General features: G+C 41.2%; 2 protein-coding genes across 4 annotated transcripts in view; both read right to left on the bottom strand.

Annotated features, from left to right (window-relative positions):
- Positions 1 to 1,504: 1,504 nt before the first annotated feature.
- On the bottom strand, positions 1,505 to 41,248 carry hnrnpll (heterogeneous nuclear ribonucleoprotein L like). 2 transcript variants are annotated; one of them, XM_080449972.1, is made up of 14 exons: positions 40,543 to 41,248; positions 22,130 to 22,245; positions 21,352 to 21,461; positions 18,727 to 18,854; positions 17,536 to 17,621; positions 16,317 to 16,413; positions 15,619 to 15,694; positions 10,222 to 10,287; positions 7,721 to 7,941; positions 6,692 to 6,813; positions 5,674 to 5,875; positions 4,850 to 4,907; positions 4,161 to 4,259; positions 1,505 to 2,323 (listed from the first exon to the last, which is right to left on the bottom strand). In XM_080449972.1, the coding sequence occupies exons 1-14, from the start codon at positions 40,819 to 40,821 to the stop codon at positions 2,268 to 2,270; spliced, it is 1,716 nt and encodes a 571-aa protein (XP_080306098.1). In that variant the 5' UTR covers positions 40,822 to 41,248; the 3' UTR covers positions 1,505 to 2,267. The 2 variants fall into 2 exon arrangements, with proteins under 2 accessions (XP_080306098.1, XP_080306099.1); XM_080449973.1 differs by having other exon boundaries at positions 1,505 to 2,320.
- Positions 41,249 to 48,426: 7,178 nt separating this feature from the next.
- Positions 48,427 to 60,948, bottom strand: part of slc24a3 (solute carrier family 24 member 3) — a 104,108-nt gene continuing 91,586 nt past the window's right edge. Inside the window, exons 12-18 of one of the 2 annotated variants that reach the window (XR_013934489.1) lie at positions 57,877 to 58,117; positions 57,151 to 57,317; positions 55,808 to 55,922; positions 54,159 to 54,271; positions 53,650 to 53,715; positions 51,059 to 53,291; positions 48,427 to 50,562 (exon numbers count right to left, since the gene is read on the bottom strand). Coding sequence is in view for 1 of the 2 variants with exons in the window: in XM_080450468.1 (XP_080306594.1) it covers positions 53,145 to 53,291; positions 53,650 to 53,715; positions 54,159 to 54,271; positions 55,808 to 55,922; positions 57,151 to 57,317; positions 57,877 to 58,117 (849 nt within the window). In the remaining variant the exon portion in view is untranslated. Of the gene's footprint in view, positions 53,292 to 53,649; positions 53,716 to 54,158; positions 54,272 to 55,807; positions 55,923 to 57,150; positions 57,318 to 57,876; positions 58,118 to 60,948 lie in introns of both variants that reach the window. The other variant, XM_080450468.1, reaches the window with a different exon arrangement.

The raw sequence follows: 60,948 nt of genomic DNA, 5'->3' as shown, positions 1-60,948 counted from the left end.
TTGTAACTACCAGCGAAAATATCTGACAGGGCTATAATCTGGCTTGACACAGTCCCAGCGTATTGTGACTACCAGTGAATATGTCGGACACTGGCTCTCCAGTGACTATGATCGGCTAGACTCTAGCCAATCGTAGTCCCTGGAGAAAACGTTTTATTAACACATTTCTAACATGTATGACTTCATCATGCAGAACAAACGTGAAATCAGGTAATGATTCCAAAATAAAAACGCTATGCTTAACGAAAATTGTCATCAGTAATGTAAAGTCTATAACGTGACTCATAGTAAATTAGTAGAACATGCCAAATCACCGATATGGCCCTTTTAAGAAATATATCCATATCGCTGTAATGAAAATTGGCCTCCACCATGGCAGATATAAACTGAACTGAATGCATTAATTTTAAACAATGGTTTGACAAATGAGGTCAACTATATTTACAGTTGGTATTTACAGGTGGGAAATAACAGTAGAACTAATCACTGACAAAGTATAGCCCTACAAACATACACACAAACCAAACTGAATGTAAACATCAAAAGCCTCATTTATACTTTGTCATATGACAGTTTCACATGCCAACAGCAATAGTATGACATAACATAAATTAGGCTTAATGCATAGCAGAGCAACAGTGTGAAAAAAAGTAATGGTGAGATAGGTGTTAACCAGATATGCTAGTCAATATCTGCAGTAGTTACTGTAATGTACCATGCTGTGTATGTAAAGTGCCAGCCCCCAAATACATTTCACCTAAGATTTGGGAGAGACTACATATTTGCATGGAAAATCTTAATTTTTTACCTACTTTGAGATTCTTTTTTGGGAGATGGAAATATAGCAGCTGTGAGTGACAGCTGGAAGCAGTAGACCCCTGCCCACGGATCAATGTAGAGCAGAGGTTCTCAAAGTGGTGTCCAGGGACCCTCAGGTTTCCTTGAGGGGGTTCCAAATGGACCCTTAGTTATGGGGGTCCTTGAAATTAAAACGTTTGAGAACCACTGATGTAGAGACAAGTCCCTGCGTCAATCTAGCTGTGGATGAGGCAGTGATGATTTCCCTCAGCTGCTGTGTGGCATTTGGTCAAAACATAATAAGAATCTCCTCTCAATCCTTACATCATTCCATAATTCTTTACAATTACTTCTTGTACCAAATGTATTTCCAGTAAACTGGAAACTGATTCAGCAATAGTGCCAGTTCAGCACAGTGGAACTTTAGCTGTGCCAATTAGTCAGCTGCCATATAAACCCTAGGGAAGATATGGCTGCTGACCAATCAGCACAATCTTATCACCCGCTGTCCTTTTATTACTCCCCTCACCCAGGGCAGATAAAGGCTATGTATGTGATAAGTATGTACAGTATATAGGTATATACATATGAAGTTGCATGCGATTGTGAATCTGTGTGCAGTGTGTGTGTGTGTGTGTGTGTGTGTGTGTATGTAGCCAAAGCAGGTTTGTGCAAACTGAGTTGTCAAACAATAGTTAACTGAACATTCCAAAGCAAGGCATGTGTTTTATTTATTGTACAGGCAGAAAAAGTGTATTTACGTTATAACTGTAAATGTTTTCATTCAGGAAAAAAAGTCCCTCCTCATGTCCCTGCACGTCTCTTGAAACACTCTGGTGTCCCCCAGGGGAGGTGCACCTCAGAGTTTGAACACTTCTGCCTGACGATAACTTAATTCGGTCAGTTTAGCAAATTCAGAAAGGGGGTGGGAAGTGACCCCAAGGTCAGCACTTAAAAGTAACATAATGTGAATTCTTTAAAATAAGACATCTTACAAGTACTTAATATCACCATCACCTAGACATCTATAATCACCACAAACCTAATAATAATAATAAAAAAATGAGCATATTTTTGCCCATCAACAAATCAGTCATTTGTCCTTCACCAAAGTTATACTTAGTTACAGTATGATTGGATAGGGAAAGTGTTTTAGATTTATGTCTCTTTGTATCAGTGCTAAGAATGACAACAAATGAACGAACCAACAGAAGATGGCCTTCCAGTGGCTTGATGTTTTTGAGTTGGTCTTCTTGTCTTCTTTGCTTTTCCCATTTTCATGTGTACAGCTTTTCATCGGTACAGCTTCCCAGTACTTTTTTTCTCTTCCTCAGAACGCTCTACGTTTTTGTTTTCCATTTGACCCCCTTTCTGTCTTTCTGTTATCCATCTCTTGGGCTGTCTGAGCTCAGACAGTGTGCAGGCTTCTGACTGCATACTTGCTGCTCTGGTTCATTTTATCTTATTTTTTATAAATGGGATGAAGTGGAGAAACACAGCTTCAGGGTGTATGGGTTGGAACCATCTGAAACGACAGGAGATACAGTGACAGAGTGTGGCAGTGTACACAAAGGCATACACACACACGCACGCACGCGCGCGCACTTATGTCAGTTCATTATGTGGGACATAACATGAGAACATTAACTTAACAGATATGACTACACATTAAGCCTGAGTTATTTAGTTGCACATTTTATTATACGTAGCTCACAAGCTTGTCGATAAGTTATTTTCGGTGCGTGACCCTGGCGCTCAACAAAATATTAATCAGCCGTTATGTGTATTTGGGTTGCAGGTTAGCAAATTATGTTAAAGGCACGGGAGGCTGTTGCTGTTACGACTGAATTTCCCCACAGGGATCAATAAAGGCGTATCTTATAGAGGGTATGCGTGTGACATCATCATCAAACCCGGAAGTTATGCAGGAATGCCTACTGAGTGTCAAAAAAAATACTTTCTGGCCTTGACAGCCCATGCATCCAAACAGAAAAGTCATATCTGATTGCATTAAACAATGTTAAACTCACTTTGCATGTTGCTTTGCCACTCGCTTTGCCACTCGATGTGCCATTCACTTTAAGCATGCGCATACCCTCTAATAGAGGGTATGCGGAATCACGTCTTGTAACACATACTATTTACTATATATTAAATTTGTATTGTTATGCAGATTTTATTTTACATCCAACTCAAATCTGGTGATGCAGTATGCAATATATCCCGGATCCTCACATGACTCTCGTACATTAAGTGCTGGATTTCCCAGAACTTTCCCCAGCTTAACAAGACAAATCTGAGATCCTCCTATTTGGCCATCCAGTCTCACCTGGGCAGCTTGTCAGACAATGTTAGGAATGCAGCCCGTAACCTAGGTGTGATGTTTGACTGATGTTTGCTTTGTCCTTTGATGGTAAAGTGACTAAGGTTGTACAATCATGTTTCTTTGAAGTGAAAGATATCGCACAAAGTAAGTCTTTCTTGTCATGCACACCTTGAAAAGGTAAGTCATGCCTGCATTTCCTCACGCCTAGATTACTGCAACTCAGGGCTAAGCAAAAAGGCTATCCCCAGATTCTAACTGGTACAAAATTCTGCAGCTAGTTTATTAACGAAGTCTAAGAAACGTGACCATCACTGATCACCTATCCTAGCTTCTCTTCATTGGTTGCCGGTGAGTTTCAGGATTTATTTTACTGATGACTTTTAAAGCCTTGCAAGGCCAGGCTCCCAGTTGCATTTCAGATATGCGGGTCCCGTATGAGCCTGCCGGCGCAGCCTTAGATCCTCGGGTAGGGCTCTTTTGGTTGTTGCCAAAACTCGCCTCGTCACCTTGCGTAATCAGGCTTTTGTGGCCCCGGCATCTAGGCACTACAACACCCTGCCTGAGGATCTAAGGCCATCAAAGTCATAGGCTACTAATTAAAAATAAGAATAAAATGAGTCAGCGATTTAACAACTTTCAACCTGGCATCCAAATGTTGGGCATGTCAAAAATGTCAGTATGTTTCAAAAATAGCAGTTCTACAGCAGACCATAGTGTAATACATCTATTTTCGCTATTTCTTCTATGAGGAAGTACATTATATAGGGCCTAAGTCGCTAATAATAATAATAAAGCCTAAGAAAGAGTGCGTTAATAATTTAATAATAAACGTGACATACTGTAAATTCTGACTATCTGGGGAGAGATGTTTTATGTTAAACAATAATGGTTAATAATGGTTGTTTTTGAACAACTCAATTGATCACCTCACTAGCCCAATCTGATTACCTGGTAGATCAAAAAGAGGTGGTTGCCCACCCCTGATGTACAAGCTCCCACTCTCTCAGACACATGCAGTAGAGCAGAACACACTTACTGGGGATTCTAATCTGGTAGTGGTTGAGGACTGTCAGGACCTCCACCGCCTGAGTCTTGCTGTCCATCTCCAACAAGCCAGAGATCGTCTTAGAGGAGGCTGCAGAAAACAGACAGAGGAGAAAAGAAGAAGAGAGAGGACGGGAGAAGAGGAACAATAAAGCAGAGTGTCAGATATGTTTAAGTCAAGGTCATCTGCCTTAGTGCCTTGGTCATGGCAGATGGCCGACCACCCTAGAGCCTGGTTCTGCCTGAGGTTTCTTCCTGCTACTATCACAAAGCAATGCTTCAGAGTCGACGTAAAGTCTCTGCTCAAAGTGTACTGTAAAGTGTCTTAAGACAACTTGTGATTCGGCACTATAATAAAATGTTTACTGTAGTACTCATAATCAAGTATGTCTTCAAGGATATTATTAATTTTATACAATGTATACGTTTATCAGTCATATACCTATAATAATAAAGACAGGACAAAGAAAGAAAACAGTGGCTATCATGCTCTCTGAATGCAACAAATGTTGGCAGAGCAACTAATAAAGCACAGCAAACCATGCTTTATTGGCATTAACAGCACGGCTGGACGGCCACTTAAGCTGATTTAATTTCTTGACTGAATTTAGCTGTTCTCTTTCTAAACTTAATTAATTAAGTAAGTAAGTAAGTAAGTAAAGAATTAGTTGAACAACTTACGCTTTGCATCAAACATCTTGAACTTGACAAAGCCAGGCACATCATGCTCAGAGCAGAGCTGTAAAAACACACATCAGATCATCACTCTGTTAGGGCTGCATCTATTGATTATTTTCTTAGTGATTAGTCTATTATTTTTTGATTAATTGAAAAATCAGACTAACTAACTAAATCAATTAATGTGATTATTATGTGATAATTATTTTTGAATTATTGCTATTTAAGGTAGCTAAGGAAACTCTCCCCAAATCGATTATTCCATTAAAATTGATTATTTTTGCATAAACATGATTGATTCGTCCGATTAACTTTTGCACCCCTACAATACAATCTATAATAAATTATCATCCAGTAATGAAGACGGAAGAGACCAAGACCATGTGTGTTTCTTACACTAGGAACCTGGTTGCTTCTGTACCTCACCAGTGTCTAGAGACTCACCAGTTCCATCAGTTATAAATCCAGTCCAGTGATAGTACAATCCTGCAAAATCCTGAGTGTTAATTTAACTCTGAGAATGTCCAAATGGAACAAAATCGACCCGCAATGGTCCATTTGGAACTATTTGAACAACATTTTACAGAGTTAAATGAACACAGAGGATTTGACTGTGTGGTAATATAAATACCAGTGGGACAACTATTTACAATTATTCAAGCAATCGGTGTCGTTGAGAAAATAGGAATCAGCAAATAGAAAACAAAATGTTTATCGTTTATTAATATAAGCATTGGCAGCTTTGCTCAACAATAACACGTAATCTTGCTAGAAGTTTTTATTTTTATTTTGATCACAAACGTTTACGAGGATAGCTGTGTACTTACTCTCAGCAGATGGTCCTCTGAGATGCAGGGCGGTACATTGTAGTAGTGCAGTACAGCAGACGGGGGCTGGATGATGTTCTTGGACGCCTGGCCGACGCTGCTGAAGCGATTGTTCCTGGTCATCGCAAAGTCCTTATAACTGCTGCTACCGTCCTCCAGCTCAAAGACCTGGCTAGGAATCACTGCATGCTGCTTAGACACACTGGACATACGTACGAGATCCGATTAGGCCATGTATGTGTGTGTGTAAGTAAATGAGTGTGTGTTAACCCATTAAAACCGGGAAAGCATCCGCGTCATTTTAATAGTTAAAATAGTGTCACAATCATTTTAACCACTTTAACCATATACTTTGTCTGTTAAAAAATAGCAGATATATAAGCTCATAGCGAGTCACTTCGTGCCGCACTATGAGCTTGCAGATCTGCTATTTTTTTTGTATCTTGATTTTTTTCCCTTAACACATCCACCGCCAGAGGTTAATCTCATAATAATGTACTCACCTGCCAAGGTGTTTTTGTTGTTTTTTTGTTTTTTTCATGTCGCCATAGATCTTGTTAAAATCCTTAAGATTGAGCCGTGAACGGTCTGTTTACGTCCGCGAGATCTCCCTGTATCTCCCAGTGAAGACCGCATGTCAAACGGACTTCCATGACTGTAGTTAGAGCGGATTACGTTAAACAGTGAAATGCGAGGAGAAAAAACTACAGGAAGAGAATTGAGTTTCAGTTTCGTCTGTAGAATGGGAGCGGGCGTGATCGTCGAAACCGGATCCCAAATAATTCTATTTCCTGTCATCAAACCGGAAACGGAAGTGGATCAAAAAAATTCCGAAAGTGCACCCGGACCGCGCATGCGCGAAAAGACCGCAGCCCGTAGGACTACGGGCTCGGCGCTTAACCGTTGGATTTAACGGCCCGTAGAACTACGGGCCCGGCGGTAAAGGTGTTAATGGGTTCATTGAACTCTGAGTGTAGCAATGGACCCTTATGGGTGTGATTCCTGTAGGCCTACTCACCATACATTGAGCCTTTTTCCAAACAGCTTGATGCTGTTGAGGTGTGTGATGGCACGGTCCACTGCGTATTCATCTCCCATCTCCACCAGCGCTGTCCCAGGGACACTCTTCATGAACTTCACCTGGCATATCACACAGAATGTGGAACAGGAAATGGACACAAACATTTATTGTTGCTTTTTTGAATTTTATATACCATAATTATTATAATTCCCAGTGACATAAACAAATACGATACCAATGCTTTAATGGGCAGTTTTATTACAGCAGGGGCAGGCAACCTTTTTGGGCATATCACGTAGCCGTTCCCAAGGCTGGTGTGTTCACCACACAGTGCCAGACAGTGAAAACCACCAATGCTTTTGTCTTACTATAGTCTGCTAAATAGATTATAACAGACAAGCATAGAATAAGTCAATACTTTAATAATAAAACATAACAAAATTAATACATTAATATGAATAACGAGGGTAAGACTAGACTTTTGACTAGGGTTTTATGCACAACAAGCAATAATGGTTAATATTGGTTCTTTTTGATCGCCTCAATTGCCCAATCTGATCACCTGGTAGATCAAAAAGAGTTGGTTGCCCACCTTTGCTGTATACTGCATATTAGGTATATATCAGCTTCGCAAAATGTAGTGGATAGACAATACTGTGCCAGTCTGCTGATCTCAGGGTAGACCATATTGAAAATGTGTGAAAGTGTGTTCTCATGTAAAGTATGTGAGTATGTGCTGGGTATGATAAATGGTCTGCATTTCTGTAGCGCATTTATCCAAAACACTTACAATGTGCATTACATTCACCCATTCAAAACAGTTACGGCAGAGGCAACCATGCAAGGCAACAACCTGCTCAACGGTATGCAGTTTATTTCCACAATGGAAACAAGTCCCCAGGACTTTTTGGTGTTATCCTTTTAGCCTTAATGTCTGACTGTACCTTGTGCTGTTTACATTTCTGACTAACAAAGTATTCAATCAATCAATCAATCAATCAAAAAGTGATCCCATCATCCACCCACCTTTTCAATGTTACCATACAGGCAGAAGAGGTTGAAGATACGCGTGCAGTTCATCTTGGACGAGTGGAGGCCGCTCACCATAGCAACAGAACTGGGAGCGTGGCCAGAATAGCTGGAAGAGGATGATTGGGGTAGAGGGTAGGACACGACATCTGGGGCGTCCGAGTTGAGTTTGTACCTGCTGTTACCACCAGGCAGAGGCAGCAGGGGGCAGGGTGAGCCTGGGTGAAACGGAGAAAGGCCTAGGTGAATTTTTTTTCACTTCCTGACTTGTCTACGTAATTGAAATATGAGTCACATAGGACCCTGGCCAGACTGAGTAGCAAAGTGAGAAAAAGACAAACGTAGCGAATCAGTCTGGATTCCAGGTTAAGTACTAGCTACTGTACAAAGGCTACTGTACATTCCCCAAAATGTTGTCTACTTATGGGCAACATTCATGTAAGTATCTTAAAGCAAAGTCTACAGTGATTTGGAAATTGTAACACACACAATATGTGATGGTCATCTGATTGCCATTCTAACCTGCTGACTCCTATATTGTATGCAGTGTATGTATATGCACCGTATGGCTCACGGAGAGTTTCATTCAGAGACCTACAGGACATCGAACGCTTATTCATTGATTTCATTCCACCCTAATGTTTGTAGTGCTTTCAGCCTTCAGTCAGCTCATGCACATACAACCACACGCATTCTCATAGTATGTCCCTTTCTCACAATGCCCTTATTCCTCTTCCTCCCACTCTGTTTTAATCAATGACATGAAAGACCTCTTTTCTCTTTCACTCGGGAACGCATCCTCTCCAAGTCATTGTCATCCTCTCCAAGTCATTTACTGTAAGTGCAGGAAACTCCTGTCTGCCAGAGCACAAAAGAATGCCTTAAGGATTCCAATCAAAAGCAATAAGCATGAATGTGAGTGTCTCTTTGCATTCAAGAACATGCAGTCTTGGGACCGCAAAAGTGACTACAGAGCTCATAACCCATGGCAAAAATGATAATGAACACTGTATAAGTTAAAATTATACTTTGTCGGCTCGGGCACTTAGGCTCTAATTTAGCCTGACAGCGCATTGCGAGTTCGAGTCCCGTTCCCGAAGATTTTTGCGGCATGTCTCTACCCATCTCTCTCTCCCTGTTTCCTGTCAATCTCCACTGTACCCTATCAATTAAAGGCAGAAAAGCCCCCAAAATATCAAAAAAATTATGTCACTGTAACATACTGAGTGCTACTGTGGCTCCTTACCGACAATTGATGAGACCGTTTTGTAATTAACGCTTCTACGCTTTATTGTCTACATAAACCTACATCTTACAATAAATGCAGGGAATCTCTGTACATACGTAAGTAAGTACGTCTGTAATCCACGTATCTCGAGAACTGTTCGACCGACTTCAAATTCGCCACATACGTCGCACAGGACCTGAGAGAGTGCAGTGCCTGGCGTCGAGTCGGTCACATAGGCGGTTGTCTAGAACCGTCAGAAAAGGCTCTGGCCTTTCTCCAATTCACTACAGACATTTACCAATGCACAAGGACTTTCCAGAACCGCGATCCCTCGATATGCCCATATATACTGATAACATCAGGGACCTCCATATAGGGGCATTAAAGGGACTAGGACGGACAGATGTAGAGATCTCCATATATGGGCACAAAGGGACACAGACAGACAGATGGTTAAAACGGGTATGCTGACAACGGGTATAATGAGTATGCATAACGGGGTGGGGTATGCATTCCCTATTTGCATCGTTCCCAACTTGCATCATTCCTGAGTAGGCCGGTGTCTAGTGACCAACAACACAGGATTATATTGGTGTGCAAAGTAAACAAGACCAGGAGACCTGGTTCTGCCAGACCCAGAATGAAGTCCTAGTATGTAACACACCTACAAACCACTTTATAACTGAAGTTCATGATGTCATGAATAGTTCGTGACGAAAGGGGACGTCATAAACTTTATTTTGGCTGGGGCCGGAGGACAAATGGCCCCTGCCCATGTATGGACGAAACAGGTACAAAGCCTCATGTAAGCCCGACCCCTTGGGTCTGGCAAAAAGGAGCGGAAAAAATATAGAGCCTTGGGGGAGCCCGGTCAACTAAGTATATACAGTAGGGTTAAGTTGCAATTAGTTGCACTGTAAATAATATGATCTGTACTGTGTGTGTGTGTGTGTGTGTGTGTGTGTGTGTGTGTGTGTGTGTGTGTGTGTGAGTGAGTGTGAGCTAAAATACAGTTCCTCACCATTAGACATACTTGGTAGGCTACACCTCAATTGTGTGTGTGCGTGTGTGCATCAAAGAGTTTCAAGTGTCACTTGTGGGTTATAAATTAATTAACTGCTCAGTTTGAACTAGTTGATACAGTTACCAATATAAGTGTGTGTGTGTGTGTGTGTGTGTGTGTGTGTGTGTGTGTGTGTGTGTGTGTGTGTGTGTGTGTGTGTGTGTGTGTGTGTGTGTGCACGCGCGTGCGCGTGTGTGTGTCTCTTACCATAGCCGTTGTCATTGTATGATGATGGATGTTCTCCTAAAATGGCCTGCCTGCCCTTCGGACGGTCTGAAACCAACACAGACAGAAACACACCCAGTTAGACTGTACAGGGTCCTCTGTCTACTTGACTTTGTCACTAAATACATTTCTTTAATATCCATCATGTCAACAGAAGAGAGACAGTCCAAGTTTGAGCCATATGCTTGTGTTGTATTTGATTATATCCCAGTGCTCTGGTCAAACCATGTCATTAACACGTGTCACACGTGTCATTACAATTGCTCCTAGAAAGGCACGGCCCCTCCAGCAGATGGGGCTGCTGTGCCAAGGACTCGGAGCTTGTTATTTCAATAGACAATGACAGACTTATACATATCAGTATTCAGAAACTCAACTTTTGCTCATTACGACCATAATTTCTCCTCCAATACACATTCACAATAGTAATAAGCCGGCCTATCAGCAACCTATAAAGACAGTAGCCTATAGCTGAGAAGGCTACCTCTGTGCATGCCATACAGATTGAATCCAGCAAATTTCAGAAACCTCGCAACCATCACTGTTTTTTTACGTCACTTGGCAACAAGGCAGGTGCGCTGACTGACAGCCTGAAAGCTCATGAGGCGTGTCCAAGCCGCTAGGTGAGCGAGTGCCCACGCTGAGCAGCCGAAGGCCTCGTGCATCAAAGACCTCACCGTCTGTGTTGGCAAGCCGTGGAGGACAGAATAGGTTATCATCGGTTTCTAAATTGCACAAAGTACTTGACATGACGTTCGCAAGCTAACGTTAGCAGGTTAGTTAGCTAACTAGCTACGTAATGAAAACAGAATGGCAGCAAGCAGGTAAACTTATGTCACTTTCACCCAGCCAAAGTGAGGACAGCGTAACTAATCGAAGTTACTAGAAAAAAAGCACCCTGGGCCTTTGGCCTTATCCTACCTGAAAGAACCCCATACCCATAGGCCATATTTGTTCACTCAGAGATAGAGAGCGGGAGAGAGACAGATTCTCATCTCAGAGCTGAGAGAAAGAGCTAGGGAGCTGAGCAGTCCATCAATTATATTAAACATCTTGAAGCATTATAAGTGGTTGGTTGGTATCCAGAATATTAAACAAAGCCTCTATTCTACACATTCCATTTCTTCATAAATATTTTGTTCAAACTGTGTTTAAGTATTGAAGTAGTTAAAGGTTTTGGTACTGCACATGTCTGTGTGCAACAATACTTTGCACACATGCGTTGGCAAAGGCTGTGTTTGTCAAACTGTGTTCTATCATGTATCATAGCCTAAGGCTGAGTGTCTACCAGGGACCTGCCACCGTTTTGCCGGTAATTTTCTATGGAAAGGTACTGTAGCACTCTGTGATCATGACCCAAAACGGGGATCTGACCTTAGTGCTGGGTGCCATCCTGATCCCAAGTTGCAACTATTTGAACTATACTAACCAATAGAAGTGAAGCATATGTGGGACCAGAGGGAATTATCAATGTTCTGTTCATCAAGCAAACATACAGAGCAGCTTAATGCTTGATGCTAATGCTAATGTAGAAGCTTCTTTTTCTACAAATCTCCAAAGGACAGATGGCCGATTGTGTTCCAAGCCTTTTACCAGCATTGGTAAATTTGATTGTTTTCAGAATTTGTTTCCTCAGTTAGATTGTGCTTTGTCAGATTGTTGCATGTGTTTTCTCAATTTCATTGTGTTGTCAAATTGCAGCATGTTGGGTCTCTTGCCACTGTACAAAAACATATCAACATACATTACCCTACCTTGATAGGTGATACAGTAGTTGTGTTATTGCACATACATGTAGCAGTAAAAAAAAACATTACATGGAAAATGTGGTGTAATGATACCCTGAAAAATTCGGACTGTCAATTTAACTCTACGTTCCATTTTTTACACCCTCCTTCAGAGTAAAATTGACACTCAGAATAGTGCTGTGTAGTGAAATGAGTAAGGTTCAAAAACATGTAACTTCATTCATACAAGAAATCAATGTCTCACCGTTTGTGCTCTATGTTAATTGATTACCACCACACATTCAAAGTTGTTGATGTACACATATAATGAGCTGCAAATAACTACTATATTAGTCAATGAAATGCAGGCAAATACAACCACAGTCTATTTGCTGTCTGGTAATAACAAAGGTGTCTGTCAAAAGTCAAGAATAAAATGAAATACATCAAATTAAGTTTTATTTTGAAACAGGGGAAATGCATTCAACAACAAAAATGAAAGAGACAGTACCTGTACACGTGAGACTCTGAACGTCAGACAGCAAGGTCTCTTTTCTCCCTCAGCAACCTGCATTACATCATTGTCATAATCATAGATGTTATCACTATCACATCTTGATTTTAATTGTAAATTTAAATTAAATACAGAAATGGGGTTTATTTACAGTCCCTGTTAAAAAAACATGACATACTGTAAGAATTTGGTGGTACACATGGAGTGTGTGGTACACAGTGGACAAAGAGAGCCGACTTTGGAGGATTTCAATTTGAACCACCAGCTCTTACCCAGTCAAAACTATTTCCCCAAACTTTTAAAAGGTATTTCAGCAATGTGGTACAGTAGCTGTGCAGGGAGAAAGAAAAGCAGTGACAAAGGTCCTTCAACACTACGAGTGGATAATACGTTCCGTTCAGTAAAATACTCGATGTTCATTTATCCATTTGTAAGAGTTAATGTAAAACCGTGACTTTGAGTCAGTAGCATTTCTGGTTCAGTTCTTTTTTAGCCTCGATCTCCAGGCTTTTATTGTTTAGTGTTGCTAAAAAATAAAAGCCTGGCCCAGCGCGTCGGTGTACTCGGTATGAGGAAGTGTTTCACTTCCCAACCAACCAGAGTGCAGTGGGCATCGCTCGTAATGTTGTGTTAACGGGGCGGGGGTTGACGGACAGATCGGTGAACCAATGGGATCAGCCGCAATCTCTTGCCGGCTCTTTACACCCGCCCCTCTATACACGAAATCAGGAGCGTTGGGGCAGTCTAGTTCTTTTTTAACAGCGGAATGTGACGATGTGGTGCAGGAACAGGTTTGTTTTGGTCAAATCCAACAAGCTCTTCAAGGAGCACTACACACATTTTCAACCTCATCTTCATATAATTGGTCCTCACTAATGCTCATTTTAAGATGGCACCATTTCTGCCTTTCTCTTACTAGAAAGTTAGCATGCTGAATTGTAGATTGTACTTGCATCAATAACAATTAGTAAAAAACTTAAAAATCTTGTTTGAAATTAACACCGATGTAAATGTAATGGTTGTACGAGTAATCTGATTTTGTACTCATGGTGAGGCGTGGGATTGTCCATCTTGGTAATATATTATAGATTTTTGGTTCGATTAATTTGCTCGACTTACAGACTTGAAACAAGCACAGAAAATAAAAGCACTTGGGGGAACAATATGAATGTTTTTTTCTGGTCCTATCATTCAGACGAAGACACCAGCTACCCTTTCTCATTCCCAGGTTGTTTTTCTGTCTGCCTCCCGGTTCAAGTGACTATATTAAATCTCTTACGGTTAGTGTTGGACGCCATGGAGCTTTATCACGTGCATTGCATTGCGGAAAGGACCCAGTGTGGTGCAAGTCATTGACAGGCTGGAATTCTCAAAAGGGGGTTTGTCTTGCTCTCTTTGTCCAAGCAGTGTGCCTATAATACAAACAGTCAAGGACAATAATCCAACACATTTTGGTATTCGTCACAGTTGGGGTCACACTCCTTTTCAATTTTGTTCAACTAAAGTAAAACCAGGATTCAGACTGTAAGAAACACTTTTCAATTTATGGGATTTATTTTATTTTACAGGCTGACCCCAACTCTGATCTAATCAGTAGAGATTACACCACATACAATGCATACTGTAATGTGACCTGTAAAATAGTCTAATGTATCTAGAACTGTGCACAGATATCTTTTTTTCCTTGAAGGTTTTGAGGGGAGGGAAAGATGCCCTTTTTTACCAATTTAATGGATGAGATAAGCTTTATTGAGTCCCATCGGAAGGTCATTAATCCAGAAATGTGATACGCTAAATGTATTGTTTTTATGCAAGAAAAACACACCAGTCATCACATCTTGGTGCTTGGTGAGAAATAGGGTGAAAAGAGGTCTCTTTCAGATCTATCTATCTGTGCACATGTCTTACTCTAATGTACATCTACTGTAGCCAAGTAGGATCGGAGACAAGGTAAGAGCCTTTATTAACCATATCCAAATGGAAGCCATTTTGCTCTAATATCACACTACGTCACACCCCCGACTTTGGGGTTTCAAGTTGGGGTGAGGTGTCCCACCCAGTAAAGCCTGAGTTATAGTATCTACAAGCTCACGTGTCGCAGTGGGACGTGTTGTGAGCTTGTAGATCTGCTATTTTTGGTGTGTGACACCGGCATGCAACAAAGTATCAATCAGGCATAAGAGCAAAATGGCAACCATGTGAATATGGCAAGTCAGAAAGACATGGTAGACAAGGCCTCAGGGTAAAGAAATAAAACCATACAAAGTAGGCAAAGGGCCTGCGAGTCCTTCAGATAGAGGTTGCGTTGTGGTGTCCTGGGCATGTTGAAGTAGCAGCTGTGTGGTGGTGAGGAGGAGTGCTTTCTTTTTCTCTCTCTGGGATGGAGGGCGTGAAGATGGAGGAAAGTTGCGGTGCAGAGTCAGCCTGACGTCCATCCCTCTCTTTCTCTATTTTTTCTCTTTCTCTCTCCAGTTGGTAAAGATGCAGGCTTGTGAGAGGCTGGTGATTAGAGGGTGTGCGTGTGCTGATTGGCGAAGGAGGGACGGGGAAGTCCCGGTGTGGTGGAGGTGTGCTTGCTTGACTGCAGGTCTGTGTTCCACACTGTTGGGGACTCTAGCCTTAATCCACAGCCGAAAAGCTAAAGATCTAAATGCTGTTCCCCAAAGACCACATTTGTCCTTTCGGTTTGAATAGTTTAAATATGACTTTATCAATATAATGATTTTGGGACAAAATGTCCCGCAAATCCCACAGGTGCAGAAAATAAAATCTCCCGTTACACCGATATTGGTGACCTATCCAGTTTTGTTGCACTAGAGAACTTCCGTCCATACAGAAATTTCACTTCTCACTTTCACACTCATTTATATATTTATATAAGTGTGTGATTGAGACCATAGAACAAGAGTGAATGGAATTCACATCTGGTTGAGAGAGTGGTCAACGCAAACCTCCCTGAATAAGATGCTCAAGTATTAACCCTTAAGATCTACCTCAAGTATCATTACTTTTATCATGTCATGTAACGCCAAATGACAATCTGGACAGCCAGAACAATGGTCAACTTTGAGTTAAAAATCACCTTTGGGAAAACCCAGCCAATGACAAAACAACAACAAAAAGATGTGTGTGCCTTACCTCGTGGTCGCACCAGGTAGGGTTTAGTGTAGTCCCAGCTTTCATTGTCATTTCTAATCACATTGAGACGGGTTGGCTGCAGTAGAGACACAAAGAGTTGGAGTAGATAGATAAAGACACACACCATATGAACAAACCCATGGCAACCTCTGTGATCAAGTGAATTCCTCTGAACCCTAGCGTCTCAATTCTGGGCATGTCATAACAGGCAACATTCGTAGCTTGTCTGCTATTTTCACTATTCTTGGAAATGTGTGAAAACCTGAAATGTGTTTAAATATGTATTTATTTTTAAATAGGGTTAAAATAGCTAAGGCTCATTAAGGTTAACCTGAGCTGTGTGTAAATTGTGTGTGTGTGTGTGTGTGTGTGTGTGTGTATAGTGTGTATGTATGTGTGTGTGTGTGTGTGTGTGTGTGTGGGCTGCAGGAAAAAATCGATTCGAATTCAAAAAAGAATGTTTTTCTCCAGTATTTTTGTATAATGACATTTTTGAGAAGTGGCAGGTTCTGGGCTGAATGGGGAAAGAAAATCGATTTTGAATCAGGAAAAAAAAAAGTTTTTTAATCGAGAATCGTTTTGAATTAAAAGAAAATCGATTTTGAATCGGAAAAAAACTTTTTTGAATCGAGAATCGTTTGTTTTGAAAAAGAATATCGTCACCCCATCGTGTGTGTGTGTGTGTATCTATCCCTTACCCTTGCATACTCAATCTTGAGTGTGCAGCAGCCTGCATAAATGTCTGCTCCATTGAGGGCAGACTTGGCCTTCATGGCACATTCAACAGACTCAAACCTGCAGAGCTTGGTTAAGGAGTTCACACAATCTCATGCTCTTCATTGTAATGGTAACATGTATAGGATTTCTGTCTTAATATCATATATAGCAACCATAAGAGCACACTAAAGGACACTCTAGAAGTAAGAATGGTGCAATTAACAAAAAAACATCCAGTAAGTGAGAGTTCTGTGGGCAAAAACACAGTGTTATAAGGGCAGAGAAGAACGGCCAGATTACACTTTTCAATTGCTGTGTTGACAGTAATAAAATACAGTAAATCCTCACTCTATGCATCTACAGATGACCTCGAATGATGCAGATTTTATTGATGTCAGGAGAAATTGTAATACTACAGGGAAAGATTTCCATTAACTTGACACAAATCAGATTTATTACACACATTGAAGCCTATAACAGCATTAGAGAATGGCTGGCCTCCTCTGACACTCCTACAATAATAAAGGGACGCAGCAAATGCCATGACTAAAGGACGGCTAAGTAGCTTGTACCTCTACGAGGAAAAAGGAAACAAACTGTTATTAATATATAATATACTGTGGAGCAATATCTTCCACCGACAAAAACACGAAGTTAAATTCTGTTTGAAATATTCTGAATCTAATTCAAACTGAACATTAGAAAGCACCTGCTGCCCATATCTGATGATGTTGAGGACTGGAAGAACTCACTGTTAATCTCAAGGTGCTTCAAGCAATTATGGCACTGCCTTGCAGAAAAGCAGGTTGGGATGGATACCTCTCCCTTCACCTGGGCACAGAGTGGATTTAAATGTCTGGGGTGAATGTATCTCCCACACTTGTTTCATATAAATGACACCACACTACTCAAAAAGGTTCTCCATGTTCAACCTCGAGTCCCTATTTTGTGGTTGTCATTATAGGCGACACCCTTTGAGCTTGTAGATTGGCTGTTCACCACGCCATATCATCATACAACAAAGGGCTTAATTGGTTATGGAAGATTTGCTCCCCATATCATCCCTCGGACAAGTCAACATAATTCAAATGAATACTGCTGCAACTACCTATTTCAGTCACAGTAAAGCCAAATACTAGTTCACAGCATTTGGCATTGTGGACACGTGCACTCACACACAAGAGTTCAAAATAAGGATACTCCACCATAGCCTGGATCCCATTGCGTTTGAAGATTACAATTCGCTGCACACTGCCCATGGGGTTACATACTGTGTAGAGGACATCCTAGAGAAAACATGAGAAAACAAAACTTTAGATTCCTAAAAGACATGGAGTTCTATATGTCCCATCAGGGTAGTTACTAGGCAGTAGCCTACGTCCAAATAGATATAAAAAAAAAAAGGGATTTCAATCATTCATTTAATTACAAATTAAATAGAATTTCCAGTCCAGCAAAAAATGCATTTGGCTACATGTAGTGCAACACAAATCATAATTTTGGTTATACCATTTCCATATACCACACCATTTAAAATGACCCACTGGTGTTTAATGTCAGCAATCATACTGCACACACAATTGAAAGCAGGGACTGAATAATGTTCTTAGTTTTGTGCACAATAGTGTTCTCTAGTCTCAAGATTATTCTCCCCCACATTAACTTGGCAAGAACATTCTTCCCAAGAAGATCACAAGTCTGTTTTTTTGTGTTCTTGGTATTGAAAAACACCCACTGTCATGACATTCTGGAAGGTAAATGTTCCATACAGTAAATGTTATGTCAAAACACATCTCAGTTTGTTCTAAGAAGTCTACATGAAGACAACTTGATGGGATATAAAAAAAAGTTTTTTTTTATAAAAAAAGCAGACAGAAGGCATAAATTGGGTGCATCAAAACATGTTGACACGCACGCCATTGACAAGTTCAAACTGTGCAGTGTGTAAATATATTTTTTGTTTTACAGTTTTGAATAATTCTTAGAAAAACACAAATCTGTTTTTAAAATAAATAGACAGGATCTGCACAGAATCTGAAAAATAATAGGTAGTGCCATCTTCCTTTGCACAGCTAGCTGGTGATGTGAACATTGACACTTTCCATCTGTAAGAGCCTCAAGAACAGTTTGCGCCCAAATAAGTTTCAGTATGATTGAGCAGGGCGGGTAAAAAAAAACACGATTCTTACAGCAGAATAAAAAATTATCCTTTATTTATTATTAATCATGGGTTTACTTCACACTTAACTAAATTGTGAGGGCATATTCTTATGTCATTATAAACTACAATTAATGTTTATCCAAGTCATTTGCAATTATGTGCTATACATTTCTGGGTGTTGATATGCCTGGCTCTACTGCAGTGTGTTTTGTGCATGTGTGTGCTCTTACAGTAGTGATAGGATACAGAGGGTTCTGTATGGACAGCAGGAGGACTTTGTTGCCACTGTTGGGGTTGTCAGCATTGGTTGGTCTGGTGATTCGCTTTGATGTGGAGTAGTTAAAATAGGCCTGCTGGCCTGCAAGGTGGACAGACATGGACACAGAGAGACAGACAGATACATTATCAAATAAATAAACTTGATATCACTTTCTGTGAAGCCCATGTCTACAGTGCATTATAAACAGACAGTACTTATAATGCATTATTATGTGCTTATACTGTAACACAGCATAATTATAGTTATAAGCACAAATATATACTCATGATTTACGATAATAATCATAAGACATTATAAAGCATTTTCTAATTACTTTCCACTGGTGCTGCAGTTCTTAACTCTTTGACTGCCAGAGTATTTTCATAAAGTACTCCCCCAGTGCCAGCAATTTTCGTGTTTTTTTATTTTTATATTTTGAATTTTTCTCATGAAAATAATTTAAGGGGACATAATGTAAAGACCCAGCACAAATCCGCCACTAGAGTGCAGCACATGACAGCTAGATCAGGTCGTTGGGTCTCTCTCAGCCTTCTTGATAGATTAGACAGAGAAAAACATGAAAACGGAAGTGACGTCGTCCCAGATTGTTTTGATCGCCAAAATGCCGTCGTGATACACGACGGCGATGACTGATCGTCACCCAGACCATAGATTATAGAAGAGAAACTGTCCGTTTGTCCGTCATACCGTGTGAAAGACCGTTTATTTACCTATTTTGGACGAAAATGACTGGGGAAAAGAATCAAAAACCGGAAACGGAATCCAGGTCATGAAACCGGATGCAGATGTCCGTGAAGTAAGTGGAACTCGAGAATAACATTGAATATTAAGCAGCATAGCGCAATCAGAGATTAAACAATGAACGCGCGTCCAGCGCGTCGAGCGCGTCGACGGCCAACTGGACAAAGTAGCACTTGACGCGTTATCGCGTCGTCCGCAGTCAAAGAGTTAACAGGCACGGAGGACAAGTAGAGACAACCCGTTGCTGGGTCTCTCACAGCTGGTTTGTAATTCTTTGTAAACAACCTATTCATTCTAGCCAATAAACAGGTAATGTAGTTGCTCAATATTGATTGATTTGACATCTACAGCTGTTAGTTTAAAGGGGTTCTAGGCAACTTCAGAGATCAAAAAAAGAAAAAAACTGTTGTCAAACAGTTAGTACCGACTGACAACCCCTTCAGCCAATCCAGCAGTTCGTTCCCCTTCAGCCAATCAGCGGCTCCTATTCTCCACCACCAGCCAATATGACGCATGGGGACTTTAGAATGGGCTATGCCGAAAATAGGTTGCTTTATTCGGATACATACGTGTCACTGCCCGCCCCTGCCGGTTCTCTGAATTTTAATTTTTAAATAGGCTCTGTCATGATTAATTGACCACATATATGAAGTTAAACAACTAAATTCTATCCAAACGATATCTTAAAAGTAAATTCCGTGCCTCAAAAAAGAAGTTTGAGAGCGTTTTAAAGTTTTAAAACCGAAAGTAAAAACAACGCACAGAAAACAATGGCTGCCGTTCCATTTTTGTCGGCTGCACTCGGTTCCATTCGGTTTCACTCGAACAGTTCACACGGACGCGCACACACTCACATGCAGTTCATTTCATTTACGTCCCGGATACCCGGATGTCAAAACATAAATAGTAGGGAAAATACGGATTTCAGAAAGAGGACTGTGTTTCAATGCAGGAAAACACCCCAGCATCATTATATAGTGGCTGATAGAGGGGGAAAAATGCAAAATATATATACCGGTATATATATAAATATTTTTTACATTTAGGCTTAAGTTGCCTAGTATACCTTTAAATCTTGTTTTTTGAAATTTGCTACTTCGTTCTCCATACAGTCGGTTTCTTCACCACGACAGCAGACACACATGTTGATGCACGGTGATAGCCTGTCACTCATAACCTCGGAAAATGTATTGCATTTTAAAGTTGTGGACTAGAGTCACTATATTGTGGACTATAATGCATTATAGTGTGATACACTACACCAGCGGTTCTCAAACTATGGGTCACGACCCAAAGTGGGGTCACAGGAAGGTGCCGTTGGTGTCACACATTGGCGTCAGTTTTTTTTCCCCATAAAGAAACGGGAAGGGGGGAGGACGCGAGCGCCGCAAAGACTCCTTGATTCATCCAACTTGAACCCACAGGGAACCAGCAACCAGGGTTGAGTCAGCGAGTCGCAGCAATGTTTTGGGGCTGCGGCGCTGCGCTACAATATTACTTTTATTTTAAGATATTCTTAATTTTCACTTTGAAATTGTATAAAATAAATATAAAAGGCTTTATAACGTGTTATGATTAGTGTTACAAAGTATTATGAGTATGTATGCGTTATTAATTTATAACATCATTATAGAGTGTTACTGTGTTAATTTATAATGCATTACAGACATCATGGGCTTCATAGGAAATGTTACCACTTTATCTTTTGGCCAGGATTATAGTTTATTATAATTCTCATAGGTGAGATACATTATAATAATTGATATTATTAAATAATGTATTATAACCACCACTTATAATGACTTATAAAGAAATGTCAAGAGAAGAACCTAACCTGCAATGTACACAGGTTCAGTGGTTCCACATGACACACAGCGGTCAGCGCTCTCCACCTCTGAGAACTCGACCAGGGCCTGTCGCTTGAAGGGCATCATCATCACATAGCTGGAACACACACGCACACGCACATTATTTCTACTGATAGTAAATATGTCTGATCCATTGTAATACATAATACGTACTCTGGGGTTTGTAGAATCAAACATTATCAACATACTCTCATGGGGGGGGGGGGGGACGTGGCAGCTTGCAATTATGACCACAAGAGTTCACTTTTCAAGAAAACAGACATGGATTATTTAAACCTGTTTAAACAAAACAAAACATACAGTTACAATGATGGGACGATGATGGCACATGGAAGGGCAAATCCAGTCAGATTTTCACATAAACTGCTGACAATAAGGTGAAGGATTATAATTTTTGCATTCCCTATCCGCATATATTTTTTGAATTCCTCAATTTCCTATATTTACATAAAATCCCCACTCACACATCTATATTAATAAGTCAGCATGAGCACACCACAACAATGTATTGCATGTAAATGCTCCTTCCATGTGCAACATAAGATACTTTCACAGTTCACACTCAATTTGCTTTAATCATTCTGCCGGGGGTCAGAAAAGGCATCTTCTCCCTTGGTATTTTCAACCCCAGGTGAAAATATGAGTGTTGAAGTGCCTTCAGATACACAATACACATAACCCACAGGCATACACATAAACACAAACACACAATCAAACTGGGGGTTTGAATACTGGTTGTCCCACCATATGGATCCAAACTTCTCTAGGGCCTCGCACAGGTCAGCCTCCACCACAGCCTCAACCAGGCCCCTGACGTGGACCACCGGACTGGGGGAGATGCGATGCGCGTCCCCCATCTCCTGCAACACACAAAACATAAAACCTTTTCAGCTTGAGACACAAAATACAAATTTGGTCTCCCCAGGACCCAAGCGTACAAAAATACTATATAAATTGATCCTATTTAGCAGATTTACAAGCTCACAACGCTTCGCATCGTGATGCGTGGTAGATATGCTATTCTTTTGCCATTTTTGAAAATGTTGAGATTTTTAATTTAGAATGTTTTAATTCTGAAAATTCTGTGACTTGTTTGAACAATTGTAGGGTTGTTTTCATGTTACAAGTATGAAATACCATACACTGTATACAATTAGTTCACTGTAGCAGTATGTGTAATATACAACTGTAATATTATACATAATATTATATATAATAATCTGTTTTTCTTATGTGTGTGGTTATAGAGTATTAGTTTACAACAGAAGAGGAACAGGGGTCTATTCCACGAAACCTGGATTAGGGATAAACCGGGTTTAAACCGGGTTTAATCGGCTATCCTGGCTTAAATTATCCAGGAATCGGTTTCACAAAAGCTGAGTTAGCTCGGCAGATTAACTTAGCCAGTAAACCTGGATATGTTTATCCATGATCCTGTTTCACAAAAGAAAATTGAAGCAATCCTGCCTTAGTTACCATGGCAATTTAGCTGTGAAGTTAGCCTGCTTCGGACCAGGCTAACAGCCAAGCTTTATTAATCCAGTGCCTTGTTCTTCAAGTTTTGTGAAATAGCTGTTAGTCCAATGACTCCAATCATAAACCAATGAGTTTTTCCACACTTATTCAATTCTTATGCGAAAATCGAAGATCTACAAGCCCGAAATGTTTTTGTCTTATGGCGGCCGGGGGTCCCCGGCCCCCCATGGACCCCCGCCCCCGTGTGCCCCCGGCCCCCTGTGTACCTCCGGACCCCCGCCCCCGTGTACCCCCGGCCCCCTGTGTACCTCCGGACCCCCGTATACCCCGGACCTCTGTTGGGGGTCAACGGGGGTCCGGGTACTCCCGGACCCCCGTTGACCCCCGGCCCCCCGTTGACCCCCGGCCGCCAAAAGGCAAGCTTTTCACTTGTAGATCTTTGATTTTAGAAATTAGAAATTAGAAAATTATTCTAAGTGTGTAATTATAATTCCAACATTCACTTAAACTCCTTATGTTTAAGCCTAACTGAATTATATATTTATGGATTTGTATATAAATTAATTGCATATTTTTGGACAACTTGTGCATTTAATTTGTCTGCAATACTTTGCCACGCTTTCTCCCTGGATCTATATTTATTGCGGCTGTGTTTCCTCTCTTGCTTATTATACATTTTTTTTCCTTGTATGATTTCATGAGCTGCTGCAGTGCTGCTGTTCAGCCACAGAGAAGAACGCCGCTCTGGTTTTGGGCTCCATGATTGGTCAAGTTCAAGGATTCTGCTATCGACTTTCATGGTCTTTTATAGGAATATGTGAACTCACATTCAGCCTGGTTTAACGATCCTGGCTCGACAAACCTCTCCTTCTCAGCCCGGCTTGGCGTTCGTGGAACTGAATAAACCAGGCTGAACAGCGCAGGCTTGTCAAACCTGGATTTGCCTTTCAAACCAGGATAATTTAATTCCGCTTTCGTGGAATAGACCCCAGGCCACTTAGACTCAGTTGTAGAATGACAAGATAGAGAATTAATAACACAAGACACCAAAGACTTGAAATAGACATGTAGCATTTCAGAGCAGGCATACAAAAGATTGGAACAGAAACGGAAACTGAACAGTGCCTCGTGTAGGCTAACTTGCTGTTGAAGAAAATAGACATATACACCACGAAACAGCACGGACGTTATGTTACTCACCAATAGCTCTTAAACTATACCCCTTTCCCTCGCGTTGCTACTACTCTGAAGCTATGAAATCATCAGCTACTGTATAGCCTAAATGTACAACGACACATTCTCAAAAGGCTGCCTGCCCTCTACCCTTTCATTAGGGACAACGACTTTGCTGCTTAAAGATAAAAGATCCATTTCTCTGTAGTAAACCCTTTACAACCCATACAACGAAGTCGAACATAGCGTATATACATAATCAATATCATATGCAATCCACATATGTCATGTAGAACAGCATTTTCATAGCTCATCCATATATTAAATATAATATATATATATATTTTTTTGTTATCAATTGTTTTTATTATCATATCAGCAATATAATTATGTTTAAATTAATACATTTTCAACAAAAACAAGATACAAACACATACACAACTTGAAAACAACACAGAAGGTTAAATAAAATAAATAATAATAAACCCACCCACCCCTCCCAGGACCAACAATGTCTCGAAATGCAAGGGCCAAACATATTAAATATAATATAATGTGATCTACTGAAATTTTCAGTAGATCATTATATATAAGTCAGTCTTATTCAGAGTAAAATGCAAGATCGTAGTAAGACGTTAAATCCTGTCAAAACCTTGTGATAAGGCTTCAACACAGGTTGAAGTAGTCTTTACCACATAGCAAGTCTCTTTTACCTAACTAACCCCATAGCCAGCATGTCTGCACACCATTTACTGATGTCGATGACATAATTATCATCACAATAGTGTTGTTGACATCAATTTATATATACAGTATACAAGTATGGTTGAAAAGAAGAATCTTTTGAATCCGTGTGGTGCATTCACTACACATTTTAATGATATAAACAATATTTTGCCAACAACAATGTTGCATTATCTTCCCGGCTTCATCATCATCATACCAATGACATCCAGGCATGCTAAGCTACAGGTGTTTTTTAGTTTAGTTTGTTTGTCTTTGAGAGAGGGGGTCTGTGCATAGACTTTCTAGTCGAAGCTTGCTGACACTGAGGAAGGACTGCAGAGAGGTTGTTCAATGTAGGCCAGTGCCGAAACACTGCTGCCACTGCAGTCGTTTCATCTAGCACACTGAGACCTGTCCTCTATGCAAGGGCATATGCAATCTCTCTGCTTACATAGCAAACACACTTACAGTAGATGTCTTCCTTGGGCACTATCTGTTGTAATGACGGACTGACATCAATACATGTCTGTCACTGTAGGGCAGGGCAGTGTTGTGCTGCTTAACTGCAAGCCAAAAAAAACACAAGAAAAAAACCTGGTGACGCGAAGTTAGAGTGGAGCAGGTTCAGGAGGCAATCTTCTCTGTCAGGACGTCCAGGAAGCATTCTCACATAATGTGACCCAGCGTGACTAGGATCACTGCAGGGACGTGCGATTTACAGGACAACTACATCTGATGTGATTTTGGTAAAAGGTTTACTGTATGTAAATATGAAAATAATGCATAAATATTAAGTCATGTCTACTCCTCCAAGATTCCAAGTGAGGTAAAAGAACACTTACCGCCTGTTGGTAAATCAAATCAGCTGATACGATCACGCATTAACATTACAAGATCAACCGTAGCGTTTTCTGTCATGCCAAGTCTAAATTTAAAGAAATTAACCACTAAATCGAGTTTAAACCTCTCCTTGTGTCAAAGTAAGTTATAAACATCACCTTTTTTATTCGTGTATGTTACTGCCACTACCACATAAAAAAATAATTCTATCGAAAGAAAAAAAGAAAAAAATAGAAAAAGTGCTCCACGGAGCACAGGTCTCCGCCAGGTCAGGTAGGTTATTGTGGCCACCTGGTGGCGCTATAATAGGCCAATGTGAAAAGGGTGCCATTTCCTCCTCGGGCTAGTGGGAATGTGCGTGCAAGTTTTCACGGAAATCGCACGCTGTGTTCATGATTTGAGACTTTTTTCAAAACGGACCAATCCTGCAAACTTTGGAAGCCAACCTTAGCCAATCAGGATGGAACACGAAATATCGGACAGATCCGTCTTGATCACATGACTATAGAGATACTGTGTACCGATTTGCGTGATGTTTGGATAAAATCTGTAGGAGTAAATGGGTTTTGCACAAATCGGCCTCCTGGTGGCGCTATAACAGGCCCATGTGAAAAATTTGGGGCAGAGGTTCTGAATTGGCATCCAAGGAGTGTGTGTGCACTGTTTCGCAGCGACCGGGCCAACGGTGCCGGAGATTAGCTGGTAACACACGGACAGGACAGGACACACGGACGGACGGACGGACAGGGGGTAAAACATACTCTCTCGCCATGCCTTTCGGCCTGGCGGAGACAATAAACGCGGCGGGACACACGTTAAAAAACATCAATAATAGAAAGGTACTCTTTTTGGTAGTGGTGTTAACTGTGGCCACAAATGGCCACAGTTAACGCCTGCCACAAATTTATTTTGTGGCAGGCGGATTGGTTTGAGGTCTGCAGCTAAAAGGTGAATTGACCATTTCTGGACATGAAGTGTCGTGTCTCCCCCCGGTGTTTTGTGGAATCGTGAGCGCCAGTGTAGTAGAAAAGGTGCATTAAGGGGTGTGTTGTTTGCAAATCAGCAGTGCATTGCAATTTTGAGTTCAACAAGGACCACTATGAATTGAGTACAAAGGACCCCAATGGAAACAAGCCAATGGCTTTCTTGGGTTTTTCAAGCTGGAAATATATATATGTTTTTAGCATGTTTTTAATGCATTCGAACCCACCTGTGACAATGGATAAATTGAAGTGCTTTTATGATCCAACAAAACTGTTGCATGTCGTGATGTGGAGAATATTAAAGGCATGATATCAATGCAGGTTTCATCTGTATAAAAGGCTTACTGACTTGACAACTACATGGTACTGTACATACATGTGTAGAGATGATGGCGGACCAAGTATGAACATAGAAGGCAAATTAAATATGGTTTCCAGTTCATAACCAAGTGGACCCTCATCGCAAAGACCCCCCCCTCCCCCTTTGGACGCAGAGCTCTAAAGCATCCTGTATGTTTTGAGATAAAGGGAAGCTTTTATTGCCCAATGGAATGTCGTCAGAGACTTGCTTTCTCTCTCTCTCTCTCTGCCTTGCTAGCAGATAAGAGAATTGGGACTTTTACGACATGTTGGAATGTCGTCACCAAGCACAGTGACACACTAACTGAGCACAAGACAATGAGCAAACAAGCGAATGTGAATAAACTGTGTCATGTTTTGTCACTTTAAAATATATAATTATTGTCCTGTACAAGGACTACAACAATAATATGAACTTTTGTGTTTTTAAATGTGATGCTTCTCTTGTTAACTAGGCTTCAATGCTTACCGGCTCCCTAGTTGATATAATGCGGTCATGTTTAATACCTAGACAATTCTTAATTCATTGTGATTCCAAATATCCAGTCCAATGGATTAATAGGAAATCCCCAAGGTACTTAGCAGATAAGTTTAGTTGTTCATAATAGTAAGGAAGGTTGCCACACACAGCCGCCTTCAACACGCCCCCAATGGGCCAAGAAGGAGGAAGACCCCTCCTTCCAACTATAAAGAGGACTGGTCACCCAGTTCTCTCTCTCTCTTCCACCGTGCTCTCGATGACCAGGGGGTCGACTCATCCCTGAGTCCCTTCTTTCTGCTCTCTCCGGGGTGCCAAATCCCCCCACGCCTCTCTCCTGACGACAACGCAGCAACAGAAGGTTCGACAAGAAGTCCCTTCCCCCTCTCTACCCGGGTGACACCCTGGTCTACGCTACGGCACGGACACTAGCTATCCATGCTAGCCAACGCCTCCGGTCCTCCCCAAGAGAAGAGCCACCGGCCTACGTCCATGCTCTCCAGCCAAAGCCAGATGCCCGGCTCCTAGATGACAACTGCCCTGCTTCCTCTACACGTGAGCCTTAGTGGTCACATACTGTCTCCTCAATCCGAGTTGAGTGGAGACTGAGGACGCTCTCCAGCCAAAGCCAGATGCTCCTAGATGACAACTGCCTGGACGCTAGCGAAACCTGCTAGCCACAGCCTCATGGTCTCTCCACCAGAGACCAAAGAATCATCTTCGCCCCTCCCCCAATGGACAGGCGAGCATAATGCATTTCACATGTGGGGTGGCAACTGAGTGTAGTTTTGAGGGCAGATTAGCTATTGTTGATCATTGATCTTTCTCTTTTCTGTATGACTTTAATCCCTTCTTCTCCTTTAGTATATTAAAATGTGGCCATGTGATCTGATCAGATTGTAGATCTGTTATGTTGTATATTGTTGAGATTTTAACCGGTTTCATCACCTTATGAAGTATTGATCTATTGTTCTTTTCCCCATTTCATTGGTTGTTTTATTATCCTAGGATTTATCTTAATAAACACATTATTTTGATATAAACGAAGGTCCTTTTTCCAAGTGATTTCAAAGCAAATATTTCCAATTATTCCCTAACCAGAACCCATGCATCATACTGTGTCAAAGATTCTTGCGTAGCCTTTTTCATGGTTGTGTTGAGGTGCAAATTAATCCCTTAATTTGCACAATTCCTTAATTTTTGGTGAAAATTCATATTTTGATTTTTCAGAAAATATTTTCAATATTTTCATAATTATCATTATTGTTTCCCATAATTATTACCCCATGTCCGCTACATAAAGTGGTGCCCCGTTGTGAGGCACAGTCCCTGATGTCTGGTTAGAGAATAATTGGAAAATTTGGAAATCTTGGAAAAATTGCCAGAGAAAATCTCTTGTTTAAAATAGGTCTCCCTCCTAAACATCTAAATTCCTGTGGTGATAAGAGAACAAAGGGCACTTTAACCGTGCCCCTTCTCTCCACCCCCACAGATATTTAGAGAACTCATGCTGGCATCATCTAGTGGCCAACTTGCAGAATAATCTGAAGCTCGTGAGTTAGGGGTCTTGCGGAATCATCAAGCCTGTTGGAATAGCGATCTGACAAAGAGCTAAATTTAAGTCCATGGAGTCTCCCTCCGTGTGTATACCCTAGTGGCGTGAACAAATCCGCTACTAGAATAGTAATGTCAAATATCCTACATTTGATACATTGATTAATATATCTGCATTGAATTTAGTTTGATATTGTAATTACTGGATGCCCCTCTCCATTGTTGAGGAAGTTTGAAATACAGCATTCTTCACTTCCTGTAAAGTAAAAACAAAATTAACTAACTAATCCTTAGTGTAACCAATAACTACCAATAATTAAACTGCTAAAGTTGGTAGGTAGAAGTGAGACTGTGTCACACTTATTTTTTTTAACTGGATACAAGCAGACTTGTGCGCCAGTTGTAACTTAGTGACACATAGCGGTACACACATACCTAGCCCATCCCCTTTTGAACACCCCTTAAACAGGAACAGAAGGGGGGGGGCGAGGAAGCCTGGTCCTTGTCTTGCATGTCATAAAACCACAGGCAGAGACAAACAGTAGACCACCTTTGTTTTGTTCATACTAGTGACTGGCTTGTAGTAACTAATAGTCCATACTTTGGCAGTGTAAACACTTCTATGGTAAAGGGCCGATGTTATTTAAAGGTTAATACACTTTGAGTTTGGGTATAGTTTCTCGTTCTAACTCTATTCTAAGACTAACCTGTAGTATTGTACAAATTATTTCCCCTTTTGTGAAACAACACAGTAAATCTGGCGATTGCAAACGATTTTCGGTTATAATTGCGTTAATTTTTCAATGTCTCGCTTTCCAAAGATCGTTTGCAGATTGTTCACGTTTATTCTGAGGTTTTTATAAATGGATAAAATTATTTGAATGAAAAAAAAAAAAAAAAAATTAAATTTTTTATTTTTATTTTATTGAAGTTTTTTTTTTGGATTAATTTTTGGAGTTTACTTCCCATAAGTGAGACTTCCCTGTCGAGTCCGACTGATTAGTCATAGAAAGAGCGAGTAACGCAACAAGATGTCTGAGCCCTCCACTCCACCCAGCTACACCGATATAATCGGGCAGTTAATAACATTGTTTACAGTGATATTGGGGTTAGTTTTAATATACGTAGATCCTTTAAAAGGGCTACGTCACGTGTTACACTCAATTGTATACACAATAAAACGTGCCTTGGAGTTTCTAACAGACAGCCTTGACCCTAAACTGCAAGACACTGTTCAATTTGACTTTGATAGAGATATGAGTCAGACTGGAGCATGTCACCTGGTTACACCTTTTAAAACAGCTAAAGGTCAAACAGACATAGAACAGACGGGATGTGCTCTACAAACCAACACAATGCTGAGAGCCGATTTAGGCCAGCAAAATACTCAGTTAGAAGTGGCACAACACCAAATAAAACAGCAAACTGCAATGTTGGATGCAGCCTTACAGGCCACACAACAGCACACAGCTATGCTGAATGCGGCAACAGGCTACATCACCATGCTACAGAACCTTAACATAGGATTGGAGCAAGCGAAAACGCAACAAAATGGTGAGATAACCTTAGCCAAACAGCAAATTGGTCAACTGCAAGACACTGTCATTGAACTACAACTACTCATCGCAGAAAACTTCATGCAAAACAGTGTCAAGTTACAAATAGCACAAGACAGTGTCACTCAATTGCAGGATAGAACTGAGCTCCTCGAACAGGGTGATTGGATCAGTGAGAATGACTTTGCTAAAAGGTTCCATGACCTCCAAGGCCAATCACAAGCACTCTCTGGTCAGCCTCACTCTGATCATTACCCTGTGACAAAGCAGCAGCCTCTGGTAGATAGACCACCCATTCGAGCTGAACACTATGTCCAAGGACACGCCTCAAATGGCTTGCCCGCCATGTTACCGTCTTTCCAATCTTTTCAGAACATACCTCCGGCGGTCGGGCAACCTGCCCTCGAGCCATATGCCTGGGGTTATGCAGCATTGAATGCACCAGTACCCCTACCTCAAACCACGGGGGGGTGCGAGCCGGCACATCTGCTGAGTAATACCGACTTAGCCAAAGTTGCGAAATTCATCCCAAATTTCGACCCAAAGCCCGGTGAATCTAAAGACACACACATTTACTTAGATGATATAGATTATCACTTAGCAGAATGTGGTGTAAGTGACACAGATACCAAGGTTAAATTGATTTATCAAACCGCAAACCGCGAGGTAACTGGCTTTATCAGGCGACAGACAGACGAGGTCCGAGCAAATTGGCCCGTTCTGTGTCAAGCGATAATTGAAGAATTTGCTGACCACCGAGCTTTAGGAGGTCTCTTGTCCGCCGTGTCCGTCTGTCAACACGAAGGTGAAAAAGTTAATCTCTTTTATAACCGTTTGAGGATTGCATTTTTTGGTAACAAAAATGTCCCGGATATGGAGGAAAATGTGAATTTCAAGGATTTGTTCTTGAATAATTTACACCCTTCCATTAAAAAGCACATTCCTATTGGAATCAATTCTAAAAAGCGTGCAGCTGATTTACGCAATCTGGCACGGCAAGCTTTTGATAGAGAATGCAATGAACCTCAAAGGGCATCGCATAAAATTGTTGATGCCCAAATCGATAGTTGGCAGCCCAAGAGACAGGACGACCATGGTTTATACAGGGGGGACGACCACCAAGCTCCCTCCTGGAGATGTGCTCGGTCCTCCTCAAACGACCGCGGTCGCCCTCCCTCACGGGATAACTCTGGGACAAAACATGAGAACCCTGTTGAGTGTGTAAAACAGCTCCCAGCTGAGATCCCCAAACAATCACGACGGCAAAGAAAGGCACGCGCACACGCTGCCACACAAAATTCAAGCCCAGTCCGTGACAACAAGAATTGGAGAAGTCCTAATCGCGTTTAGCTCACCTTGATAAAAACCAAAACCACGGTGACTATTCTCAATGTATGTTTCAGATGACATCACTTCACAACAGTTCGTGTTTCATCTGTAACATCAGGGGGGTCCGGTATATATATATGTCTGTTGTTTTCGGCGTTAACAGGTTGCAATGTTTATAGACATGCAGCAAAACTGCATTGACATACAAACAAATGTATAAATGCACCCCATCAAACTGGTAAAATAGTAAAGAGTCAACAGTCAAATGTGTTCATAAAAGGTAGATCAGGTTACTCAAAATAACATGGCCTCTCCCCAAGACGCTTAACAAGTTCATTTTGTGTCTCACCTAACTAACCTCCTCAGTCATTCTATGATAATGAACACTGTCTGGTTTGTGTGCTTGAATATTTTACTAACCCTAGGTGGATTAAAAGCATGCTACTAACAAAGTACACTGTAACTCCACCCACATTTAGTGTGATTTCCCCTCTTTATCCTACCAAAAGTGTATTACACTGATAGCGATGTATGATGGTTGCTACAAGAACCCAGTTAACAGGAACTGGACCAACTAAGACTTGTAGTGTTGTTCAGTCAATTCAGCTATATAGAAATTATTGTCTCTGCACACAGGATGTGACTAAGGGGAGGAGCAAGACACTTGTTATATAGGTTCTCAAATCTGCAGCAACTTCTTAACCTTAGCTAAAAACCATACAAACTTTAACCTGTACCTGTACCGCCACATTTCCACTCACACCATCGTGAGCAGTACACTTAGGCCCATTTCACTATAGGTAACCCAAAGCCTACCTGTGAAGACAAAACTACATATAATCGTTGTGTGCATGTTTAGGAGTTTTTCCCTTTTTGTTCTCTGATTTATAATGTTTTCTTAGGTGTTTGTGATTATCCTAAAAGCCCTCTCAGAAAATAGGAGTCAGACAGTGACTGCCAATGCCTAATAGGTAATTTTCTTTCAAACAGTCGGATCCAGTGTCACTAGATCAGCTTAATGAAAGAGTTGCCATTGACATGTGAATGCAGATGCTATGATTTCTATGTTCCTGTTGTCCTCTCACATTTTCTTTTGTGTTATCAAAGGTCGTGACGTCAACGTTCCGTTTCGTCTGACATTGATAACTAGGGGAGGTCTGTAGAGATGATGGCGGACCAAGTATGAACATAGAAGGCAAATTAAATATGGTTTCCAGTTCATAACCAAGTGGACCCTCATCGCAAAGACCCCCCCCTCCCCCTTTGGACGCAGAGCTCTAAAGCATCCTGTATGTTTTGAGATAAAGGGAAGCTTTTATTGCCCAATGGAATGTCGTCAGAGACTTGCTTTCTCTCTCTCTCTCTCTGCCTTGCTAGCAGATAAGAGAATTGGGACTTTTACGACATGTTGGAATGTCGTCACCAAGCACAGTGACACACTAACTGAGCACAAGACAATGAGCAAACAAGCGAATGTGAATAAACTGTGTCATGTTTTGTCACTTTAAAATATATAATTATTGTCCTGTACAAGGACTACAACAATAATATGAACTTTTGTGTTTTTAAATGTGATGCTTCTCTTGTTAACTAGGCTTCAATGCTTACCGGCTCCCTAGTTGATATAATGCGGTCATGTTTAATACCTAGACAATTCTTAATTCATTGTGATTCCAAATATCCAGTCCAATGGATTAATAGGAAATCCCCAAGGTACTTAGCAGATAAGTTTAGTTGTTCATAATAGTAAGGAAGGTTGCCACACACAGCCGCCTTCAACACGCCCCCAATGGGCCAAGAAGGAGGAAGACCCCTCCTTCCAACTATAAAGAGGACTGGTCACCCAGTTCTCTCTCTCTCTTCCACCGTGCTCTCGATGACCAGGGGGTCGACTCATCCCTGAGTCCCTTCTTTCTGCTCTCTCCGGGGTGCCAAATCCCCCCACGCCTCTCTCCTGACGACAACGCAGCAACAGAAGGTTCGACAAGAAGTCCCTTCCCCCTCTCTACCCGGGTGACACCCTGGTCTACGCTACGGCACGGACACTAGCTATCCATGCTAGCCAACGCCTCCGGTCCTCCCCAAGAGAAGAGCCACCGGCCTACGTCCATGCTCTCCAGCCAAAGCCAGATGCCCGGCTCCTAGATGACAACTGCCCTGCTTCCTCTACACGTGAGCCTTAGTGGTCACATACTGTCTCCTCAATCCGAGTTGAGTGGAGACTGAGGACGCTCTCCAGCCAAAGCCAGATGCTCCTAGATGACAACTGCCTGGACGCTAGCGAAACCTGCTAGCCACAGCCTCATGGTCTCTCCACCAGAGACCAAAGAATCATCTTCGCCCCTCCCCCAATGGACAGGCGAGCATAATGCATTTCACATGTGGGGTGGCAACTGAGTGTAGTTTTGAGGGCAGATTAGCTATTGTTGATCATTGATCTTTCTCTTTTCTGTATGACTTTAATCCCTTCTTCTCCTTTAGTATATTAAAATGTGGCCATGTGATCTGATCAGATTGTAGATCTGTTATGTTGTATATTGTTGAGATTTTAACCGGTTTCATCACCTTATGAAGTATTGATCTATTGTTCTTTTCCCCATTTCATTGGTTGTTTTATTATCCTAGGATTTATCTTAATAAACACATTATTTTGATATAAACGAAGGTCCTTTTTCCAAGTGATTTCAAAGCAAATATTTCCAATTATTCCCTAACCAGAACCCATGCATCATACTGTGTCAAAGATTCTTGCGTAGCCTTTTTCATGGTTGTGTTGAGGTGCAAATTAATCCCTTAATTTGCACAATTCCTTAATTTTTGGTGAAAATTCATATTTTGATTTTTCAGAAAATATTTTCAATATTTTCATAATTATCATTATTGTTTCCCATAATTATTACCCCATGTCCGCTACACATGATTGATTACACATACCACCAGGTTCTGTTTGGCTCACCACCGGATATCACTGAACCATTTAAGGTGCTGTAGTACATTGTATTTTAAAAAGTGAGCAGGCACACGTGGAGTGTCCAGCAGACCGTCTTTTGCCTTTCATAGTTCAGTGTACTCAAAGCATACTCCGCATACCAAACCCATTTTACAGACAACGTTTCTCGTGTACATATCAGACGGACAGGTATGCACAGACACAACAAGTGACTGCTGCAGAGACCTCCTAGGCCCTTAGGCGGACATCTGCTCAGTGTCCAGTCCATGTGGACACATAGCTCTTAGCACTGCAGTCTGTTTGAGGTGCTGTAGATTCATAGTTGATAACTCTGCTCCTCCAGCACAAGGACATTAGTTTGATGACACAGTGGAAACGTCCTGTTCACTGTTGTGCTGAGTGTGCAGCGCATTTCTCTTTAGGTAATGAAAAGCATGATTGCATCGATCTTGCACACACCCACTGATAATATATTCAGCCTAACCCAACCCACCTTGCCAGGGATACTCGGCCGTTTTGCCAGCCAGTCCAGAACACACCAATAGTCTGTTGGCACGACGGTTGACCGACCCACAACACCCTTGACTGCACTTCAAACCAACTTGCCCCCAAAATATGGCAAGTGGTCCATTAAAGTGAAAAACAACATGATTACTAGTAGCAGAATTATTTCAGAGAGAGGTGCTAGAGAAAAGGCCATGGGGTAACAAAATCAGTAGGGTTCGTCCTGCAATCCACCCAGTAGATGGTTACATGTACAAAGTTTTTAGCCTTTATTTGAAATCTGAATCCAAAAAAATAATCCACATGTCTCCAATAGACACCTGAACAACAAGAGCATAAATGTTTAATACGGACTTCCTACTACCTGCCATGGTTGCACACACACCCACACCCACACCCACCCACACCCACACCCACACACACACCCACACCCACACCCACACACACCCACACACACACACACACCCCCACACACACACACACACACGTTTAACTTTCTACATACTTTACTCTTTGATTGGATGTACATTTTGCTGTAGGATTAGAGGATTTGTGCAATGAATTAGGGGTCAACCGATATGGCTTTTTCATGGTCGTAATCGATTTTGATTATTAGTCATCAAAGAGGCCCGATAGCCGACATTAACTTTTCGACTGACAGAAATAAAACATAATTTTGTCACGCCACTGCCAGCGATTTTCGAGTGTTTTCACTCACCTTTGAAAAATCATAAAATATTTATCTCCAGTATGATCGATCCCCCGATCGCTTTGAAAGACGTATTCGAGTCTCGTAGAATCGAATACGTCCTAACCCTAACCCCCTAACTGAAACATTATACAATAAAAAATAATTAACAAATAGCTCCCCAAATGTTTCGTTCTATCAAATGCAGCATTCTAATTAGCTCCCACTTGTAGCAGCATTTCTTATAAACCGAATTATAAATTCGGTTTATAATTTTTTGTAAAACATTACAAAACAGGGTTTTATTCCTGTAAAAATAAATATGGAAAATAAATAATATTAAACTAATCCAATAAACAAAGCAAGCAAGCAAATAAATACAAATAAACAAATAATGTTTTGATGGATAAATGCAATCATCATCGCTGTCGGGCAGAAATCGTATATATATCCATATTTCAACTTATGTTTTTTTTAAATGAATGCCCTACTGTCGCACTAAAAGAGTGAAAATAGCAGATCCACAAGCTACACTCTCAATCAAATATCTCAATAGCTATACAATATGAGTATGGGTTCACACTTGTTATTTTATATTTTTAAGTGTAGCTGACGTAAAAGTGTAGCAACAGCATATTTAACATCAGCTGTCTGTGCTCTGATTTTAAATTCCACAGACCCAGAAGGCTTGTTTACTTCCTGTTTTTCCTGTGTCAAAATGCCAATATCTCCGTTCCTCTTGCTGTGCAATGGATTGCACCGTGTGGATAAAACGTTTTGCCTCTACTACGACAACCCTGTGCGTGTGATGACGCGATGTCCGTGAGGACGGGGGTCACGGAGAATATTCCATGATTTTTCAAAGGTACAGTAAAATCGCTCTTTTTCTCTGGCAGTGGGGTGACAATATTACACTATCACTCTGGCAGTCAAAGAGCGAATACAAATGTTTAAACATTATGAATATCGAGGCCAATAATCTCCCGTTTCGAATATCGGTCGACCCCTATAATGAATAATATACTGCATAAACAGAGATTTTCTGTGCTCTCTTCAGTTCTTATATAGCTCAATGTGCAGTACCCTTTGTCAGAGTACTTGGAGGCCAGTCTATTACGTCAGTGATGTCTGTACCTGTTGTCAGAGTACTTGGAGGCCAGAATTTAAAAAAAGGTTAAATCAAGGTATAAAAAGACGCTTTGTTAAAAGGTAGGTTTTTTTGTCCATTTTTAAAAGTGTCAGTACACTGATACGAGCAGAGATTTCATTTAGTTAAATGGAGTTAAATTAACACGATGTTTGTTCATTTCACAAACTCTAACAGAAAACTGAAAAACGATTTTCTTACTGGATTTATGCTATCACGGTATACCTTTTATGTGTATGGAATGGATAGTTGTGCACTGTCAGGTGCCCCATTAAAAACATTAATAACATATAGATTTTAATAATGATGCCAAAAGCAACCCCCAGCCTTCCGATGTATTATTCATAAAAACCTCTGCATCTATTCAGTGTGGGAATGAACTATATGCTCTTGTATGCATGACTGTCTTTCACTTCCGATGCCTGCTCTCTTATCCTGCTCCGTCTCTCCCTCTCTCTTTCTGTCTTCACATTTAAAGGCATGCTAGTGTGATCTATAAATACAGCCTATTTGTGTCGCAGGCTGAAAAAGCACCCGCTGTGTAACCAGTAACCACCGCCACTATCTTAATCGTTTGAGCGTGACATTTAGTCACAGTCTGCGTCACCATCCGTTTCTCCGTCTTGCTGTCAAGAGGCATGGTAGAAGAATAGCACAAATATGGAATACCTTAATTCCCCTGGTTACAACATCCACTGCAAGACTGGCTCCCATAGACACAAGCCAACAGCACAAACCGGACGCTGCAAAATAGCAACAAGGATCACACAATTCCAGTTCTCCAAATCTAATTAAGCATAAGTTACATGTCCTTAAGGCAAATTTGTTACTCATGAGGAGAGGCATATGTTTACAAAAACAACTGCCTTACAGACATGACCCAGGGATAATAAGGAACCTTGTACACTTGAGGAAGTTTGGCATTGACAAGCCGCAACCACTGTGGTATTTTTATTTCAAAACAGATTTGTGTTTTTGCAGAATAAAAGTGTTATGCAATAAGATTACCATCATCAATTTGACTTGATCGTTGCCCGTTGCATCGATAGATCAATCCAGATCAATGGATCCTTACACCCCTAGCTAAATCACAATAAGTGATACAGTAGTCCCTTCACCCACTCCCCCTCCCCCTCCAGCTAAATCACAATGTGTGATAGTCCCTCCACCCACTCCTCCTACCTCAGTCTCCACTGCTGCTCTCTCAATGTCCATTTCATTTTCTTTTTAACTAATGGGTGGTGCACTGCAGAGCGAAATATTTCATCAATCAACACCGCACAACACTCATAAATCTGAAGTCTCAAGGCGGTATGCAGGATTTAGCCAAATAAAAATCTAACTGAAGATAAAATCCCTGTCATGTTTTACATGAGTATAGGAGGCATCCTAGCTCATCTGGGAGATTTTCACGTAGGTGTATTTCCTTCCTGGAACTAAATTGTGTCGCTAATTTCCCATACTCTGCTTTACTGGTTAGAACTATTTTACTTGCCCGTGGTTTACTGAGAGCTAACGCCTGGTACAACAGCGATAGTGGGTTTCCACTAAGCGTTTTTCTGCTAAATGGGTGTGTTCAAAACGTCCAAAACATCCCTGTCACAAGCTACTGATTGATTGCCACTTTGTCTTGCTGCAAAACTCTGTGAAAAAGTTTAGCTTTCCTCAACTTTTTCGCACCACCTTTTGCTGACTCCCTATCTCGCTTTTTCATTGTCTTTTCCATATGTAAAACATTGGTTATACCTATATATTTGATGAATACACCGTATCAGTACACCCCTGGCAATTGTCTCAATAAAAAAAGTGTTTTAAAAGACAATGCTTTGAGAAAGCGGAATTCTGGTAATTGTGTGAACTAGGCGTAATCATGCATCCTGTCTGTGTCATTTCAATGTGTCAATTCTTTGTGGCTTCAGCCTCAGGCCTTACATATACAACTACACATTATACAGGCCACATTCACCACTTCCTGTGCGTGTGGAGGGCAGTCTGCACACAAATCCTCCACAAGATCAGAGCAGTTCAGTCTAACACCCTGGTTTTACACTGCTAACTATTATCAGTTCTTTAAGTGCATGAATGCAAGTAATGCCAATATGTGCACAAGCAACAGTATATTGACAAGAGTAAATTAATTTTTGGAGGTTTGTGGAACCATCTGTGGAATATCAACACTATATATATACGGATGCATTTCCCCCAAAGCACACACAACTCCTATTTGTATTATGATGCAATTCTCCTGAGAGAGAGAGAGAGAGCATATCAGTCTTCCACAGAGTCTTGGGACCATGAAAAAGGTGCAGATGGAATTATGCAATGCTGATAAGCAGTAACAACTCATGCTGTGGTAAAAGCAGGCACACACAAGTCCCATGTCTGCCCTGCTGAGGAGTTCACGAGAAAGTGTCATGGATGTCAACAACAAATACTGTAACAGCCATACCAAGTTAACTGAGTCCTGCACAGCCTATAATAAGTAGTTAATTTTATTTTCACACTCCATCTACCAATGGTCAGCTCTTCCAGACCACATTTTACAGTATGTTTGACATGCAGCAAGTTTGGTTTTGTGCCCCACAATAGTGGTCTGCCAGTTATCCTCTCCCAACCAAACATACATAAAACTAAAGCAATTACTTAAGGCTTGGTCATAATGTATGTACATAAGTACATAAGGTCATATATTTAACCCAAATAGAAGGATCCAATAATGAATACATTCAGTTATGGAGCTGTAATTGTCTATCAATATCCTAGCTTGTTGGATCACACATTTGGAAATTATGTCTAATCTTCTGCTGTCATTATTAGATCACATCACCAGAAGAATGCGCGCGTGTGTGTGTGTGTGTGTGTGTGTGTGTGTGTGTGTGAAAATCAGGCCTACATGTGCGAAAGCTATTATGACGAAATGTAAAACCGCCTTCACACCACTGTCTCAATCAGTGCTCCAGTGCATTTTGTGTGGACAACCCCAACCGTCCATGCATTTTATATCACGACAACAATGAATGTATAGCCATACGTGCACATTACAACACACAACGGTTACACAGAACCAAGGGGCAAGCTCCTGTGCGTGCGTGCACGAGAAACAGGGGGAGAGCTCATTTCTTTCCCAGCCACACATTCTACGCAGCAAGCAACGCTTAATAAACAGCAACACTACCAGGTGAATGTACTGTACTGTAACGTGTCTAGAAGATCAGTCTACTCACTAGTAGCTCTGTCTACAATAGAATAGAAGAACATTGAATGTGATGTTGTGTGACAAAGAATGGAAGGTGGAATGAAAAAGAGAGGAAACCCGCACACGCTGCCAGGCTCCTCTGATTCTGCATAGGGTTACATTAAATTTTAATACATAAATTATACATAATGTCTCACCCTTCGTCCACTTCCATGCTGGCTGCTGCTGTTGCTGCTGTTGCTGTTCCAACGGGCCCGGCTGTCCGCTGCAGCGGCATCACTGTTACTGTTCCCGGGAGGAAGTCCTCCCCCCACGGACTCGGAGTCGGAGTCCTCCCCCTCCTCCAGCTCTTCCTCTCCTTCTTCCACCACCTCCCTCTCGGCCGTCTTCAGCCTCTTGCTGGCCCTGCCGTACTCTCCTTCCTCTCCTTCTTCTCCTTCCTCGTACTCGCACGTTCCTTCTGCCAACAACGACATGGCAGCCTGAGGGGCACAACGCAAGGGAGAGCTGTCCAGAAGCTCTAGTTCTATTTTAACGAAAACAACACAGTGCTGCTGCTCTCTCTCTGCTCGGCCCAGCAGCAACGTTCTGCCTGTTCATAAATTATAAACAGTTTCCTGCGCCCTGCTGTCTGTGGGGAAGGAGAAAAAAAAGACGCCTCGCAATGGCTGTAGTGTTCTTTTGCCTGCTTCAAATGGGCATCTGTTTTAACCAATGGGCTGTGGTGACGGACGGTCGCGTCTTTAAAATATCCGTGCTAATGTTTGTCTCCTTCAGAAGCCTTTTGACGCATATATCAGTGAAGCAGCCGCAGGGTGGTTATATCCTTGGTATCCAAGTACGCACCCCTCTTTCTCCCCCTCCTTTCTTTAGCTCGATTTCTCTCTCTCAACCCAGTGATTTTTGCTTGAGTGTGTGTGTAGGTGAATGGAAAGATCCAGTGTTGCCAGATGTTGTGGGAGAAACAAGCAACTGGGTCTATGAACACCAGCCCAAAAGAAGCGAACGCTTCGCCCTTTGAACATAATTGGCTATTTGAAAATAGACGATCAACCAAAGCACCTACACTACACGCAACTAACAATATTTACAAGCAACTTACCCAGAAAAAGTCGCTTACAGTAAGCGGACATGGCAACACTAAAAAGATCCCGCCCCCGCTCTGATCTGATTGGACAGTATGTTCCTGCTATTTGAAGATACGGCGTGTGATTGGTCTAGTGGTGTTAGTGGAGAGAGAAAGCTCTTCTACATTCTGCAGTGATGTGCGGAGAGAGTGAGAGAGAGAGAAAGAGAGAGAGAGAGAGGGAGAGAGAGAGAGGGAGACGGGGAGGGAGCATGGGAGGAGAGAGTGGGAGAAATGCTTTTAACTCTATGGAGAAATGTGATGTCAGTGGTGGAAAGTAACTAAGTGCGTGTACTCAAGTACTGTACTTAAGTAAATTTTTTAGGTATTTGTACTTTACGGGAGTATTTTCAACAATTTCCAATACTTTTACTTCTACTCCACTACACCTCAGAGGCAAAAATTTTACTTTTACTCCGCTACAATTATTTGAAAACTTTAGTTGCTAGTCACTTTGTAGATGCAAAACATACATTACCCACTTCAGCCATATACATTTAAGCCATTTGCAAAATAGCCAACCTACAAGTCACAATGCTTCGTGATGCAACACATTGTGAGCTTGTAGATCTGCTATTTTCAAAAGATTTTTATACATTTGAAAACTTAAAATGGGACATTCTGCATAATGAGTACTTTTACTTTTGGTACTTTAAGTGCATTTTGATGCCAATACTTTTGTATTTTTACTCAAGTAGCTACATTTTGAATTCCGCACTTTTACTTATAACAGAGTATTTCTAGTTGATAAAAATGTGAGTACTTTTTCCACCTCTGAGAAATGTTACAGCAAGAGACAGAAACGAAGACATGTAATGCAAACAGAGATGATGGCCCAGGCCTTAGCCTGCAAAGGCACTGAGAGTCACAAAGCCAGAACATACCTTGTGGTGGTGGTGGTGGTGATGATGATGATGATGATGATGATGATGATGATGATGATTTGTGTTGTTCACACTGTCCAGCTTTCATGAAGAAGAGGTGCTGCCCAGAGGGCCTTTTTTTTGTTTCTGAAAATGAAATAAATGAATAGAACCGTCTGCACAAGGTACATTTTGTTTTGTTTTTTGCTAAGCAAGGGCCAATTTGAAGACTGTCTTGCGGAGGAGAGTTGGGCCAGCAATATAAAGATAGCAGACACAATTTCAGAGAGACCATCAGCTTGGATGAGCGGTTTTGCATTCAGCCCTATATACATTCAGCCCTATTCAGCCCTATCGTGCCGTGCTGCGAGCTCGTGCATCTGCTATTTTTGCTTTTTTGGGGGAAATTGTTAATACAGTACATTTGAATTTTCCTTTTTTTTACATAAATCTTCTCTTTACAGATGGGGGTCCAGCAGCCAAATACATATCAATTTGGGGGTCCTTGACACGAAAAAGTTTGAACACCACTCCCCTAGTCCTTCTAGACTCCTCCACTCCCCCGGAGGAACCCTTCAGAGGTACCAGGCCCTCCAAACAACCTTGACTCCTGAGGCATGTGACATTGTGGAGCAGTATCTCGTAGTATTTGGGACATTTAGATAAACAAATATATCTACTTTTTAAGTTACATGCACCTAGCAATATCTATTTTTATATTAGAAATGGGGTTGCGACGAGTTGGAAAAGTGGCAGTGGCCGTTTTCCCACTTAGGATTCGTTTTGGTGCAAAACAAATGCTTTCAATGGATTCAGAGTCATGACAATCCTGACCCCTCACATGCTGCTTAAAGCCTCACTATACAACTTTTTTTAAATTAATAAAATGAAATGTTGTCCAATCTGTACGTACATAATCTGTACATAGGGTACATTTCAGAGATTTACAATTCTACAATATTGTACATTGTAAAATTGACCTTTTTTTGTTTAGTTTTTTTATTAAGCTTTTGCAGATACAGGCTCACATACTGAGGACTGGAGGTGTTTGTTCAGCCTCTTCTTAAAGGCATGAATACCTCTTAACGTTATGTCTCCAACAACCGCAGGGGGAAGGCTGTTCCATGTTGTTATAGCAGAGTGGAGAAAGATCCTATCAAGGTATTTGGTGTTTGACTTGAGGATTGTCAGGGCGTGGCTTGGTAGCACCCTCCGGGTGATACGACCTGGGATGTGAGCTTGGGGTAGCAGTGCTTTGAGATCTACTGGACAGCTGGGGAGTGTACATCTTATAAAGAACAGTTGTTGCTGCAACTGCTCGACGATGACTCAGCTTACTGATGGCATACTGCTGTAGGGCAAGGTCCTCATCCACCCCAATGATTTAAACCTGATGGTCAAGATTAAATTTATCCCCCGAGCAAGCAGACCTGCTCTATTAGCTCAATGGTAAAAATGTCAGCACTTGCGCAGGAAACCGGGTTCAAATATGGGGTAGAAGAGGAAAGTTTAGTGGCAGTGCTGCTTTTAAGGCAGAAAAAAAACATTCCCAGTCCCAGATAAGGTTCCCTAACTTTCAGCAGCTGTCATGAGTTCCCATGACACATTTCACATTTCATTGTTAAATGTCTTACTAGACACCTTTACAAACACATTTGTGGAGAGATTTCTGGAGAGATGGAATGTGATATATCGATAAATTGTTATTATTTCAATTGCATATCTGTGTATTTTCTTTTTCACTGCTGGCATGCCATGACCTTCTCATGGTTGCATAGCAATCCTGAAGTGTTGAAACTCATCCAACACTCCTGACATACAAAAGGTTTCTCCCCAGAATGGACTGGAGTTGTGGTGGGGGGAGGCCTTGTGAGAGTTGGAGCAGGTGTTACCGTGTTGAACATATTAATAATAATAATAATAATAATATAACATAACAATAATAACATCTCATTGGTGTGGCTCTGATGGTGCGATGGTGAAGCTCTTGTGCCGCAGTAATCAATACATTATGCACTGAGCTGTGGGTCCTTAAAATTAAAGTTGAGAATCACGGACCTAAACAGTCCACAATTGGACATAACTGATATAATATTGAGTTATTTGTATGTTCCTAGTCATTATGTTACTAAACATTATATTCTCACCAGCCTGTAACAAGCTGTAAAGATTTAGCTCATAATATTATGAGCTAAATCTTTACAGCTTGTTACAGGCTGGTAACAAGCTGTACACAATTGGTAGGCTATTCTATATGGCTGAATGCAGTGGTGTAAAGTAACTACAGTACATTAACTCAAGTACATTACAATTTTGAGGTACTTTTAATTTACAGGAGTACTTCCAATTTTCTGTACTTTTACTTCTACTCAACTACATCTCAGAGGAAAATATTGTACTTTTACTCCACTACAATTATTTGAAAACTTTAGTTAGTTACTTTGTCAATTTTGATTATTATTACAAAACATACATTACCCACTTCAGCCCTATTTACATTTCGGCCATTTGAAAATTTGAAAATAGCAGATTGTGAGCTTGTAGAGCTTGTAGATCTGCTATTTTCAAAAGATGTTTATATATTTGAAAACTTGAAATGGGACATTCTGCATAATGAGTACTTTTACTTTTGATACATTTTGATGCCAATACTTTTGTACTTTTACTAAAGTACATTTTAAATTCCAGACTTTTACTAAGTTAACAGTTAACAGAGTATTTCTGCATTGCAGTATTGACATTATTACTTAAGTAAACAAATTGAGTACTTTTTTCACCACTGGCTGAATGTTTAGCTGTAAAAACATACCCTTGGCATTAGGCTACTTGTTACTGTCAAGCTTATTCCATTTAGTGCTAGTAGATCGTGGTTTGTTGTGGTATTATGTCTCTAATCACAAACATAAAACCTACTAATAGCTGAGTGAATTGACTTTGTCAACTTTTAATGTTACTGAAATAACATCACACAAATTGAGCGTTGCTTTTGACATAAGCCTACTACTGTATACGTTTACTATTCTTACTGTTATTCTACTCTTGTTGAATATTGGTATTGGCATATTGACTATTGGTAAGCTAATTTGATGACAAAATAAGACAATCATGTTTTCATAATACCATAGTATAGCATTATTTTAGGAGTCCTGTTGTGAATGTTGTATTGAGGGAAACATTTTGTTGACAAGATTTGATGGTATGTTGTATGTAGGGAATAGAAAAGCACTGGACTGCCACTGGATATAGAACTTTTGTGTGACTGTTGGTATCGAATAATGATTTTCGGTGATTACTACATAGGCTACTGTACAGTAGAAGTGAGTGTTGTTGATGAATACCTTCAGGAGGCTGCATTTCCAAACTGGCCCCTGTCAAAGTACTAACCTAACCCCCCCCTCCTCCTAGTGTATATCTGTCTGTTTTCTTAAATGTCATCATGATTTGAGTGCATGGGGACCTCATTTTAAATAAGCCGTTGTGCTTTTATGGGCGATCCAGTATAGAGGACCTTGTATTGTTAACTGTACTTCCATGTACTTTTACCTTGTCTTTTTAAATAAAGTACTTCAATCAATCAATTGTAGTGACTACTACAGTGTGTGGCATATGTTTGTATTCTTTTTGTTTTTTGCGGCAGGCGCGTTCGTGTACATGTTGTAGCCTAGTATTTGCCTAGGGTGGCCTGGAAGGGTGTAAGACTCCCGGCCTGAATTACAGGCCCGGTCCGGGCCTGGCAGTCGCTGCAGGTGAATGGCATCTTGCCAACGTGAAACAGCGTGGAGACTGCAGGTATGATGGCTGGGTGAATCTCTTTCACAGGTGACGCAAAGGAAGGGTCTCTCCCTTGTGTGGATGATGTGGTGGGCTTTAAGGTGAGGCGACTTGGAGTATCACCGGCAGTAGTGGAGATCGTTGTGAAAGATACCTGTATACTCCCAAATGTTCTCAAGTGGGACAACATTGAGGCAACACCAGGCAGTACGCCAAACCATGCTTTCATTCTGCTTGACTTTGTTTTGCACTTCTGCAAATCTGGTTATATCTGTGCTCGTTTTACACACCTGCTGAGATATGCATCAGCACAGCAGGGATAAAGCTTTGATCTTCTTGCTCTCCGGAAATATTGCAGAAGTTTGCAATGATGTGCAGAGAGAGAGATGGAGGAAGCGAGTGGAAGATAAATGTTATGAGAGACAGAAATGAGGCCGTGCAGATGATGGCTTGGCACCGCGTGATGAAGCCAGAAGGTATACAGTATAGAAATACCTAAGACCTGATGATGATGATGATGATGATAATGGTTATGATGGAGAGGTTATATATGTTGTTGATGATGATGACGACTGAAGTGTATAAAATACTGGAACCATCTCAACCAAACAGACCGGGGCTCTCATTCATCAATAATGCATATTCTAAATTCACTAGAATGTTTGTAAGTTAATTGGTAGGATTATTTATCAACTACTTACAAACACACTTCATTGATCAGTTCACTATTGAGAAAGTTACCAGGGCAGTATACATCTCTAATATCTCCTGTCCTTTTTGAAAAAAGGAAACTTGCAGTATAGTATATGTAGACTATTACTGAAAAAGTGGTTGCCAACCATGCTTTCAGTCAGGTTTATGTTGGCCTTAATTTTGCACTTCTGCAAATGTGGCTAAATCTGCACTAGTTTAGAATTTTAACACCTACTGAGATATGCATCAGCCGGGCTACAACTTTAAGCTTCCTGCTCTCCAGAAATGTTGCAGAAATGTACAATTGTTGAGCAATTGCAAAAATAGTAACAATTCATATACTGTAATGACTAATTCACCAAAAACTGGTGAGCGCAGACCATAATGCTGCTAGTGAGTGTGAGGACCCAGGGTCTGAATCCAACTCCTGTCTTGTCTTGCATGTCTCTACTCTCTGCCCTTGTTTCTTGTTTCCCTACACAGACCAGATCAGAAATAAAGCATACAAAATGCGACAAAAGTCTTACAGTTTACACATCCAATCAGTAGCTTAATCAAAGATGCCCAATCATGTACAGTGCAGTGCACCCCTGTCAGAGATAAAGTAGGCCTAATACGTTTTCAGTCACTAGTGACATGGTCACACCCAGCATTTAGCGTATAGTCTCAGCATATACTGTACTGAGAGTTTGTCTATAATAATGTACCTATAGGCCTTTTGCAAAAAGCATGACAAGATGCCTTCATGGTTCACAGTTGGAACCACAAACATACACACTAAGTTAATATGCATGAAGCATAAAAGGCTAAGCAATAGAAATGAAGTTGGCACCCCTGCAACAGGCACACACGGCTTTAAAAAGAAAGTAGGCTTAGTCAATAAATGACCAAGAAATAGAGTAAAAGTCAGCACCCAATAAAATGCACTGTGATGGATGATTCTGAGGACTGGTGAGGTGAGGACTGAGACCAGTCACATTAAGAGACACAACAGAGGATGAGAGAGCTGTGCACACACACACTAAACTGCCTCAGTGTTTTTAATTATTTTCAAAGGTACAATCTTTATGTTTTCTTGTTGTCTTCTTCAAATAACATTAATGACATTGTCAACCATTGTCTCATACTACCTCTAACCACTGCAGAGACGCTAAATATTGTATTGATGTACTCTAACATACAGATTGGTTAAAATAGCATTTTAGTCATAAGACTAAGTTCCAGATGTATCTCTTATAACTCTGTCTAAAGAGAGGTAAAGTCTACTATGGAAGGTTTGTTTAATGTCTTGTGTTCAACTCATGCACATACTGTACATTGTATCTATTGAATTGAAAATAGTGCTACCAGAGTGCAGATCCACCATTTAAATACATTAACCTACCATACCATTTGAGTGCAATGTGTCTTTACTAGCACATTGCGTTAGCACTTGAATTAGAAAGGGGTGCTATCCCCCTCTCTCTGCCAGGCCGGGTGGCCTATACCCAGGACTGTGTATATCATAAGTTATAAGCTGCAGCAGTCAGGACCAGAGAAAGCTTGTGACATTTGTGGTGCCCCCTACGGTGCTGAGAAGTGAAAGTGAGGGTTGTTGTGTAATAAATCAACACAAGGAATGCATTACCTTAAGCAAAGACAACTTTATTAATGCTCAGGTAGCAAAATTTCTAAAATTACATCCGAGACATCGAAACACAAAGCACTACGCTCCTTTCCTGTAGGAAAAGCTACAGTTCAGAGACGTATACAAACAGCCATCTTCTGCAAATGTCTTCCCTCTCCATGACGTGTAGCCTATTACCAGCCACAGCATGCAGTCATCCAGGAAATCCAGTTTAATCAAATCCACTGCCCCCTTTAACATCATCATAATCTAATCTCAAAGTACGTTAGTCACCATAAATAATTTATTATATTAAAATATTTTCATGCGAGTAAACAAAGGACGGGGGAGAGGGAAACAGCTTTGGAATTCTTAAACACAAAGAAACAAAAGGGGCGTACAAGGGGGACCTAGGATCTATGAAAATATATTCAACAGATATACAGATTGAGACAAAAATATAGAAATACATTTACACCTATGTATGTACATGTGTACATCCGCAATATATCACCCATGTGAATATCACAAATTATCTAAATATGTTCTCACGATGACTCACTGGAAAATGTGAGCGTCTTAGTGGTAATTTGGTCCGTTTCAAAAGCATATTTTGTGAAATTTAGCTCCAAGGTCAAGGGCTACATGTGTTGAATAGCAGCACGGAATGAATCAAGTCAAATCACTTTCACTGTTCTCTTGATGATTAGGTAAACAACAGGAATCTCCCAGAATACACTGTCATACAGACACTGATGATAATAGCTCTGGCAAGTGGTCCATGCTGGTCTGAGTTATCAATTATAGTAATAACGCTAATTTTTGTTTCTCTTTTTACCAGCTCACAGTTAAATTTCATTGCATTAGCCTTTTTTTGCCACAGTATGACAAGCATCAAGAATCTGGTAAAGAGAAACAACGGAATTAGTTTCCACAATGTCAAGGTGGAATGTCTGGACCCTCATTGTTTACCCTTTTTCAATTCCCCTGATGCTTACAGGATTAAGCATAAAAAAGAAAAAGAGATGAGACTTGATATATGTTGGTAACAGTCCTGCTTTTGTAAAGTCTGCTATAAATAATGTCAACATGAAGCTCAATATAGTATATACTCAATATAAGAACTCAATTTTTAACTTGTATCATGTATGCCTTTGATAATTATAGCAACATACTTACATTTAGAAGCTTAGTTATTGCATTACATATTATTCAAACACTTTAAACCCTGTTTTCCGGTAATATCGCAGAGTCATACTCTACCGGTTATAAATAAATACATAGATCATTACAGTCAACATGTTTGGAAAAGAATAAAAAGAAAAAAGTAATACTTTGTACATTCTAAAGACAAATATATCTTATTGTAGCAACTTCAGTTGACAGCTTTAACTGCTGGCCAATAAATTAACAATGAACAGGAAACAAAAGCAAAACGTTTCCATCAGAGAAAGAAATTGGTTCATTTTCATTTCCCCATAATATAAACTGACATTTTATGGCTGCTGTCAGGAAATCATCATTTTTTGACAGATAAAATGTTTATGAACAAGTATTTTGCAGTTGCATGACCACTCATCTGATAATTTTGACAGTTCAGGGGTTGTGTGATTGAGGTGCAAGGTGCTTGGATGGCTGACCAGCCTCCACTACAAAAGGTGTAATAGTCTTTTTCAGGCGCACCAACATTTTACACACACCAAACTAATAGGAACATTTATGCACCACAAACCTACCATATTTGGACAAATCTAAACATTATGCATTACAAAATACATTAAACTTCTCAATTAAAAATGTTGAAACCCCAAACCTAAAATATATTTTTAGTTGGGGTATAAAAGTCTCTTGGTGGATAGTTATCAACTGAACCACTGGCAGTTCCACTGCAAGGCCAAAAGCCTCGTTTCATGTTTTCTCTTCCCCACAAGGACAGGATGTTGGAATTCCATGCATCAGAGAGGAAGTAGCTCGCTTGGCTAGTCATCTAACGCTGTCATTTTTGTCGCTGTGATTGAACAGAGGAATAACCAAAAAAAGCAGCAGTCCAGTTGTACTGTGTTGGTTGTCAGAATGGTCCCTAGGTGGCAGCATACACTGTGAGATCTCAATGATCCAGTGAGTCTTTTTCTGTGCCCAACACATCAGAGCACAAAAACTAAAAGAAGATAAAACTCAGACATTATTTCCCCCTACAAACCTGCTTCATCTTACAAGGACAGTACCTTATAATCAGCACACATTTTTAGGAGAGCTGAACAATCAGTCAAAACAAACGAAGCAATATAGTATAAACTCAGCAGTTCAATTTGCACTCAAAGTATTTAACATGACTTATAATCTTCCATAACCTAACCTATAGGCTAACCAATCAGGACAAATAACTTCAGAAGAAACTACTTTTTTATATACAAAAGTGTAGAAACTATAACCTCATAAGGTGATTCTCAGCTACATACAATTCCACAAATTCAACACTGGCACCATTGGAGCAAAGTGCTCATTTTGGGTGTGGCGTACGATGATAATACTGTAGTCTAAAAACACATTGATGTTGTTTGTTGTTAATAATGAGCCATAGACAAAAAAACATCAACATTTGTTTCCGTGGTAGAAAAGTTATACTTCAATATAGATCATGACATCATAAATACCTCAAAATGCCCATGTCAAATGTTGATGCTGGAATGCATGGTACCACATCAGCCATACTGGGAACATACAGCAGCCTGCCCAGCACCCCCTCTCTCAGATTGGGGCAAGCCAGGGTGTCACAAATAGAGGAGTCAGGCTTGACAAACTCACCTAACAGGGGTTTAAAACAGCCCCTCCGTAACATTAAGATCCAATCAAAATCAATAAATTGTGGAGGGGAACCAAAATTTTTAAAAAAAATAATAATAAAATGAAACAACAAATTCTGCCCCACCTGATATGTAAGTAGTGGAGATATGTCCACGACATGCACAGAAATGTGCATGTCGTGAAAAATAAATAATAAATAGGGTATCCAGGTCTATTTACATGAGTATCATGCTATTTACAGGAAAAAAAGATAATTACCTCTAATAAAGCTAATTTTGTTCAATAAAAAAATGCAAGTAGCTACTGCTTGATGCTAATGGTATACATTTAGAAAAAAGTGACAGGTTAATGCCCTGTTTCTGAGTATGTGTGTGTATGTTTCTGGTGGGGTGGGCTGTTGTGTTGGTCAAATTACTTGAACCCATAACTTGGCCAGATAACCCAAAATCTTCAGACAAAGAACCATACCTGTACCTAACCAAGCATTGCACATAACTGTCAATAATGCAATATCAGAGTTATTACATGCAGTATATGACTTATCATGACTTGATTTTAGTAGTGCAGTGTAAAGCATGTGTGATGGCAATGGGAATCAAATTCCCAAACCCTGGCAGTGCAAGTACCTTGTTCTGTCCATTGATTTACACAGGAATGGAACCATTAACCACGGCAGTGTTAGTGCTTGGGCTTTGTAGGGAATGTAATCTCTAACCCTGGCAGTGTCAGGGCCTTGCTTAAGCCCTTGAGCAACACAAGACCACCTGAAGATATGCTGCCCCCACTGTCTTTAACTAAAATACAATGGACAGCTAAAAGTATTTTGGCATTATAGTGTAGGTATATTAGAAAAGTCATCATTGATACAGTTCTTTGTCAAAAGAATTCAGTTCGTGGTTTAAGTCATGTTTAGCAAACATAAAAAGTTCAGTGCATTATTACCACCCATGTACAATACAGATAACGTCAATCAACACTAAATATCATTGCTTACATTATTATTATTATTATTAACAATATTCCCAACCTTTCATACCAGCATTCCTCTCAGCTGGTTAGCAGCTAGAAAACATCAAACCCTGGTATCTTTGAACTGACATAATATAGGGCTTTTCAAAATAAAATCCCTCAAAAACAGCAGCAGGCAGTAGTCTCTTTTTTGGGGTGTCCCGAGTCCTGTCCAGTATGAGGGCTTGTGACATTTGGTGGTGTCCACCATACGGAAACATAACAATTGACCAGTACTGTCAATTGTTTTAATTCACACTGTGTACTGTGTATATACTACAGACTGGCTTCTGTATTGAAGTGAGCATAAAGAGGGGCTGTAGATATGAGAAGAGAAGACAAAAAGTCTCTCTAACCTTCGGAAGCGCTCGGGTGGCGCAGTGGTTAAGTACTGCCCACCTCTGTGGAATCTAGGGGTTCGAATCCACCGCGGTGCATCCAGCTTTAGTCGACCGTCTATATGAACACAATCGGCCCGTGTTCGGGGGAGGGAAGCCGGGCGGGGACGGTGATATTTGTCACTGCACGTTCTCCTTCGGGCTGGGGCGGCACCTGTCAGCAGGGAGTGATGGGCGGGAGGAGTAGGACGGAGGCTCTACGTCCTCCCGGTGGGGGCTCCTCACTGGCAGGTGAGTCAGTAGGATTAACTGGCAAACAACTAAATTGAGGAGAAAGGGCTAAGATGCACAAAAAAAAAAAAAAAAGTCTCTCTAACCTTCTGGACAAGAGATTAAAGTCACCCTGATGAAGGCCTGTGTGTAGGTGCTTAATAGAACCAAAACATAAGGTGATTGTGTTAAATCAGTAGTTGTGTGTGTGTGTGTGTGTGTGTGTGTGTGTGTGTGTGTGTGTGTGTGTGTGTGTGTGTGTGTGTGTGTGTGTGTGTGTGTGTGTGTGTGTGTGTCTGTGCGTTTGCGTTTGTGTGGTTCAGTCTCGGCAGGTGGGCAGGTTGACAAAGGTGAAAATGTTGTACTCAATGAGACAGGAGAAAGACACAAAGACAGCATAGAGCAGGAGACACATCACACCCAGACGGCTGTCCAACGTCCAGTTGTTCAAATGGACTCCTGTCACCTGGTACACACACACACACACACACACGCGCACACACACACACACACACACACACACACACACACACACACACACACACACACACACACACGCACACACACACACACACACACACACACACACACAGGTGAGAGAGACATGATTACAACTGTGAAAAAAAATGAAACAAAAGGCTTAAAGCAGTGATTCTCAAGCTTCTTCATTTCAAGGACCCACCAGTTTAATATGCAAAATATCCATAAAATGGTTTGCGTTTACGCATGATATGTGGCCCAAGTTATGAATAGACATGATGTTGTGTGACACCGGCTTGGCTCTTGAAATCATGGCCTGTGACTATAAGTTACTTAATACTCACTGTTATAAAGACAGACGCCAGTAGGAGACCCACAGAAAAGATCAGCCCTTTACTGTTCAGCTTGATCTGGGAAGACAACACACAGTAACCAGTGGTGGAAAAAGTATATACTCAAGTATTCAAAAGTAAAAATGATAAAGTACATTTTCTTTTTAATGTCAATGGATTGCTGTATTGAAATTTAGAACATTTCCAAACGTTTTCCAAACATTTCCAACCATTTCCAATCTACAGTACAAGCTCACAACGTGTCCCACCGTGAAGCGCCGTCATTAAGCCACTCCGACCTACTTACTATTTACTTACTTACTTAGCTTGGAAATGTCTCAAATGAATTCAGGTTTATTACAGGAAGATTGTGGTTGATAGAGAAGTAAAGAGAACGCATTCCCAGTTATACATATGCAGACTCTGCACTTAGACATTTCTAACTGCTGATGTTGACAGCATATGATAATGCTGCTAATGGGACTGACCTCTAAACAGGAAGTGAAGGGTGTGGTACTTACATAGGAGCCGTAGTTGATGGCCAAGGTATTAATAGTCCAAGGCAAGCCAAGACCCACCAATATGTCAAACACATTACTGCCTATGGAGTTAGATACAGCCATGTCCCCCATTCCTAGAGAGAGAGAGAGAGAGAGAGAGAGAGAGAGAGAGAGAGAGAGAGAGAGAGAGAGAGAGAGAGAGAGAGAGAGAGAGAGAGAGAGAGAGAGAGAGAGAAAAAGAGTAATAAAAGACAAAATATGAACCCACAGCTATCACCTCTGTGCCAAAAATGTAAAATCTCAGTAGGGACCTACACTCATTGTGTCTGGTCTTGTCCTAAAATACAGGCATATTGGATGGATATTTTGCAAGGTATGCAAGACATATTGGGTGTGATTTTGCATATGAACCCTCTCTCTTTGCTTCTGGGTCATCCGATTCAAGATGCAACCTGTGTTGCTAGCACCGGTTGGCAGTATGACAGACATCCCTGCATACGCTGCTAGAAAGAATATCTTTATTACTTGGATACACGACAAACCTCCCACTAAAACTAGTTGGCATAGGATGGTTTTGGAGTGTTTTACTCTTGAATACTTACTCTTCCAATGGACAAGTTCATGAAGATATGGGCTCCATACCTTCGTTTTTTTAATAACACAGTGGCTTCAACACTTTCTTTTTTTTTATTTTTTTATAACTTTTTTTATTTCATTTTTAAAGACAATACAGTGTTAGACAAAACAAAAAACACCACGAAAAATAACAAAATAAAATATTACAATAACCAAAAAAAAAGCTTCAACACTTTCAAGTGTTTTTCTTGACTAATTGTGGATCACAACTTCTGTGCCTTGTTTATTGCAATATGGTAGCTACATCCCCCTTTTTTCTGTCACCCGAGCTATCATAATAATAATATGCATTGACTTTTCTTTATCATTTATCCTTATATTATGTCTACATAATGTACAGATATGCACACAGTATATCTCTGTCTATCTCAGTTATTTTTCCATGTCATTTGTGAAGACCATTTGTTGTGTTTGTCGCTGAGTGTGTGTAACATTTTTAAAACTCAATAAATATATTTGAGAAAATATATAACTAACAACAACCAGGTCGAAAAACTAACAACAACCAGGTCGACACACATTTGGTGGTGAGTGTGTCTTCTACACCCCTACAGACAGACAGACAGACAGACAGACAGACAGACAGACAGACAGACAGACAGACAGACAGACAGACAGACAGAGAGAAAGAGCGAAAGACATGGGCCGCTAAATATTGGATGAAGGGAACATAAATAAACCCAGATGAAAGGGTGGTGGTAGACACCATGTGGAGCTGTCTTCCCTTTCCTGTCACCTTTTCTTCCTCCTCACCGTACCACAGACAGAGAGAGAAGGGCAGAGAAAGAGATGACACGCCCCCTCCCTCTATCCATCTCCTTTGGTGTTTGTTCTCTTTCTTTCTTTTGAAAGTGGCTTCCCTTTGATTTCCATTGATTGGTTTGGTTGATAGGATGCTGCTTTATAGTCTCTTGTTCAGTGCATGTGTGTGTGTAATTGCGCGTGCGTGCACATACTGTATGTGTGTCTGTGAATGTGCATGTGCATGTGTATACACAATGTATGCAGCATACAGTATGTGAATGTGTTCTCACCTTGTCTAGCCACTATGAGACTAGCCATGCAGTCAGGAACGCTGGTTCCTGCAGCCAGGAAGGTGATTCCCATGATGACATCAGGGATTCCAAGAGTAAAGCCAATCACTGTCACCTGTCGGAAAGAAGGATGTTAAAACAAATTAGATTTGCATAGATACATGGGTTACTGATTATTTCCATTGCTAATTCACTTTTTAGAATGTTTTACAGATTACACACTGCGGTTACTGCATAACCGCAGTGTGCAGGCTGAATGCTCTTTAAGCCTCAAATATGAGCAAGGAGAGTTTTCACTGCTTAATTTCCTTGTCAGTGCTATATCTAGCACTGACGAAGGTCCTATGACCGAAACATTTGCTACTTTTTTTGCACCTTTCACTTTGATCACAGAGCACTTTAGCATGTTAAAATAAAATAAAAACTATTTTCTTAGTCTCTGTAAGGAGTCTTCCTTAAAAGTTTATGTAATGTTATGCCAGTTTTCCTTTATGTTTTTGAGACCACAGCACCTGCAGTCAACCTGAACAAAGGACAAAGAAGGGCGCAACAGTTTACCCTGTACATTATTATCAAGAGAGAAGAAATATTGAATATTGAAAATATTGATCTAGACAAAGTTAGGCTATTTTGCAAAGTTGAGAAGATGAAATGTAGAAAAATGTATTTGTGGCCACCCTTTTCACATTGTCCTGTTATAGCGCCACCAGGAGGCAAATTTTTGCTATTATTTAAAGGTAGGGTAAGTGATTTTCTTTAATTAAAATAAGTGTTAAATAGCTATATATTGTGATAGTACTCATTGCTATAGAGTGTTTGTTCAGTAAAAGGAGTCTCCTTGTCTCTCCAGCTCTTTATAAAACAGAAAATGCATTTTCGTTTCAGTTTCAGTTTCATTTCCAATTTTATCCAATCAGGATAGAGAACTCAATCAGGATATAGATTAAACAAGTGAAATTGGAAGTGATGACACTAAGAAATGAGCAGGCAAAATTGGAACTGGAACACTATAAAAATGAAGCTTAAAAATGGGTACTTTCTCCTGATTGGCTGAGAGTTTGACACCTACCGGAAAATGTATTTTCTGTTTTTTAAAGAGCTGGAGAGACGGGGAGACTCCTGTTTCTGAACAAACACTCTATAGCAATGATTACTATCAGAATATAGTGATTTAACCTTTTAACAAAATACCTTTTGTTTTAACCCAAAAATATCACTTACCCTACCTTTAATATTGCTTATGCTGTATGATAACGGTGTCAGATAAATGCAATGCAAATCTGCTGGGGACAGCAGAGTGGCGTTATGTATCTGCCTGTCTCTCTGTCATCCTGTCATCTTACCATCCACACCATGACGTAGGAGAATGCAGCAATCCAGAGAGTGGACGCCACAAAGGAGAGCATGAACCATTCCTCCCAGCGTGGTTTGTTACAGTTAGGCACGGTGAAGTACAGCAGTAGACACAGAGGCCACGCTAGGAGCCACTTCAACTTGTTACACACACCCGCTGTAATGAGAAACAAACCGTGAGAAACCTACAGCAGGTTGATATGAAGACAGTGGGAGATAATGTGTGGACAAGTGTAGGTAATGGAATCCCATTTCCATCATGGAATAAAATTAAGAATTGTGAGTTTTTTACAGCCACACTGTCTAGAACAGGGCATGCATGTAAACGGTGAATTTATATAGCATCTTGATCCAATACGCTTTCCAATTTCCAATGTGCATTACATTACATTCATTCATACACCGATGACCATGCAAGGACACTTCGACACTAAGCCAGGATTGAACCAGGAAACCTTCGGATTCCCAAGTATCTCCTGAGCCACAACCACACCATGTACGTATGTACATACTGTACGTATATACAGTAGACATAGACGTATGTACACTAACATTTGGCCAATTTATGATTAAGTTACCGTAGATGCATATTCTTATTGTCGCTGCTGTAATTTAATCAATTTGTTTGTTCATGTGTGCAAATGGAATCAACATACTCACTCACATCACTACTACACAACAAATACAAGTGTTGATGATCGATCTTAATCATCTACCTGGGCACTGGAATGGCACAAAGGGTCCCTCGTCATCTTCCTCCTCCTCCTCTTCATCATTTTCATTGTTTTCGTTGTCTTCGTTTTCTGTCTCGTTGCCAGCTTCACGGTCATCGTGTCGACCATTGACCCCCCTCTCGAGCCCGGCCAGCCCATTCTCTTGGCCTCGCCTACTTACCCCCTTCCCAGGGGCATCTGAGTCTCCGTTGGTGAAGGCCCGCGTGTTGATGAGGCGCTGTCTCTGGAGGATGGACACAAACGCACGCACGTCATTGCCAAAGGTTATTCGTCGATGGAGTTTTAAAGCATGTATCCATTTCTTCAGCTTTCTCTTTTGTGGTTCTGCTTATATGTGTGTGTGTGTGTGTGTGTGTGCGCGTATAATATACAGTATATCAGAACACAGTATTAAAGCAATAGGACACTTCGGTAGAGGTTTGGGTTGTGTACTTACCTTGTCATGATGTCACTTGTCCAATAAGCGAGATATATCACTTCATTGCACAGTTGCAGAAAGAATAATCCAAAAATAGCAGGTTTGGGTTGTGTACTTACCTTGTCATGATGTCACTTGTCCAATAAGTGAGATATATCACTTCATTGCACAGTTGCAGAAAGAATAATCCAAAAATAGCATCTTATTGACTTCCACTGTACGATGAAACATTTCTCAAAGTCACTCTTTTAGCACAGAAAAGAATGAAAACAAAGCTGATTCTGGCTATAACAGCTCAGCTTGTGTTTGTGTTTGTTAATGTGCTAAAAAAGCACATAAACAATTATGTTTCATCGCACAATGGAAGTCAATGAGACGCTATTTTTGGATTATGAATTTCTAATCAACTGTGCAACGGAGTGATATATCTTGCCAATCGGACGAGTGCAAGGTAACTACACAACCCAAACCTCTATCAAAGAGTCCTATTGCTTTAAGAGTCACATGACGAACTGCAAGGGTGCCTGCGCAAATCGGTGTTGCTTGGCATGAACGGCAGCGGTTTGTATTGTGTGATGTCAGACCAGCCTACAGTATATCTGGTGTGTCAATGTCTTTAAATGAACTTGGACGAGGGAGGACAGAGGACAAGAATAGGTTACAAGCTACAATACTAACAAATAAACAGGACTTATAACATTGTTTTTAAACGTGGTTTGCTATAAAATAGCTGAGTGGCATGGATTCTGGTGTTTCACAGGCTACCGGAGAGTTCTTCTCCACCCTGAATGAGATGGGCTTCACTGAACAACAGATCAAGGCTGCTGTTAAGGCAGGAAAGTCTTCTATTCGAGAAGCAGCAGAGTGGCTTGTTCAAGTGCCGCAGGCCTCTCAGCCAACTACGACAGCACTTTCTGCGTGTAACCTTACCAAAGACGCCACATACTCGAGCACTTCTGAGTCACAAGCAGGGGATTCTGGCGGGACTATTGGGGATCTCTTCTCCTCCCTGAATGAGATGGGCTTCACTGAGCAGCAGATCACAGCTGCCGTTCAGGCAGGAAAGTTTTCTGTTCGGGAAGCAGCAGAGTGGCTCGTTCAAGAAAATAACCCACGGCTCAGATTGGTGCCGCATCCCTCTCAGCCACCTGCGACAGCACTTGCTGCGTTCAACCTTCCCAACGAGGCCACATACTCGAGCACTTCTGAATCACATGCAGGATCTTCTGACAATAGCACATGCCCATCCTTGGCCCTGACATTGCCACAGCTGTCCACCACATCTGTAGACCCACCACCTGTAGAGTCCCGTATCAAACAGGACATGAGCGACTTTCACAAGCAGCAGATACAATGTATGGCTCAGGAGGCCAAGGCAGAGAAAAGACAGAAGCAACAGCAGCACGACTTGGTGCTGAAGCGAATTGCTGATGACCGGAAGAGCCTGAAGAAGACCCAAACTAATGGAACCAATGAGACTTCTTCCAATGACCAAGGCCAGAGGCTGGGGGCAGAGATTCAGATGAATGAGGATAACAACTGTATACTCATGATTCGGCTGCCCTCTGGAGAGAACATGTCTGTGCATTTCCCAGCTGATGCCTGTCTGCGGAACGTGGTGGAGCACATCTGCGGGCGGTACCCTTCCCTGCCAGCCTTCTCTCTTCTGCAGGGTTTCCCACGGAAGCGCTTCGGGGACGCAGATCTGGTTTGTTCTCTGCGCTCCCTTGGCCTCACGCCGAGCGCTTCCCTCTGCATCCAGACCACCCCTTCAGAAACACCCCAGGACGCACCCATGCCAGTGATACAACTCTCAGCTGGACAGGAGGAACAGACAACTGTTCCTCCTCCACCGCCACCACAGTTCCCCGTTCGGGGTGGGTTGGAAGTACAGTCTCACTTTGGGGGGCGGGGACCGCTATCACAGTTCGCTGTTCAGGGTGCGGTGGATGTGCAGTCTCACTCCTGGGGGTGGGGTCAGAAGCTAGTTCCCGGAGATGCAGAGGAGGCTGCCAGAATGGATGAGCAGGATGAGGAGCCGAGGGAGATGATGGCGGCAGAGGCAGATGCAGAGGAGGATACCAGCATGGATGAGCAGGATGAGGAGATGATGGAGGCAGAGGGAGATGCAGAGGAGGCTGACAACTCAGATGAAGATGACGAGGAGCTGGAGGCAGATGGATACCCTCCTCACATGCTCTTCCCAGGGAACATGGTTCAAGGAGGAAGACATCGCTGGCCAAGGGAAGGGAATCGGCTCCAGGAGGCACCAACGGAGGACTCTGCCGAGCCGGATGATAATGGTGGTCGGGCAGCTAAACGTCTCGCTGCGGTTGAGCGCCTTAACAGAGCAGGATACCAGGAAGACCCTCAGACCGCCAAAGGACACCCCAAGAAACCCTCCAGAATGCCCAGCGTCCCATCCCTGTGTGTCCTTGCCACCCAGGCCACTACCCATCTCATGACCCATGATCCCAGTATGCAGTACATCAGCAGTCTGTCGTGTTTGACGCCTGAGCTTGCCGAGCTGCTGCTCAACCGTATGTCCAGTAATAGGCTGCTGTGTCCGCGCACCCTGGAACTGTTCTTCGGCTGCTCGTTGCAGAAGTTTGTCCTCAACTGCTACCCGTACTCCA

Source organism: Gymnoscopelus braueri (genome assembly GCF_963280865.1).
Source record: "Gymnoscopelus braueri genome assembly, chromosome: 14".
NCBI classification, from domain to species: Eukaryota; Metazoa; Chordata; class Actinopteri; order Myctophiformes; family Myctophidae; genus Gymnoscopelus; species Gymnoscopelus braueri.
Note: the sequence above shows the minus strand (reverse complement) of the source record. Positions and strands in the feature narration are given on the sequence as shown.

Coding starts and splice junctions, on each gene's coding strand:
- hnrnpll (XM_080449972.1), bottom strand. CDS start 40,821: ATGTCGTTGTTGGCAGAAGGAACGTGCGAGTACGAGGAAGGAGAAGAA. Junction 17,622..18,726: donor CTCTGTATCCTATCACTACT/GTAAGAGCACAC, acceptor TGTTTTCTCTAG/GATGTCCTCTACACAGTATG. Junction 7,942..10,221: donor ATACAATGACAACGGCTATG/GTAAGAGACACA, acceptor CGTTTCACCCAG/GCTCACCCTGCCCCCTGCTG.